Below are 72089 nucleotides of genomic sequence, written 5' to 3'. Positions count from 1 at the left end.
TCACTGTCTCCTCTCCTCTCACCTCACCCTACCTACCCCTCAGGCCAAGCCACCTCCATCACTGCCACCCACCTTCTCGGTCATCTGACCCATGAAGCGCGTGCCAGCGGACGTGTTCGCCGCCACCTTCTCACCCCCCCTTTGGCTGACTCTCACCCTGACACAGCCCTCTCCACTCTGCTATCTCTGATACTCTTGATATCCTTGCCCCTGTCATGAAAATTTGGGCTTCAGGCGGATACCTGAAGCCCAAATCCAAGTGCAACTCCTGGTACAACTCAGACCTGGTCACCCTAAAACGCAAGTGCAGGGTGGCCAAGAGGAAATGGCGTGCTTCAGGTATATCCTCTGACAAACTGGCCTTCCGCCTGCTACAAAAGCAATACCGGCTCTCGCTCCTAACCAAGAAGAAAGCTCATATCCAAGCCCGCGTCTCAGCAGCATCTAACAACTCGGCTGAATTCTGTAAAATCTGCAAGGAACTGGATAATCCTGCCTTTGTCTCTACCTCTCCTGTCCCTTCCCAGGCTCTCTGCACACCACTGGCTTCTCACTTCATCTCTAAAGCTCAGGACATCCTGTCCCACTCTCCACCTATCCCCTTGCTCCTCCTACTCCCTGCTCTTCCTCTGGCCCTTCTGCAGCCACCTCTCCTCCCTCCTTCTCTGCCTTTCCCCTGTTTTCCCCAGACAATGTTTCTAGACAAGTCCGATCTATGAAAGTCTTGTCGAAACAGGTTCCCCCCTGTTCCTCCAAAACTATCAAGGACCACATCGACTCCCTTGCACCTGCCCTGGCTGATTTCTGTAATCACTCCTTCACCACTGGTGTCTTCACATCCCCCTCTGAAGCACTCCCTTGTGCACCCTCTTCTTAAGAAACCTTCTTTGGATCCCTCCTGCCCTGCTAACTATCGCCCAATCTCCATCACTCCCTTCCTGGGTAAGCTCCTGTAGAGACTGGCCACCTCCCAGCTTGATCTTCACACTGAATCTGTTGGCTGTCTTCATCAGTCTGGCTTCAGAGCTGCCAGAAGCACAAAAACTGCTCTCCTGAACATCCGTGAGGACCTGCTCTCCAACCTTGAATCTAACACCCCCTGCGTCCTCATCCTGCTTGATCTCTCTTCTGTCTTTGACACTGTCAACCATGCCATCCTGCTCAACCGTCTCTGTGATAACCTGGGTATCACTGGTCAGGCTCTGGTGTGGCTGAATTCTTTCCTCTCTGACCGACTCTCCCAGGTCCAACTTGGGTCCTTCATCTCTGCTATCTTTTTCTATACCTGTGGTGTCCCTCAGGGGTCTAACCTCCCTCCGTGGCTCTTCAACCAATACCTGGGACTCCTTGCCCACTGCATCGCTGCTCTCTGTCCCAACTTTCAGTGCTATGCGGATGACACCCAGCTCATTTTCAGTCTACCCTCGGCCTCCTCCTCTCCTTCCCTCATCTCTGACTGTCTGTCTGCTATCCAGGAGTGATGTGCCACCAATGATCTCTGCCATAATGGCAGTAAAACTGAGATTCTCCTCATTGGCACACCCGTTCCCTTCTTTCCTGTAGCTCTCTGGCCAGCCTCTCTTGGTCCTCTTTCTGCTCCCACCTGCAAGGCAAAAACCTTGGGTCATCTTCTTCGACTCCAAACTCTTCTTCTCTCCTCACATCTCTGACGTCTCTACGAAGTCACACTACCAGCTGCACCTCCTCAGAGGTATTCTTCCTTTCCTCTCCTTCCCCCAGAAGCTCACTATCTCTAGAGCACTGGTTCTCTCTAGGCTGGACTATTGCAACAGCCTCTTTCTAAATCTACCTGCTTCTTTTCTCCGCCCTCTGCAACTTATCTAGAACAGGACTGCAAGACTTGTCGTTGACCTCAAGCCCAGGGATCGTATTGCTCCAGGACTGAAATCTCAGCACTGGCTCGCAGTTGCTGCAAGCATTAAGTTCAAACCCCTCTGCATCATCCACAAGGTCTTCTGGGGCCTGGGGCCTCAATACCTTCAACTTTCTCTTCCTAAATATCTTCCATCTCGAGCTCTTTGCTCATCCGCCTCCAACTCCCTCAGGGTCAGTCACTTCTCTAAGCAATGAGTTGGAGGTAGATCTCTTTCGTAGGCTGGTGCCTCCCTCTGGAACAGCCTTGCTGCCTCCCTTAAACTTGAGGAGAATCATCTCTGGTTCCGGAAGCACCTCAAAACCTTTCTCTTTGCTTCTGCTTTTTCCCCTCCTCTCCTCTGCTGACCTCCTGACTGTAACCGAAACTGCACTGGCTACCTGGACACCCTCTGATCTCGGGCCCGGGTCCCCCCACCAGTGATACACTCCTGCACTGCCCGCCTGGCATACCCCGCACTTGGGGACTGTTCTGTATCCCTACAGTCCCCCAACCAGCCCTTGACACCTGATGTCTGCACTTACCCTTGCACTTGCCACTTGCTGGCTGTCAATTACTTACTGTTTTATCTATCCCCACATACTGCACTGTGCCTGTCCTCTTCCCATGCACTTGCGCTACCTGAATGACACCTAGCCTAGTAGGATCATTGTCCGTCCTCCCTTTGCTCCCCTCCCTTGCCTCGTTGCACCTTGAAACACTTGTGTATAGGCGCGTTATAAATGCTATATCATATCATATCATTTCCTCCATGTTGTCAGCGGCACTGTCCTCCACGGTGCTGTGTCCAGGTGAGCTATGTACAGGGGAATAATGTGGGGTTGCTTGCTGTGAGGGAGAATTCTCAAAATGTGCGTATTTCCCTTACCTTTTGAGACCCTCAGCAACTTTGCTGGATTTCTAGGATTTGATTTTTTTAGCTGGCGAGAGTGTGAGCCTTTTTTCCCACTCTTCCATGTATTTTGATGTGTGTTTTACTTTTGTGTTCTTTGGTTACAGAGTTGTAAAACAACTCCATAGGCATCATCCTTTTCTGTGTGTCACACAGCACCTTCAGTGCAGTGGCACAGGGATGTCTTTCAGACTTTCCAAGGTTTAAATACCTTCTCTGGGACTGACTACCATCTCCCAGAGCATGTAAAGTTCAATTGACTTAACTAGTCTCTTTAAATTGGCAGACCCAGCGCACACTATCTTCCTATAGAGTGCTGGAGGTGTTGTCTAGTTTCCCCTGAGTCAAAACACTCATGTAACAGTCAAATGCTACCCTTTCCTACTTTAAATGGCTGGTGGCAGTGGTTTAGATCAAACTACTGTGATTTTTCCCGACCGCTTACAGCGGTAGCAAAAAATCACGCCACCCATGTTTTTCAATATGGCGCCCCAGACCTATCTGTAAAAACAGACTCCGGTCGACTTTTTTCACCATTTCTTTTAGTAAAGGTCCTTCTTGTGTTTGTCTCTATGCACCAAACCAGGTTTGGTCCCTTTGTTCGTTGGCCTTTGGCAGGCTTCAGTGCTGAAGCCCTCCTCTGGCGGCTGAGTGTCTGGGATGGACAGGATGTGAGGGAGGTGCACGACACTCCCTGTGCTTAGTCTCCTAGGAGACCTGAATTCACTCTGGCGTGATTGTTCGGCTGGCTGTCTGGCAAGGACAGGCACCCTGCTGTGTGAGTGACAGCCAGGCTGGAATGAATGGGGGAAAACTGTTTAAAAGCAGGTCTCTGGGACTTGGAAAGCAGAGTAGACCACTGGAACGAAAGAACCGAAGACGAGCTGAAGGAAGAGGACTGCTGCAACTCTAGGATGACCGTTGAAGCCCTGCTGCAGGTCAGAATTGCCTGAAACTCCATCTACAGAGAATCCCTTCAAGGTTAACTTCTTCTCTTGAGTTTAGTGGGAACAACCAACTCACAAGCCACCTGGACACCGTCCCCATCCTGGTTGAATTTTCTTCAGAGCGCTGTTGAAAACCAGATTGCCAAGGGGAAGGAAACCAGCTCATGGACTTTAAGGCACTCACACCTTAAACTGATGTTTTGCTAAGCTTTTGGCCTCATCCCTGGGGAGAGTAGGAACCTCCCGATATCCTTCTTCTTGTCCCCACGACTGAAGCTCAGGAACAGCGAGATCTGCTCGAATTGCCAGGAACAACTGCCTCAGCTACAGCTCTTCTTCACTTTCAAGGTACTGTGCAAACGCAGTCCAGAAATCTTTTCGGCTTCAGTGAAAGTTGGTGAAACTTTCCCAACTTCGAAGGCTTGCCCTTCCCTAAACTACCAGAACTGTGCTATCCAATACAAAGACTCTGAACCGTTGACTTTGGCCAGGCCTATGAAATGACTTGCTGGTTGTAGTTTACTGAAACTCTTTCCCCTGCCTATCAAAGTATTTGTGCTATTAATTCTTATAACCTTGCCTTTTTACCCCTTTTTAAAGTATCTGAAGTGCCATTTTGCTCCCACTTCAGGGGAGCTAAACTTGTTCATTTACTTATCAGTTGTGTATTTGTGGTTTATTAGTGTGTGATATTGAGCTGCTCTTACTAGTGTAATGTTTGCAAGCTTACTGTGTAAATAAATGTATATTCTTTTACCAAGAAACCTAGAATAAGTGTTTGTTTGAATCGCTGTATTTGTTGGTCATTTGTGTAACTTGTTCTACTGCTCACTTTACTCTTGAGATAAGTCTGGCTGCTCAGCCATCGCTACCACTTTACTGTGTAGTACAGGCTTGTACCAAAGGTGGAATTGTACTTACACTTGTAGTCTTAATTGTGTGTAGTGTTCCCAAAGGGTACTGCACATGATTCTGCCTAACACCTGCATGGGTGGCGTACTTTCGCGGTTGTCATGCGTGCTGTTGTCTTGGGGGTCTGTCACCTCCTCCTCCTCACTGTGTTGCAGATTGTGCTACCTCACCCTGCTCACGTGTGGCCCCTGATTGTGGCTTCTCTATGTCACTCACACTGGGGATACCAGTTCTTCCACCTGAGGTGGTTCCAGTGCCCCGGATATGTTGGTTTTGCATTTGGACTTCATGCCCGAAGTGACATTTGACTGGTGTGCATTGCTGGCAGCAGTGGGTCTTTGCTGGGGTGCCTTGGTGGGGGTAGGTTGTTCTTGCTCGGACTGCTGGGCAGCTTGTGTGTCCTCTTGGCTGGTGGGCTGTGGTGTGGAAGCTGGGGCACGCTTCATTCCTGCCCTTGAGGTCAAAGGGCCCTGGCTGGAGGAGGCGTTGTCTTCTCCACGGCTCCGACGTGCAGAGGCTTTTTTGGGTGTTGGGGTGTGTTCTGCCTCACTGTCTGTTCCTGTACCTGTGGGGGACAGTGAGGCAGGGCATCAGTCATGGGTCATTGTTAAGATGGATTTCTGAACTCTGACCTGAAGGGGCAGAGGTTCAGAAGGCCAGCCTAGTTTCTTGGAACAGGGTAACCTCTGGACAAGCCAGACAATCAGGGTAGCTATGGGAGGCGGTCAAGACTAAGTCTCAGGAGGGGTGAGGGTGACAGAAAGACCTCAATGAGCACACAGAGCAAGGACACTTACAAATTACTCCAGACAGGTGTTATATCAAAAATATATACACATTTATTACAAGGCCTTTGTAACATAGTCTATAGGAAAAGAATCACAGTATCACTAGATAAACCAACACATCACAATCAATACAATATATATATATATATATATATATATATATATATATATATATATATATATATATATATATATATATATATATAAGACCATTGGCGTCTAAAGGGTTAACTGCATGAAATATGTCGACAACCTAGATGGGACAGAAACAGGCAGTGCAGATAGTCTTTTAGGCCCAGTTCGATATCGACGATACACCTAACTAAGAGGCAATCCAAGCCCTAAGAAGAGAGGAGCCCTGTGCTCAATAGTACATGCATGCGCTTGTGCCAATGGACGGAATAGGGTCTCTTCAAGGGTCTCTAGCAGCTCAGGAAGGTGGATGAGGTGATGCAGAACAAGTTCCCACCATTCAAGGAGGACCTCCTCTTGAAGCAGAGGCAGTTTGAGAGTGCGGGATGGAGTCGCTATTTCACAATAGACGTGGAAAAGATAGGAGTACTCAGGGGCCACTCGTGCATGAAAATGGGCCCTTGCACTAGGGGCCGCCGGTTAGGGTATTGAGTACTCACAGGTCCCCACCACAAGCTGACCCAAACTTCAGCAGGTCAGTCCACTTCGCTTGCAGGTTCGAATGGGGCAAAAAGGACGTCTCTGCACCTTTTAGTTCCTGAGATACAGCGATGATTCCCAAACAGGACAGTGGTGATTTCTCCACTCCGGGTTGATGAATCGACCCAGTTTCACTGCAGCAGGCTTCAGGGGCAAGAGGGTCCCAAATGCAACAAACTTGTAAAGGATGTTTCTGCGGCAGGGCAACACGGTAACCGTGTTTACTCTGGTCCTAGCACACTTGTTTCACGTCAGACCTGGGAATGCTAAGTATACAAAATTCAGTGTGAGGGTGCCGTGGACACAGAGCTAGTAGTATACCAAGTTTCAAGGGCATTCTCAAAACGGCGGCTGTGACAGACGAAAGCAACTGGGTAAGGTGGTTAGTCCACTGGTTGGCCCAGGGACACTTCCGAGAAAGCTTACTTGCAGAGTTTGATGAATGTGCTGAGAATAGTTGGTCCCCCTATTCCAATGGGTCGAAGCATCTTCGCAGACCTTCTAGGACGACCAGATGCAGAGTGGTCCCACGGGACAACAGTGGGCTCAGGGTGCCAAACCTTCCAGTGGATCACCAGCGGTTCCTCGACTCAGCTTCCTAGTTGCAGGATACTTGGATCCTATTGTTTGTTCAGTGAGAACTCAGGAGATGGACATGATAGTGGTGTTTTCAGCCTCCTCGTATCCAAAGTTCCCTTTGCGCAAAATGGAGAGGACCCAATGGGAGATCTGCTCACAAACACACACTCCATACATGGACTAATCACAGACAACGGTGGTCCCAGGCATTCATGGCACTCCAGACTCTCTGGCACCCAGGATGTGTATTGGAATCAGACATTCCAGCCCACATCCTGGAGGCACACACACAAGGCATGTAGAAGCATTGGGATTCACAGGAAAGTGCATGCCCAAATAAAGACTGACCTGGGTCGGCTCGACCTGGGGAAGGTGAAGGGGCAAGATGGCCAAAGGACAGGACAAAGAACCTTGTGGCATGGCCATTTTGGAGCCAAGCCACCTATTTGTGCCAAACACGGTTAATGCAGTTAACATGGCAGGAATGGGTTAAAAATAATGCCAAATGTTAGCTGCCACCAATCCTGTCCATGACACATTGCGCAGTTCATTAAAAGTCCAGCGAGAGTATCAAGGGCCTTTGGAAATAACTCTAGACCCAAGTGTGCTGTATGGTAAGATACATTGCACACTTGTTACATGTTGCACACAAGCTGCAACATGAGGAAAGGACTAAGGGAAACAAAGTCTCCCAGTACTGACTGTCTTAAGGGCATGTCAGTTTCCCCATTAAAAGTGAGCGAAAGCCCAGAGGAGTGCAGCTGAAGGCTGTGCTTCTCTGGCAAAGTTAGTCAATGGTGTCTAAACAGCAGCAAAAAGTTTGGGGGTTGACACATGGAGGGAAAATTACATACAATTAGAAATGTTTCGTAACAGTCATCATACATCCTACATACATCGATGCTAGTACATTCCGAGTCCTGCGCATTCTCATGGACATTTTGGAGAGGCAGCCATGGTGCATACAGGAATGGGGGGGTGCAGTGTTTGAGCATCCTTCTGGTGCCGCCATGTTGTGCATCGTGTTTGTTGGATGGCCTACAGGTGTCTCGTGGTTTGCAGGTTGTGCCCATGCCTCAGTGGCTGTGTGCCATGTGTTGTTTAGATGTGGGACAGACGTGTTCACATTATGTGCATAGATGCATTGATGTTTACACTGCGTGCACGGTCATGGTGGGTGGGTCAGATGTGCAATTGGCGGTGGTGATGTGTGCACCGTGCCATGAGATGGCACAGTGGTCATGCCTGCATCTGTACAGTGAGTTGTATGTGTGTGTGCGCATGCAGGTGGTGCTTGTGCTGGCAATTGGGGACTCATGTGGGTTGTGTCAGTGGCGTTTGTTGGGTGTATTTGTGGCAGGGACATTGTGGTTATGTCAGAGGTGGCTTTAAGTGGGGGGTGATGGGGCATGTGTTTGCTCTCATCTACGCCATTGGGACTTTGCCATTGTAGTTGGGGTTGAAGGTGTGTGGTGTGACTTTGGTATTACGCTAAGGGTCACTCACCGTCATCGTCTCGGCACCACCGACGCCCTTGATTCCCTCCATATTCATCACCGTGATGCATGTCTCCTCCCACGTGAAAGTTTTAATTGGGATGGTGGTCCACCTCCTGTGCACAGGCCCTGGCTGCTATTAGCAGAGAGCAGGTTGTGGATCCACAGCAGAAGATCATCCCACCACTTTCTGCAGTCACGTACAGTCCGGGATGTTGTCCCCACCACAGAGACCTTTTGCGCAACCTCCTCCCACACATCTTTCTTGCGCAGTTGGGCTCCCCGGCACAGGTCTGCGCAAAAAACAACATCAGCGTGTTCCACCAAGGTATCAGCTAGCATATTAGGCTCAACGTCGCTGAACCTTGACTTCCCAAGCTTCCCAAGCAGTAGCCATTTCCCACTGCTTGCTTCCTCACTACTCAGTTCTCTGGTACAGGTGCTGTAGGCTAAGTATTGCAATGTATTGCATTTTTAAAGACGGCCGCCGGTGCATTTCCTCTTCTGGTGCAATGACGTTGCTTCCGGTATTGCCGGCATTGGGGTACCGGTACTTAAGGCATCCAGGATGCCGGGGTCATCGATGATGCCGGTATCAGGGCTTTGGGGGCATTACCAGCATGCCGGTGCAACCGTTATTAGCATGCCGGAATGCACGTGCACGCTGACTCAGAATCTACTGTACATTCCGGCAGCAGTGTTACACGGACACGGTTGCACCGACATGCTGGTAATCTTGTTTTTTACTGGCAAACTCATAATGAGGCCCATTGTCTAATGCACCTACTTAATCCACTAGACTCTCTCCACCAGACACACCAGTCATGCCCAGTGTCTGCAGTGGATAACTCCCAGGTGTCTGGTAATACTAGACTACTGTGAAATTCACATATCCAGAACTTGCTAAGAAGTGTTTGAAGAATGTGTACAGCTGGTTGGGAATTGAATCTTAAACATACAACACTAAAGTGATTCATATCTTCCTGTCACAACCCTCGCCCAAAACCCCCTCTGGCAAACCCATTGGCCAGGTGGAGTCAGGACTCAGGCCTCTAGAGCCTCGCATCCTCTTCAAAAGCCCTCCTGGGGCCAGTCCTGGCACCTATGGCACCAGTCTCATACACCATGATAAAGAATGTGCTTGGGAACTACTTTATTATGTTGTCAGCCAACATGGAGGCATCCACATAGCTTGGTTCCTGGGAACCAAGCTATGCGGTCTAGTGTTTTGGGTGTGGTAGCCTAGGGACTACTTTACCTGGACTATTTTGTTGGGGCTATTTAAACCACACCCGAGCAAGACAACACGCTTCGCGTTACTTTGCAGTTTGCAACGTGACGCTCACCATGTCCAGCTATACCCCCGAACCTCAGAGAAGCGGAACCTGCATGGAGACAAAAGGAACATCATTAGCAGCAGCATCTTACCTGCAGTCTTCATCTTTAGTTACTCGCAGCTCCTGAGAACAGCTTCCTTGAATATGCACACCTCCCAGACTGAACAATCTGAAAGAGGAAGATATTGACAACATTAAACAAAGCATAAGAGGCATTGCAAATTACGAACTGCTCTAAAGGCTTACCTGGCTGGTCGCCTCTCGGCTGCACCACTCCGGACCTTCCACACGATCTGAAGAACACTGCGACCTACAAGGAAAGAAGGAAAAAACAGGTTAGTAAAGGCAAGACATCACAGCGCTGTGCATAGCGCTTACTTACAGCATCATAGCACTCTTAATGCGCCATCATTTACCAGCGGGGCTCAACCAAGCCAGTTCGCCACGCTAAAGCTTCACATACCTAAGGGAGAAAAAGAGACATTATTAAACAAAGAAAGGCATGCAGGATACCAACAATGCTAAAGAACAGCAATAAAACCTACCTGAACGATATCAAACGGGCCAGTGTCAGTGAATTAACTGGACCGCACACGCCCACAAAAGACAATGCGCCCCTGCAAAGAAGGCAGGACGGAGAGCATGCCTAACTCTACCACAAAGTACGGAGAGGGCCCCAGAGGGGCTGAAATCATACGGGGGTGGAGGGAGGCTACTTACCCCGGTCGGTCAGTCTTGAACACAGTCCTGCTGTATTTTAAGGCTGAACCTTCCCCGCAAACCACATCTGGGCAAAACTGAGAAGTATACCAGCGAGTAACCCGGCTGGGTGGCGTCCCTGTGGATACCAGGTGAGCGTGACACTTCCAGGATAAGTAACGTGATCTTGCAAGAGAAATTGCCTGTGGTTTGAGTGAAAAGTAAACAGGATAAATTAAGAAAGGATAGCAGGAACTGAAGCGAAATGTATGCAAACCCAAACCTATTCATTGTCACCAAGAAAAGAATACGGGAAAACATCTGAAGCCCCATTGTTGTTGACATCATGGAAACTGACGGCCAGCAACATTTAATAATGTTAAGGGTTGCCCCTTGACTAAACAAATGCTTTTGGTAGGCCCTATAGACAAGCTGCACACATTTTCTGTTCACATGTTCACAATAATGTAAACTGGTGTGTTTCAAAATCATCCACATCTGTGAATCATTGGTCTTTACGGGGTGACCCAATATCTTTATTTCTTTATAAAAGACAACGTGGATCCAACAGGTATCTTAACAAGCCAATGCATTTCAGACCCAAGTCCATCTTCAGGGCTAAACACTAATAAGTGTGTCCAAAAAACATCCAAACCACAAAGTAAAACATTAACATAACAGCCACCTAGACACCATACATGAAAATAAATACACAAATAGGTACCCGATGTTTATGAGAAAATAAGAAACAGAACAGAAAAACAAAAAAAAATGATACCGAAATTAATCATGAGTTACTACATTAGTAAGTCATAACATGGAAAATAAATTATAATCTAGAGAAAAATAAGAAGCCATTTTACCAGCCTGCTTTAAAAGTAATGCCCATCTGAAAATGATAAACAGAACCAAAGTGGTTCATATATAATTCCATAGTGCTGCATTGCTGTTGTCCAGTCATATTCAAAGAAAATAGTACGTTTTACCTGGGTCATTTCATCCAAAAAAAAAACAACTGGATGGAGAGGCATAATGGATATCTGGATTTTGTCCAGATCTCTGTGGGAATATGTGGATGGATGCAATCAGTCAAAACACCTGATGTGATTCCTTAAAGGTATCCCAGTGCCATAACATGGCTTACCTTAAGATCCAGATGTAGAATAAACTTGCAGAATCTCAGACAATGGAGTATTTGAACAGATAGGACTATTATTGAGTATTAAACACGTTTTCTTCTGCTTATCACCTGCAAGCAAATGGATTATGTGAGAGACTCAATGGTCCCCTTTAAGAAAATTGCCAAAATCAAGTTAACTTTGAAAAAGGAATGGCTCTATTGCCTACCCTTAACTTTATATGCCCTAAGGAATCAGCCTGGTTCGGACCACCACCTCACACCACATGCCAAAATTCAGTCAGCCGCAGTGTTTTGAAGTTTGTAGAAGCTCAGTTTTGTCCTTTCTTGCTTTGGAGTGTTAGTATGAGGCAGACCATCAATCACAGAAGCACAGGCGGTTACATAAAAGCTCCTTCCAGCGCAGATCATGCTGCAAAAGTGTGGCCAAAATGCAGTTGGCTCCAATGTTTTGAGGCTTGTTTTCACAGTTTCAAAAGGTAGGGGGAATGTCTCCCTTCCCGTTGCCTTTGTCTGGCTTGTTGGACCTCCCTACTGGCTCAGTTGGGTCGAGCTGGTATACTTTCCTGTCAGGTATCACCTTGGGTCCCAGACCTCTTCAATACGATTCCTCGTCTTTGGGTCACCAACCCCTTTTTACTTGTTTCTTGTACTCTGGTCCCAGATCCCTTTATATTGGCTTTTAGTTATTGGGTCCCAGACCCCTTTATATTGGCTTTTTTGTTCTCAGATCCTAGACCGCTTCACATGTGTTTTGTTGCTGTCCCTTCAAGGTTCCCGGGCCGACCCAATACCTTCGGTTTGGGCTCCTTTTCGCTCACCTCGACCTCAGGCTTCTCTGCATCTTCTGACAGTTCTTCAGAGTTAATTCTTGTTTGCATGATCCTGTATGTGATTCTCCAGCAATACCTGGGAGCCGGGCTACGCGTACCTGCTGTTTCATTTTGCACAGCATTCTTGTGCGCCTGGAGCCTCAACCTCTTCCGGTTTCGGTTCCTCTGTCTCCTTTGGAGCGGGTAGGGATTCAGTTACTTCTCTAAGCCATGTCCCAGGCTGCAGCTGCAAGATCAGCTTTGCCGTCTGTCGTATTTGAAATTCGCTCGATGTGCCTCCAGTGAGGGACTGACAGCATGGCTAGTGCCTCTTCCATTTTTAAGTCCCTTCTCATAAAAGAACTGGGCTGTTCATTAAGGTTTTCTTGAGGGTTCTTCTGGGCTCCAAGCCTCTTCCACATCCAAGTATTTGGAGATGACAATTCAGTGGTGTCAACCCTACTCTTCCACATGCCAGTACTACACATCCTGTTGGTCTGGAATAAGTATATAGGGAAGAAGGTAGGAGTAGAGAGAGGTAATCAAGGAGGTGTGAAAGAGGTGGGTGAATGGAAAAACTACTGCATCTGCCCATGATATCCTCCCTGTATCCCAGAAGGGGAATCCCTTCCCATGAGATCTGCCACTGAGTATCACCCCCAGGGGGACTATGGGTAGCAGCCTCAACTCCCTGGCCTCATGGAAAGGGTCCTCCACTGAGGGTGAAGGGACAATGTTATAGGATTTGTCACACTATTTTGAAGCTCCAGAGAAAGTAGCATCTTGAAGGTCTTCCTTGAGGATTTGGGAGAAGAGGGAGGGAAGTCATTAAATCCCTGAGGAAGAGATTTCTATGTGAGTTGCTGGCCTTTATGGGAAATGCAATGAGGTACTGAGAATCAGGGTAAATGGGTACTGAGAAGAAAGCTGTGGCCAAGTCAATGCACATGAAAAATTGTGCAATAGGAGGAATATACGAAAGGATGGTAATGGGGGGACCACAGGATGGTAGGGTAGTACCGCTTTGGTGAACCTGTGTAAGCCGTGTGCAAAATAGTATTTGTTAGTGCCCTTTTTAGAAATATGAAAAATACAAGTTTTACAAGGGCCAGTGGTGTAGTACAGAATGCTTTGTTGTATGAGGGAGTCAATGACAGATTTGATACGGTCTTCTGCCTCTGTTGAAAGTCTATACTGGGATATTCTGGGCAAGGGTAGTGCAGGTTTAATGGTAATGCGTACAGGTTCAGCAAAAAGGATATGGCCTACATCATTAGGATGTGATTCCCAGAGTGAAGCAGGAATCAACTGCAAATGAGCTGTGACCTGTGAGGCCTGCATGGCCATGAGCAGATTGTCACATGCCATAAGTGCAGAAGGAGTTTGCTGCAAGAGAAACAGAAAATCAGCATGGATCCTGTGTGGCACGTGTAAATATAAGTGACACAATTAATTTTGCATAAGAGATCACAGCCCAATAAGTTTGTAAAAGAGCATGGTTTACACAGGACAGCATGCTGGTCTGTGATAGGACCAATCGAAACAGACAGTTCATTGGAACCAGGCTGGGGAATAGTATTTCTAGAAATCCCTACCCACTGCATTGTCAACATCATTGGACGTAGAAACATGTGGAAATTCAGAAGCATGCAATGTGTAGTGAGTAGCCTCAGTATCAAACAAACATTTGACAGTTTTGCCTTGAATGTTACAATGTAAATATGGACCAGAGTGGTCTACCTGGAGCAACGCTGCCAATATCACAGGAGGAACCCTCTGGCCGTCCTATTGTGTGCAATAAGGCTTACATATATCGGGGTAAGCACCTGTGGGAGGGGGTGTTAGAGGTGGTGATGTTTGGGGAGGAAAAGCACAGCTAGCAGGTTGGGCAAAGTATTGCTGCTGAGGGGTAGCATAGTTCTGATGTTGCATTCTTGCAGGTATAATTTGCATTGATGAATACGATGGACAGTCTGTTTAAAAGGCTGTCCAGGTTGCATTTGCTGTGGGGGTAAAACTTGTTGCAGAAAAGTTTGCTGGATCATGGGGCTGGCAAATGGCATTGCAGGCAAGGAGGTTAGCGGTAAGTTTGGCAAGGAGGTCCAGGGTGTCCCATGGCCCTACCCACATCCCTTGGTTGACAATGTTGGATATGTAATGCCATAGGTTTAGCAACACCGTGTTGCATCTTTTGGTTATCATGCAAATGTTGAGTAGCTTGAAGGACTTTGTCAATTGATTCTGCTTGCCATCACTTTTACCCGTTGCGACCCAGGTTAGTAGTGTGCTCCCCTGACCCCCCTGGGCCCTGTGCTTGCATTTTTACATTCTTGAGGTCCCCCCCCTAGGGCCGCGTTAGGTGCCATTGTCTCCCCGACCCCTTCCATGTGTAATTCCCTCCCCTTCCCTCCTCCCCCTCCCAACCCTCCCCTGATTGGTTGATTGCCTATTGTGTGTGCCTTTCTGCGGCACTGCTGGCGTCGTCCCCACTTTCACCCATGGTGACCCAGGTTAGTAGTGTGCTCTCCTGACCCACCTGGGCCCTGTGCTCGCATTGCTCCATTCTTGAGGTTCCCTCCAGGACCGCGTTAGGTGCCGTTGTTTCACTGACCCTTTCTGTGTGTAATTTCCCTACCCCTTCCTGCTCCCGCCTCCCAACCTTCCCCTGATTGGTTGATTGCCTTCTCTGTTGTGTGTGCCTTTCTGGCACTGCTGGCGTCATCCTCACTTTCACCCGTGGCGACTCAGGTTAGTAGTGTGCTCTCCTGATCCTCCTGGGCCCTGTGCTTGCATTGCTCCATTCTTGAGGTCCCCCCCAGGGACGCGTTAGGTGTCGTTGTCTGCCCGAACCCCTTATGTGTGTAATTCCCTCCCCCTCCCTCCTCCCGCCTCCCAACCCTCCCCTGATTGGTTAATTCTCAGGTGTTTACTATCGTCCCAGGCCAGCCCTCTGCCCGGCTGCCACTGCAGCAAAGGGCCCCCAGGCTAAGGGCGGCTCCCTTTAGGCGGGTCCAGGTTGTGTCTGCAGGTGTCCGCAGGGGACGCCAGTTGCCAGTCATCAACCTGGTCAATGATGCAGGTCTCCCTGCCTACTCCCCTCCAACTAGCAGACTCACAAACGTAAGTAGGTTTTTTTTCTTTTTCTCCTGTCTATTTAAAATTGCATCACTTCAATATTGAAATTTTGCACTGTCTCAGTATTTAAAATTGAATTGTGAAACCTAGGCCTTTCTCCTCTATTCAGGATTCTCGCATTTAGGTGTGTTTCTCTCCTGTCTTAGAGTGTGCATTTGTGTATGCTCTTAATCTGGAGTGTAGTCATCTTGTCCTATTTTTCAACTTGCTTGCGTCGAGCTGTCTTCTGCCTTCTCAAGTGTCCTTCTCCTGTTTCTCCCTTCCACCTCTCTCCTCTCCAACCTACTCTATGGTGCTCTCCGTCTCTCCTATATTTTCTAACTGCTTCTCTATTGACTATCCTACTCTTCTCACTAAATCTGGTAGGAAGAAGTTTAATAAGGACACCCTGGTCTCCAACCCAGGCCTCCCTATCACTGACACCTACACCAGTGCCTCCTCCAAGGAAACTCTCACCAACATCCTCTTTGTTGTTCCTTCTCCAGAACAATGGACCCTTCATATGGTCTCTGTGTTCTCTCCTTTCTCCTCTTCTCCCATTAATGGTGGCACCCATTGGGATGCCCTCCTGGCCCCCTTCCATTCCTCTAAGGTCATCATTAATGGTTACTTATATGGGAACATCTTGGTCCAAGAGCCTCAGGCCAACCTTCACCTCTTTGACAGATGCTTCCCGCACCTCATCAATTTCCTTTCTTCTCCTGCTGTCTCCTCCCCCCTTTCCGTGGCTACCTTGCCTTCCCCTTCTGTCTCCTCCTTGGCTACCTTGCCTTCACCTCCCCTCTCTGCCCCCTCTCGGGCTCCCTCTACACCTCCGAAGGGCATACCTCTGATATGTACCCCACCCCGGAAGTCCTTCAAGGATGGCAACCTTCTCCATATTGCCACTCTAAACTCTCGCTCTGCTGTCAAAAACTCCTCTGATATCTGCTGTCTCCTGGAAGAACTTGATCCCGATGTCCTTGGTCTCACAGAGACATAGTTCACAGCCAGCTCTGTCACCAGCTTTGACACGCTCCTACCTGATGGCTACAAGATCCTCTGCACGCCTAGGCCCAACCGCTCTGGAGGGGTGTAGCCCTGATCTTCCCCGAGTGGATTCCTGCCTCTGTCACTCCTACGCAGGCCTACTCCTCCTTTCAATGCCTCATCTACAGGCTCTCTCTCTCTCCCCTAGCCATTCCCTTACTGTGGCTACTATCTATCAGCCACCTGGTCAGATCTCCTCCTTCCTCTCTGAGTGGGCGGACCTCTCCTCCTCACTCCTGGCCTCAACCACTCAACTCTTCCTTCTTGGAGACTTCAACATCCACCTGGATGCCTCCTGTCCTCCTTCTGGACTCTTTTGCAACCTCTTCGACTTTCTCTCACTCACTATTCTCCCCTCTGGCCCAACTCACTCTGCAGGGCACACTCTGGATGTCCTGATCTCCTAACACCTTCCCCTGTCTGTCCCTCTCTCCACTCCTCTCTCCTGGAGTGATCACTTTCTCCTCTCCTCCCACCTCACCCTCCCTACTACTCAGGCCAAACCATTTCCAGCACTGCCATCCACCTTCTTGGTTATCCGAACCATGAAGCGCATGTCAGTTGAGGCTTTCGCCGCCACCTTCTCACCCCCCCCTCCCCATTTGGCTGACTCTCACCCTGACACAGCCCTCTCCACGCTCCACTCTGCTATATCTGATACTCTTGATATCCTTGCCCCTGTCCTGAGAATCTGCCTGAAGCCCAAAGCCCAAAGCCCAAAGCCAAGTGCAACTCATTGTACGACTCGGACCTCGGCACCCTAAAATGCAAGTGCAAGGTGGCCAAGAGGAAATGGCGTGCTTCGTGTACATCCTCCGACAAACTGGTCTGCTGCCTGCTCCAAAGACAATGCAGGCTCTCTGTCCTAACCAAGAAGAGAGCGCATATCCAAGCCTGCGTCTCTGTAGCATCTAACAACTCGACTGAACTCTTTAAAATCCTCAAGGAACTAGCCAATCCTGCCACAGTCCCTACCTCTCCTGTCCCTTCCCAGGCCCTCTGCACGGCACTGGCTTCTCACTTCATTGCTAACACTCAGGACATTCTGTCCCCACTCTCCTCCTATCCCCTCCCTCCCTCTAATCCCTGCTCTTCCTCTAGCCCCCCTCTGCAGCCCCCTCTCCTCCCTCCTTCTCTGCCTTTTCCCTGTTCTCTGCAGACAAGGTTTCTAGACAAGTCTGATCAATGAAAGTCTCATCTAAACAGGTACACCCCTGTTCCTCCAAAACTATCAAGGACCACATAGACTCCCCGGCTACTGCCCTGGCTGATTTCTGCAATCACTCTTTTGTCACTGGAGTCTTCCCATCACCCCTGAAGCACTCCCTTGTGTACCCTCTTCTTAAGAAACCCTCTTTGGATCCCTCCTGCCCATCTAACTATCGCTCAATCTCCATCACTCCCTTCCTGGGCAAGCTCCTGGAGAAACTGGCCATCTCCCAGCTTAATCTTCACACTGAATATGTTGGTTGTCTTCATGACCATCAGTCTGGCTTCAGACCTGCCAGAAGCATGGAAATTGCTCTCCTGAACATCCGTGAAGACCTGTTCTCCAACCTTGACACAAACACCCCTTGCGTCCTCTTCCTGCTTGATCTCTCTTCTGCCTATGATACTGTCAACCATGCCATCCTGCTCAACCGTCTCTGTGATAACCTGGGTATCACTGGTCAGGCTCTGGCGTGGCTGACTTCTTTCCTCTCTGATCGACTCTCTCAGGTCCAACTTGTGTCCTTCCTCTCTGCTAACTTTTTTTCTACCCGTGGTGTCCGCCAGGGGTCTAACCACTCTCCCTGGATGTTTAACCAATCCCTGGCACTCCTTGCCCATCGCATCAGCCGCTCTCTGCCTCAACTTTCAGTGTCTGTCTGCTATCCAGGAATGGTGTGCCGCCAATGACCTCTGCCTTAATGCCAGTAAGACTGAGATTCTCTTCATCGGCACATCCGCTCCCTCCTTTCCTGCAGCTCTGTGGCCGGCCTCTCTTGGCCCCTTCCTGCTCCCACCTGCGAGACAAAAAACCTCAGTGTCATCTTCGACTCTAAACTCTCCTTCTCCCCTCACATCTCTGACATCACTAAGAAGTCACACTACCAGCTGCACCTCCTCAGAGGTATTCTTCCTTTCTTCTCCTTCCCCCAGAAGCTCACTGTCTCCAGTGCTCTGGTTCTCTCTAGCTGAACTATTGCAACAACCTCTTTTTTAATCTGTCTGCTTCTACTCTCCGACCTATGCAACTTATCCAGAGCAGGACTGCAAGACTTGTCCTTGGCCTGAAGCCCATTGATCGTATCTCTCCAGGACTGAAATCTCTGCACTGGCTCCCAATGGCTGCGAGGATTAAGTTCAAAACTCTGCTTCGTCCACAAGGCATTCTGGGGCCTGGGGCCTCAATACCTTCAACTCTCTCTCCCTAAATATCTTCTTTCTCGAGCTCTTCGCTCATCCGCCTCCAACTCCCTCAGGGTCAGTCACTTCTCCAAGCAACGAGTTGGTGGTAGATCTCTTTCTTTGGCTGGTGCCTCCCTCTGCAATAGCCACCCTGCCTCCCTTAAACTTGAGGAGAACCATCTCCAGTTCCGGAAGCACCTCAAAACCTTTCTCTTTGCTTCTGCTTTTTCTCCTGCTCTCCTCTGCTGACCTCCTGGCTGTAACTGGAACTGCACTGACCACCTGGGCACCCTCTGATCTCAGGCCCAGGTCCGACCCAGGTTATTAGCCAGTGTCACACACCTGCACTGCCCACCTGGCAACCCCCACACTTGGGGACTGTTTCTATGTCCCTACAGTCCCCCCTAACAGCCCTTCACACCTGACGCCTGCACTTACCCATGCACTTGCCACAAGCTGCCCGTTACTTACTTATTGTTATCTTTCCCATGTACTGCACTGTCCCTTCCCCCCTCCCATGCACTTGCGTGATCCGAATGACACCTGGCCTAGTCGGATCGTTGTCTGTCCTCCCTTTTGTTCCCCTCCATTGCCTTTTTGCGCCTTGAAACACTTGTGTATAGGCGTGTTATAAATGCCATATCATATCCTGTCTGGACATTTTGAAGGATATTGTATATTTCAGAGAGAAGGTCAGCAATAAAGTTAGAGACAAGAGCAGTTTTGGTCTGTTCTGCTACATTCTTAATGACAAATACTTGTTGAAACAGACATTCAACACCTAGATAGGCTGAGATCTTTGTCCAATCAGATTTCTTAGGATATTTTTGAATAATGAGATAAGTGAGTTCAGTCATTTTTATCGCCACTTTGTCTTTGTTCACTAAGTTGTCTGGCGACTAAAATTTGGCCATGAATTGTTTGTAAAGATGTTTTTTGAGGACTGCTCTAGGGAGATGTTTGAGTCAGCAATGGCGGGGTTGTAGCAGGTGTTAACTGTGGTTAGGTGTTCCAAAAATGCAGAAGACTTGTCTGGCAGTAAGGGGAATTGCTGTGCAATATGGTAGAGGCCTGTGGAGCTCCATGGAGTGTGCATTGCTTGGGTGTGGCCAGCAGTATTAGAGGAGGGTATGTGTGCATAGGCATGATGGTACAGGTACTGAAGAGTGCTCTGAGAGCCTTGGACCATAGATATTCAGCGTGGGAGGTTCTGAGAAGAAAGTGTAGGTAAGTGGTATGCCTGAAGTGATAAGTGAGGTTGTGAATCATGTTTGGGGAGAGACCCTTCACACTTTTTCATAAATGGAGGCGATAATATATTGTCAAAGCTGTTGTGGTGAGGAAAGTGCCCTGCAGGAAGAGGAGGTGCAGGGGAGATGAAAATGAGGGTGGAATATGACGTGGTGGGCGGGCACGGTGTAGACGAAGCTAGAGGGGGTTTGTTTGGAGACCCAACCATGAAATAGTGACTGTGTGGTGGCTGTGGATGTGGGAGGTGGAGATAGAGGCTGTGGAGGTTCAGGAAGATGAGGCAGGGGAGGCAGAGTAGGCAATGGAGGAGTTCATTTCTTCTTTGTTCTTTACTCTTTGTTCTTTTTCTTGTTCTTTGTTCTTTTGTTCTTTGTTCTAAAAAATAACATCACCATCACATAGCTAAATACTTATTTTGCAGAACCAGACTCAAGGCATGTCTGCAAGTTGCCACCAGTAATAAAAATAGAGTTGCATTTAATAAGCAGGACAGCCAAATGATTACACCGAAAAGTACCTTGCCAGTTGTATTTATGCTCAAATATTACATTACAACACAACTCATAAAATAACATAACTTTGCATACTCAGAGTTCTGTGACGGGTCCACAGCTCAGAGGCACAGGAGTGGCATGAACCAACCACCCCCACTGCGGCTTTGGAACCTGCAAGACGATGCATGTACAGGACTCCGCACCCCAGCAGGGAAGAAGGGTTAGGGTGACAATGATTAGCTAGGAAGGGGGGAAGTAGGAAAACCGGAATGAGATTTAGGGAGCGGTTATGGATAGGTTGGGGATGTTAGGGTAAGGTTTTGACCACTGCACATGCTTCCAACGAGCTGTTACACTCATACAAACGCATGTCCCTGCTTCTGACTCTATACACATACACACAATATCACTATAGCAGTATATAGCAGTATACAAAGGCACAGCAACATAATAAACACACATGAGGTAGTGCAGCACTTAGCTTAGGTAGTTGTCACCCAGATGTCCAATCTTGTCTCCTACAATTTTAGGATGTGTTGTAGTAGCTGTTCAAATGCTGCAAGAGAGTTCTACAATTGGTACCTATATTGAACACTGCCGCATGTGGCTTTTCACGTGCATACAAACATGCAGGAGATTTAGCGAGGCTGCACATGGCTACTAAACATGCACAGTAGGGTCTGCATGTGGCTCTGGTAAGTGGTAACATGTTAGTTAGGGCATGCAGGAGTAAGCAGTTAGTAAAGCCATAGGAAGGTGTTCCGAATTGTGTCCACCGCTAGCGAGATGATATCCAATGATTTATGGTGCTGCGCGTAGCTGGGAAGCGCTGATTAGTGTTGCGCTCTGTTACACGACATGCAGTGTCTTACTGGTACAGTTAGCTTTGTAGGAAGCAGGCGGCTAACCCATAGTTAGCCTGCCACAAAAAAAGGAGTAGACCATCCAGGAGATTAAAAGCTGTGCACTAGCAGCACTAGTAGCTGAGCAAATAAATGATATCTTCCCCGGTGGTAACTGGTAACTAGCAAATGGTAGGAAATCTCCCAGAGGCACGGCAATCAGTATGCCATGCTGAATAACCACAACCAGAGATGAAAGTGTAATATAAATCATTGGTACACTGTACCACAAGTCCTTTTAATTTTTACAGTATACCTTTACATCAAAGGCTGAGGAAGAAACACGCCCTAGAGCCTCTCTCTTTCTCCAGAGACAGTTATAGAATCAGCTCAGGCCGGACATTCAAGCACTGCCAGTTTCCCAAGTCACAGCAAGGCAGACACACACATAGCGTCACCCATTGGCTCCTCTGTTTATAACCTGCACCACTGCCGGGTTGCCTGACCATATTGTCAACTTGTTGTTGCATAAACAATTGATCCATAAGTGGAGCGCAAGTGGTATAGGCAAATCTCAACAGCGGAGTGCTTGTCTGAAGACCATGCACCCTTCCGCTGTCCACTTAATGCCTCAAAACCTTTCTGCCATGTCAGTGCCCAGTACCCACTTCCAACTGTCGTTGATGGGTGCTCTTCAGATCACTGTTCATTAAGATAGCTGCAAAAAGGTTTGCCATATTGCTAAATCTTTCCTTACCCTTGCTCCCAGGTGTATGTGATGGTGTTTTCGCTTGGGGATGTTAGGGTAAGGTTTTGACCACTGCACATGCTTCCAACTAGCTGTTACACTCATACAAACGCATGTCCCTTCTTCTGACTCTATACACACACACAATATCATTATAGCAGTATATAGCAGTGTACAAAGGCACAGCAACATAATAAACACACATGAGGTAGTGCAGCACTTAGCTTAGGTAGTTGTCACCCAAATGTCCTTTCTTGTCGCCTACAATTTTAGGATGTGTTGTAGTAGCTGTTCAAATGCTGCAAGAGAGTGCTACAATTGGTACTTATATTGAACACTGCCGCATGTGGCTGTTCACGTGCATGCACACATGCAGGAGATTTAGCGAGGCTGCACATGGCTATTAAACATGCACAGTAGGGTCTGCATGTGGCTCTGATAAGTGGTAACGTGTTAGTTAGGGCATGCAGGAGTAAGCAGTTAGTAAAGCCATAGGAAGGTGTTCCGAATTGTGTCCACCTCTAGCGAGATGATATCCAATGATTTATGGTGCTGCACGTGGCTGGGAAGCGCTGATTAGTGTTGCGCTCTGTTACACGACATGCAGTGTCTTACTGGTACAGTTAGCTTTGTAGGAAACAGGCGGCTAACCTATAGTTAGCCTGCCACAAAAAAAGGAGTAGACCATCCAGGAGATTAAAAGCTGTGCACTAGCAGCACTAGTAGCTGAGCAAATAAATGATATCTTCCCTGGTGGTAACTGGTAACTAGCAAATGGTAGGAAATCTCCCAGAGGCACGGCAATCAGTATGCCATGCTGAATAACCACAACCAGAGATGGAAGTGTAATATAAATCATTGGTACACCGTACCACAAGTCCTTTTAATTTTTACAGTATACCTTTACATCAAAGGCTGAGGAAGAAACACGCCCTAGGGCCTCTCTCTTTCTCCAGAGACAGTTATAGAATCAGCTCAGGCCAGAAATTCAAGCACTGCCAGTTTCCAAAGTCACAGCAAGGCAGACACACACATAGCGTCACCCATTGGCTCCTCTGTTTATAACCTGCACCACTGCCGGGTTGCCTGACCATATTGTCAAATTGTTGTTGCATAAACAATTGATCCATAAGTGGAGCGCAAGCGGTATAGGCAAATCTCAACACCTGAGTGCTTGTCTGAAGACCATGCACCCTTCCGCTGTCCACTTAATGCCTCAAAACCTTTCTGCCATGTCCGTGCCCAGTACCCACTTCCAACTGTCGTTGAGGGGTGCTCTTCAGATCACTGTTCATTAAGATAGCTGCAAAAAGGTTTGCCATATTGGTAAATCTTTCCTTACCCTTGCTCCCAGGCGTATGTGATGGTGTTTTCGCTGACCCCTATTGGTTTGGGATCAATACTTGCAGAGCCGGGAGGATCGTTCAAGGGTAACACGTTCGTCTTGGAAGCAAAGCAGGTTTGAATACCGGTCTTCCCCTTAGAAACCTCTTCGGTATTAAGCGTGTTAAAAGAAAAATGATAAATATTGCTTTGAAATGTGCGTATTATTCTGGGTGCAAAAATGTGTATCTGCTGCTCTGCGAGGGGACGGCAGGATGATTTGTGAACTCCTGCGTGCCCCACAACCGCACCTATTAACTATCCTCCTTTCAGCATTTTTCTGGCTACATTGAAATGTATGTGTTTATACTTGAAACATACACAATGCATAACTTTTACATTTCTTGTGACATACCATGACATTCAGAGCGCATCTTAACTTCCCTCCTTTAATAATGCCTATGGGCTAAATATGGTGTATGTGTTTATAGGCATTTACATTTCTTACGAGATCAGATGAAATTCTGTGCATGAACCTACCTGTAGACAATGTACTTAAAGTAACGTAAGTTACAAAAATATTTTAAACCTCACAAAAAAATGGCCCAGTGTGGCTTGTTAGGATGTAACTGCCCACTAGGTCCTCCACTGGTAGGCCCAGTCCGACCCTGGATACGGTGATGACATGGCACCTCATTATAGAAGGACATATTGTCTTGCAGGACATTATGGACAACTATTTCTGAAACCACATATTAACACCTGCCACTGTACATTTAACTGCCACTGTATTCACATGTATTTATATAATGAAATGAGCACTGGATCCACTGGCTGTAGGACAAAGTGATTTATTTTGCAACTGTGCACCTTATCCCCAAACCCATGACCATCCCCAGTCCCTAATCTCCAACACCATGACCCTTCAAACATCCTAATCCCCAACACCATAACCCTTGCACACCCTCATCTCCACCGCCATGATCCTCCCCACACCCTTGTGCTCTCCAGTCTGTCCTGTGCCTGTATGGTGTCTGCACTTGCGTTGGAGAATTGCACGCCAGATTCACCAATAGTGGAAGGAGGTAGCTTGGTTGCAGGTGGTCCTGCAGGCTCTGTCATGACCAGAATTGGGGCCACAACCATGGCTGGTGTGCCTGTATCCCCAGAGATAGTAACAGCAGTGCCTTTGAAAAGGGGGTTCTTGGGTTCTTCTGGCACTTAACTTGCGGTGTGCAGTGGGTGGAATTTGTTGCATGGCATGTTGGTCTAAACAGTTACCTAATACATCTAAGCATTCCATTTGTGGAATCGATGAATATAATGACTCCACGTCCTTCGTCACCAGAATATCGTTATGATCAATTCGGATGTCCTTGATGATTTTTAGCATGTCGGTGGTGTCTTTGACATACACTGGCATTTGCAACACAAATGGTTTGAAGAAAAATTTGGTGTAAACTGAGTGGAGCCCCAGAAGTGAATCTATGACGGACACAATCGGTCTCCCAGGCGGATTGTCTATGCTTTTATGTACCTTAGGGAGAATACAGAATTCACCCTTCTTGGGGTGACTCTTGCATAGGAAAGCACCCTCCCCTCCTCTTTACTGAGCCATTCCTGCTCAATGCCATGCCTCGTCAGACTAGTGATCTTCTCCTGCAATATACATGTGGGGTCTTGGTCCAGTTTTTTATAGGATACTCTTCCACCAGTAGTCTCAAATATTCTTATTCACATTTAACTCTACATGGTGGAATACATTTTGTGATGTTGAAATATTAGCTAAGGTCAATTTTTGCTTATCTTTTTGACTCTTACCTGGAGGACCGTCAGTGTTACAGGTACCCTTATATATTGTATACTGTCACTGCAGCTATCAAGAGGTCACCTGTGACCCTTGAACCTGATTTGTGCCACTGGAGATCAGGCATCACAGATCAGGGTACTGATCCAGCGGGTCACAGGTAAACACTATGCTTTTGGCATGGAGCTTATGAAAAGGAGATCTGATCAGCAGAATTCAGCTACACCAAATTGAATTACCCATATAATGTTGGTAGTCTATTAAAAAACTTAATAATCAAGGGCTCCTACAACCTCGCTAGATTGGAATCTGACACAATATGGTTAAGTCGAAGTGCAGGCCAGTCAATATAGTCACACACCTTTGACTATCAACCCTCAATTTGATTCCCAAACCATAACAGTTTGGGATTGAGCACCACACACCGTGGGTAATAATAAGCAGCGCTCAGATACCTGAGGGTTCGTAGCACTATATAAATGCCTAATTATTATTATTATTATTATTATTATTATTATTATTATAACACAACTTGACACTTCTACTGATACTCACTCCCACCCACTACCCCCTTTGATGGCAATTTATATCTCACGCCGATATAATTATGTTCCTTTGCTCAATCTTCATCAGTCAACCATTCCCTTTATCCCTCATTTTGTTTTTCATTCTGAAAGCCATATGTCAGCTTAGTCTTTTACAGAAGGACGGTATCGATGGAGGTTGTTTGAAAGTTTTGATTATGACATTGTTACTTCTACCTGTGCTTGCATTTCCTCTTATCCTATTGCCTGAAACCGCTTAACAGGATTATATATGATGGTTCATATTGATAACATATTTATTTTATTAGGACTGAAATATCTTTGGAATTCTCACAGTCTCCTCCTGCCTGATTCGAAACTCATACTTGGTATCCTCTTATTCAGCAATTCACAGACGCATCCAAACCTCTCTCCTGACATGTACACATATCTAAGTACTGAGACATCCATAGAGGTCTCATTTTGGGCTTGCTCTACAATGGCACTAGAGGTGCATTGTTAGTATAGACTACAGAGGCATCCACAAATATTTTGTAATGCACCTTTCCCTGCCCCATTACTGAGACACCTAGAGCATTCTCAGAATGATGTGCCCCTACCCAATTTCAAGTTTGCATCGGTTTCCCAACACTGCAGAATCTGCTAGGCTCTTGCTATATATTAATTTCACGGGACACAATATAAACATATATCCTAGGAACGAGGCATACATAAAGTTTCAACAGTAAGCCTTTTTCTCACCTGCTGGGTGCACCTATTCGGTTATAGGTCAAAGTTTTGAATGCAAAGGATCGAAAGACCAAAGGGTCGAATCAAAAGGACCAAAAACCAATGAGTCACATTTTTTTTTTTTGGGGGGGGGTTCCCCCCCAAACCACCTTTTTTTTGGTAAAACCCACTTTTTTTTCCAAAACGGAAACCCAAAACAAAAAATATATATATAAAAAAAAAAATTCAACCCTTTTGTTTTAGATCAAATTGACTCTCACCTTTGACATTCGATCCTTTTGAATTCGGTACTTTAACTGGACACCCACCCATTCTCCAGTAGTGAGCCACGCTAGAGCTCTGACATTGCACCTCTTTCCTGACTTGCTGTGCAGACTTCTATCTAACTACTGAGACATCCATAGATCTCTATCATTGCATTGTTCTCCTGACCTGCAATATGCACACGTGCGGCAGTAGAGAATCATCTTGCAATGCACCTCTTTCCTGACTGGCGATAGGCACTTATGCACTGGATTTTCTATCAGTGACCAAGAGCTTCTTTCCCAACCTGCAGAATGCAATGGTATGTCTGTACTGAGACATCCACAGAGATCTCATGTGCACCTATTCCCGAGCCTGCAGTGTGTGTGAATAGGCTATTAAAGAAAAGTCCACAGGTCTCCCTCAGTTCAATTATATGTGGATTTGAAGCATGCGCTTGTAAGCCAACTATGAGCCATCTACAGAACTCTCAAAATGTAATTATTCCATGACCTGCAATATGCACTTGTATATCACAAGTCTCGCAGTACAAATTTGTTTTTGACTTTGTCCACTTAAGACACAGTACTGAGACACCAACTGAGATGTTGCAATGCACCTCCTTCCTGATGTGACGCAAGCATTATTACATCCTAGTATTTCGCCATCTTTCGAGGTCTCTAATGTTATTGGCACATGTATGCCAGTACTCAGACAGCCCTGGAGCATTCACGATTCACCACTTTCCCAATCTGCAGTGTGCACATGTATCCTATTACTGAGACATCCATGGAGCTTACACAATTCACCGTTTAACTTTAACCCCTTATGTGCTAAGGATGAGTATGCTCGTCCTATTTGCATAGAATTGAATAGAGCCCAGCGTTTAATAGACAAACTGCATTGTCCACTTGGATGACTGTGTTGATTCATCTGCAGATCCTTTGCAATGGACAAGTAACTGACAATCCATATTTTCAGAACAATGCACACCTCATTGATATGAGTAATACTGTACGACCAGGGCACGGACATCATTTCACCAAAATGCCAGATGTAGCAGAAGTGACATCACACGACCCCTGACCGCTGACGACATAAGAGAAGGTGTGAGTAACTGGTGGGTGAATCAGAAGTGATATGATGTGACGTGTGTTTTTGAATGTTCTGGGTGGGTGTGTGCCTGTGTAGAGAATGCAATGAGTGGATGGAATAGAAGGGGTGAGTGACTGGTGGGTGAATGAGAAGTGATGTGATGTGTGTTTTTGAATGTTCTGGGTGGGTGGGCGTGTGTCTGTGTAGAGAATGCAATGAGTGGGTGTAAGAGAATGTGTGTGTGAGTGACTGGTGGGTGAATGAGTATGAATGTGATGGTGTGTTTTTGAATGTTCTGGGTGGGTGAGTGTGTGCCTGTGCAGAGAATACGAGTGCATGCAAGAGAAGGTGAGTGAGTGAGTGAGTGAGTGAGTGAGTGAGTGAGTGAGTGAGTGATGGGTGAATGAGCAGACATCTGGCAGTGTGTGTTCGAATGTTCTGGTGGGGTTTGGTGTGTGCCTGTGTGGTGAATCCAGTGTGAGTGAGTGCGAGAGGAGATGTATGGGTGAGTGACCGGTGGGTGAAAGGGGATGCATGTGTGTGTAAGGCCTGGTGGGATTGGGGATCACTGGAGCATTTCTGCCACATCCTTTACTGACTTCACATGTTTTACTGGTATTTCTGGGCAAAGGAAAGTTCATGTAAGCCATTCCCTGGCTAGACTGACATTTTGGTCAAGTCAGTCCAGCCATTTCTTACTGTGGCATGACATGTATTACTCTGCATCTTTAAAAAAACAAGTTTGATAAGTAGCGTTTCCTCGCTAGACTGATGTTTTGGTGTAGCAGCCTGTATATTCTTCACTGTAGCATGACCTTTTATTAACTATGCATCTATGATGAATCAAGCAAGATAAGTGTTCTTATGGGTCTAGAATGGCTTACATTGAAAATGTTTGGACAGGTTTTCCTATTGTGACAAGTCACTTTTAATGGCCAAACCAACAGGAGTATGTACTTACATAGGAGTACTGGCATATATTGGCAGAGCCAGTTTTGTGCCCAGTGCCAGTAATGATACTATAGAAAAATGTCTTAAAGCGAACATAAGTATAGTCTTATTTGGGAATACTAGCACATGTTGGTTGAGCAAGCATGGAAATGTATGGGCACATCCAGCCTACAAATGTTTTTTTATACTGGCATATATTTCAGGGACCGACATGATAATGCATTGGGAAATGCCCTGTGCGCTTTTGGTGACTTGCATCAATTGCTTTTTTTTCATGAATTAACCAACACCCGACAAAACTGATTGGCCTTTTACCCACATTGTTGGCATTTTACCCACATGGTTGGCCTTTTATCCAAACGTACCCAGAAAGCGTGCTGTGTAATGCAACATTTTAACCCATTATTCAAAACTTGCTAGTATACACTGGAACAGTCTTAGGCTGATTCCGGCGCTCCTCAGAATATTAGAGAAAGAGGGGGAGTGGAGCTGTGAGACTGAGGTCTATTACCCTTAGACTGCAAAGGGAAACAAGGCTAAATAACTAACTATATAGACCTATAAATGTTTCGCGCTCCACTAATAACTAAATTGTGAGTCTAATGTATTCTGTAAAGGTATGTCCTTCGGTACTTAACCCAGGCTGAAAAAGTTACATAATCTAGGAATACATTTCTGAAAGCTGTTATATCACAGTAAGTACTTTTACCCAAATTGGTATAGTTTAATTAGTGCATTTCCAAGTGGTTATACATTGAAGACCAAAACTTAGAAAGTAAAATACATATAATCCAAAAATCCTGATATAGATTAAACAAAAAATAGCAATAGTTCCCTGTTTTTGACAAAAGGGGTTTGGTTGCACTTGTTGGTTTGCAAATTCAGTATCTCCCGATAATTCACAGATGGATTCAGTTGGTTTGTGAATTCAGTACTTCCTATTAGTTCACGGATGGATTCAGTTATCGGTTAATGAAATGGATATATTAAGTCACTGTTACTTCACAGTTCAAGGTTGACTGAATTTTAAGTCTTGATTGCACTCTTTGATTTTGAGATTTAGTGATACCTGGTGTATCACGGATATATTACATTACCAGTTCTGGGTTTAAATGCTTGCAATCACTGTTACTTCACAGTTGGAATGGAGTTAGATGCTTTAAATCACTGTTACTTCACAGTTGGAGGTTCGCTAAGTTTTGAGTCTCAAATAATCAGAGGTAATTGATCAGAGTCTAGACCCTCTTATATTTCAGAGTTTTTATCACAGTTTCATTAAATCTGTTAACCATGTGTTAACCATGTTGTTCATTATTTGTTCTGTTGCCCAACACGTGTTTCACCATCTGGTTGGCGACGGATCTTCAGGGGTTAGTAAGATTTAGAGTTATACTGATGCATGGAAACAAATATCCAAGATTTTCATCACAAAAGCTATGCGTTGTGTGTCCTGAAGTTTCTGGTACAAAGAGAAAGAGGGAAGAAAGAAGAAAATAATTTGTTTTGAAAAACCCGCTTGGTTACAAGAGAGGGAGAAATGTGCTATTCTAAATATAGTAGTGAACTGATGTCAATTGATGTTAACTTTGCTTCTAAGGTAGATTTACAGGGGTGTAGGGTCACAAAAATATGCAAATGTCTTGACAGAGTACTTACTTGAGTAGCCCTTGGTTTGCATATGCAATGAAACAGGTATGTTTCAAAGGGAATGGCGAAATCACAAGAAATGTTCTATGGCTACTCTCCACGTCCTAAAGAAAGCAGAAAGAATACAACGAAGTGTGGCATGAATATGCGTATGGTGTAACTTGGTGGTCGTAGCACTGAACGTATTGTTCATAGCTCTGTATATGCTAAGAGTGGGTCTATTACCTAGTTCTTACCTACGGTTGTGGGTCGCGCTGAAGTGAGGCACGGGTGTGTGCAACTTGTTGCCGTCCGTTCGTTGTAAATTGCTGTGTGCAGGTACTGTTTGTATTGACCTGGAAGTGAATATATGATTGTGAACGCAAGATAGCGTGGTGGTCACGTGATCGATTGTTTCCTCAGCACGGTGTCTCAGAAATACGGCTGTTGGTACTGTGGATCTTGTGGATTGCTATGTAGATGTTAATACATGTAAGTTGTAAAAAAGAATGTCGTATTTACCATTTAAATGTAAATATATGATCGTGGACGCGGAATGACGTGGTAGTCACATGATCATGTGTTAACCATGTTGTTCATTATTTGTTCTGTTGCCCACTTCCTATTAGTTCACAGATGGATTCGTGTCTCCCTACACATGGCCTATTTTTGCTATCTGCTGTGCTGACCTAAACCTAGCCCAATGTTTCATTAAAGGCCCAGCTGTGCAGCCCCAGTCGCTACTGGTCATCAGCATTTGGTGGTCTACGGTGGTGGTTGGTGGTGGGGTCTGGGAGCATAGCCGCCCGAGCATATATTACGAGCACCTATTCAGCAAACGGCTCAAGTGATTTCCGGCACAGTGTCAAACTTTTGGGTAAGCTGCTTAAGGGGGCTTTGTTTTCTTTGGGTGCATAATTGTGATTCGTCTAGGTGCTAAGTGGCTTAGTTGCTAGCCATTTCCCCTTGAGCCATGCCTGTAACGAGGCTGCAGTCCGGGACAGGCACGAACAAGGGAATAGACCTGATTATTGAAGGGGAAACCGGATCTACTCAAGGACTGGCTCTTTCTAGCCCCCCTGCCACTGGACTGAGTTGGAAGGAACTCTCCCAACAATTGGCACTCTTGACACCTATAAGGAATAATAACCATTTAGAGGATGTCCTGGCTATGAGTGCTAAACGTAGATTGAAGCTCCAACAAGAACAGCTTGCCTGCTCTAAACTTCTGCTTAGTAGCAAAGAGCTTCAAAATAATCTAAAATCTATACATAATGCTGTCGACCCTCTGATAATATACATACCCTTTCAGCCTTTCATAGTCAATTCACAAGCTAAGAAAGGAGGGACAAATGGGTGTGATGACAAGAATAAAGAAGTGGACTACTTAGAGGGAAACATGGGAGCAGGGTCGGACTGGGAAAAGAAATAGGCCCAGACACCCAAACAAAAGTGGCCCACTAATATAACAGCAGAGCCACTCCAGGGGGCACCGTGCCCCCTGGAGTGGTGGCACGGTGACAGGCTCCGGCCCGGCGACGGCCCCCACCCCTCAACTTAGCATAATTTATGATGCACACATCATGCATGTAAATCAATCATCAAAGCAAGGTGACATTTGTTACCTTTCTTTGATGAATTGTGCCGTTGCAGGTGGGTTTTTTTTCCAATCCGCCCTGGAGTGGGCAGAAACCAGCCCCCCCACCCCAGTGACGATTTCGGGCTGGCCACAGGCCAAAAGGCCCAAGGAGACAATCCGACCCTGCTTGGGAGTCCACTTTGTGTCAATACATCCTAAATCAAGGGGGGATCAGTCAGGAAAATATGTAGTGGCAAGTATGGATAGGGGGACGGAGTACTTCAAGATTTTAAAAATTTGGTGATTTCACCAAGAGCAAATGCTGCGGGACCTGGCAGCCTGTTCGAACATTAGGGATTTCCAGAGATGGGTGGCATGTGTAGGATCTAAAACACGTACCTTATTCCCGCCCAACTCGAAGAAGCCCAATACCATGGAAAACAGTGAGAATGGAGAAGTTTTCACAAACCCCCCCCTCTAAGAATGTACATCAAAAGGGCTGCCAAACAGATCTCATAGAGTCTGTTTATGTAGGTGTGCCCTCTCAGGCGAAGATCGGTACCCCCGCGTGTGGTCAGGGGGTTAATGCATCTCGAGAGGTCACCATGCTGACTACTAGGTTAGTTTCTCAGATTACATTCAACAAAGAGAATCCAGTATGGTGAGTATTGATGACCCCACCAATGTTGTCAAGCCTAACCAATTCGAATCCAGGTAGGCCATGAAGAACAATATTTTGGCCTGGCTGAATTCTAAATTGGGCACTAATTGTTTAAGAATGCAACACCTAAAGGTTCTCCGTAGAATCCAAATTGAAAAGTGGTATTCTACTGAAAATACGGATTGTATCATCGTGGGCTGTGGGTCCAGCAGTTTACCGCTGTATTTGGACAGAATTTAACTCTCACAGCATATATGCTCCTCCACCAGTCTTAGAATTGTTTTGAATTGATCAGTCAAGTGGTGTAGATTTTGATAACAGTCTTGTTTATTTCCATATTCCCACTGTTATTTTTCTGTTTCTCTGGTTAGAACCTGGCCTGTTTCCATGTTATTGTTTGATCGTTAACTTTTGGTTTCGAGCCTGCGTATAGTTTATATGATTGTGCTCTTTGTTTGGTTTGTCATTGTATGATTCATGTTAAGCGCCATGATGCATGCGGGATTTCAGCGCCATATAAGCATATAAATAAATAAATAAACATGTATAACTAGAGAATTTTGTTGATACTAAATCTTGTTCAATGATTTAATTTTCTGGCCTTGCTTGTGCAGCATTTTTATCCTGGTTAAACAGCAGCGCACACTCCCCAGGTCAGTGCTTTTTTGGCTTGTTTAACACAGCAACGCCACAGGTAACATGTACTTCTGTTTCCATAGATCTACAGATGTTTTATACACTAGCTATAGGCTGCAGACTTTGGTTACCCTGTTAGAATTACAGCATTATGTATGTTTTACATATAGTTCCCACGTCGAATCTGGAAAATGGCATTCCCCAAATGTGTAATCGTGGACAAATCCTGCCTCCCCCTGTGCCCTGGTTCTTATATCTGGCTGAAATAAGAGCACCTGGAAAGATGGGTGCTAGGTGCATGTAAAAAATCTGAAGGTCGTTTGCCATCACTTCCTGTGATGTCACTTGGTGGCGAGGTCAAATTACATCACTTCCTGTGATATCATCAGATGGTCAATGGTTGTGTGATGTCACTTCCTCTATCCCTAGCATTTTGGAAAAATGACGTCCATGTGAACGGCAAGCCTGCACCATCACACATCACATTGCGCTGCATGTAACCACAAAAAACACCAAACACTTGTATCGCACAGCAATACTCCAAAATGTAGTGCAAAAGTTGAACAAATAAGGATGCAACTCGTGCAGTACACTCATTACAATGTGCGCATCTGTCAGATGCACAGTAAAAAGTGCAAATTCACTCGTGCGCATGATATTGTATGTCAAATGTAGACATATACACCAGGTAGAAGCCTCTAAACAACATCCAGCAGTAAGAGAGCATTTACAAGTCCAAGGTCTACACACAGAGTCATTATTACCTAGGACGGGGCATCCAAGGACAACGAGGCGGCAAGACCTTAATGCCAGGACATTTTAATGTCATCCTCAATTACATGGCAGATACTGAAGATATCCCTTTTGACCGCCATGGGTGATGAGCCAGAATTGCTGTTAAAAAAGCTGTTGGCATTATTTGCAACTAATAAGAATGACCTTGATTTGCTACACGCATATCCAAAGAGATTAAAATGTAGTGGGGTGACTTCATGAAGAAAACAAAGAACACATCATCAGACCGCAACAGCAGTTTCAGTCCTACAGGCAGAAGGCTCCATCTGACAGCAATGTCACACTGGTGGAGGTGACAGTACCCGGCATGCTGGACACCTTTGCTCTAGAGGGCATTGGAGGACTTGACACTGCCACACCTGCTTCAGGTAAGACATCTAACATTTCAAGAATCTGACCACGTCCGCTTGTGTGTGCCATGGAAAGGAGTGGAACGCTAAACAGTGCAGCAATACATGTAGCATACTTAGCGTGTGTTCTATCATGAAATCAGTAGTTAGCCGCTCTACCATCCTTGCATGTGTAGTCTCCAACCCTCATGGTTTAAACAGGTCGATGGCCAGTCACTTTGTCGTACATATTGTATCTTTTGGATTTTGGATTTGAGGTCTTGTATAGGTCAGAAACTAGTTGGGAAGCAACTGACTGCTGTACCTGTTGTTGAGTGTAAAAGATGAGGTAGGGAAAGAGGGGTTACAATATGTGGTATGAGATGATCCAGCCATGGGAGTGTATTGTGATGCAGGAATGCAAGGAGCCTAGATGATACCTGGCTATTGACTGAAGAGTAAGGACTTGAATTCGTTCATGGACTGCAAGAGCATTGATGAAATCCTGGACTACCACCAAGAGGGTGTTACAGTAGAAAGAAGCATAACAAGAGGAATCCTGCTTTCTGTTTCTATACTTGCACACAACTTTTATCTAGAGCCTAGAGATGGCACCTGGGGAGTGCAACACACCTGGCCTACAGTGTTTTGAAACTAGATGGGCAAATCCACAAGTTGAAGTTTCCTTAGAGACAATGAAGACACTCTAAGCAAGTATTCTGGTTGAGATGGGAATCCATTGCAGCTCCCTTAAGATAGGGCAAATGTGTTTGAATTTCTTGTTTACCATTATGCAACGGTATGTTCAGTTGCCCAAAGTGAGGCCAGGTCCCCCATCAATGTGGGCGTTCACCATGGCATGTACTGTGGTTCTAAGGTCATAGGGTGGAAGGAAGGTTTTCATCTTCTGCATGAAGGTTAGCTGGTATCTGGCAATTTGGGCCTTTTTTTTATCTCTATGAACGGAAAACATATCGCTAGAGAGTAAACCAGTGCCAAGAAGGGGCACGTCTTTTGTATACTTCTAGAAATTTCAAAGGGAGTTGATTATGTTCCGTTAGTTAGAATGTACGCAAGGGGTTATGCAGACAATAGTTGGATTGTCCTCAAGTATGATCCATCCCTAGCTTATCTACCACCTCGAAAAGGGCCATTCAACTGATTCAAATGCAAATCGGGTTTGGCTATCAGTGTCCGAGACTCAGGATCCACACCTATTATGAGTGCAAACAATCCTCTTGGGTTATGTTTGATCACATTTCCCAAAGCAAAGCCAGATTTATCTATTTGGATCAGTGTCACCATGTAAAACATTAAACATGCATTTAGAATCTTAGCTGGTTACTGATTAGTGATTATTTGGTAGGTGACATGGGACATATGATTAGCAGAGATGTGGATGCTTATTTGGTTTAAGTAATATTGTGATAATCACAGTGTGCAAGATAACTGGAGGAGGCCTTGGTGTAGAGCTGCCTCAAATGCACGCATCATATTTTGGGGGCCAGGGCATCAGCAAACATTGTATACAATGTGGTCATCTGTACCAGGTCAAGTAGTGCATAGGAGTGACTTTACATGTCAATATTCTCCCCTCTTGATAAAAGGGTATCCAGATATTCTACCTGTTGTTGTTGAAGGTTTGGTATTTCTACAATATTCAGGTAATCTTGAATATCATTCCAAGACCAACATAGACTACAAAGATGGCACTATTAATGCCTTACACTCTTTAAATCTTTATAGACTACATTGGGCCTGGAACAATATTTGCAATTACCTATTGTCCATTGGTATTCATGAAGCAACTACGGCCAATTTACCTAAACGCTGCCAGACAGCACAAACTGTGATTGCGTGACAGTGATTACATAAATAGCAGAGTTGTACGTCTCTTTCTAAAGTCAAGGAAAGTCTCTGAGATCGTGGGGGAGTTTGTTCCAGTACTTAATGGCCAGTGCATTGTCAGGAGCCTGAGGGCAGAGGCATGCTCACAAAGCCCAGAGGAGAAACGTGGACAAGAGACAGGAGTGTAAGGAATCCTGCAGACAAGAAAGGATTGGTAAGTGCTACCAGCAGGCAACAAAGACAGTGAAGAGAAAGGGTCAGAGAGTACAAGTAAGACAACAACGTTAGTTTCCCACTTGAGATGTGCACAGAATGGAAAAAGAGTTTCCCACAGGGGTCTGGTGAAACTCTAACCTTCTGAGCTGGTTACTGTTACAGGCCCCCACTCTGAATGCTCATGGAAAGGAGCAGCAGGAGTGGTCTGAACCCTAAGGCACAAACAAGGAAACAGTACTCAAAAGACTGACACAGCAGGAACTGAACAATGACTGCATCCTAAAACAGGAACCAGCACACTGTTAACAATGTGTCACAAGATACAACACTGAAATGTAACAAAGGAAAGGGGCAGAGATTGCCTGCTGGGAAACCCAGCAGCCAAACTCTGAACAAAGACATTACACAAGCACAAGTGAGCACAAGAGCAGTAACAGAAATATGCATGGAAGAATGGGAAATCAAAGTAAACAAGGTTCAGGACAGAGACCAGGAATGGAAGAGGAATAGCAAGAAGAAACAAATTGAAGTGTAATCGTAAATAATACTGGAACTGCAGGCTTGAAACTAAGGACCGAAATCAAGGAAACTCAGGACTGGAAACTTGGAAGCTAAAGTCAGGTAACATGGACTATATGCACAGAACAAGGAACTGCAGGCAGGGAACAGGATAATTGGTGCTATAGAGCAAGAGGCAGCAGACAGGTAACAGAGGACTGCACACAGGACAGCAGGGCTGCAATCAGGGAGTACCGATGTGCAGGGCAGAAGGCGGGGCACTTCTGGCAGAGTAGCAGGGCTGCAATCAGGGAATACAGCGTTACAGGGCAGAAGGCAGGGGAGTGCAGGCAGAGTAGCAGGGCTGCAAGGCAGGGAGCACAGGGCACTGGAACAGGAACAGGTTTGGGAAGCAATAGGACACAGCAGATATCCAAAGAACAATGGGCTGGGAGGAAAATCAATGCAAGAGTCCTTTGCTCTTGAAGACAGCTGCTTAAATACTGACCTGCCCTGTGCTGAAGCATGCTCATTAGCAGCACTTGGAGCAGCACACCTCCTCCCTCTCTGGTCCTGGGAAAGTGAAATCAGCACTGATCTCTCAGGCTTATGGGGATTGCGCTTATAAGACTGCTGCATGGGAAAATCCAGGGAATGACAACTGCCTCTAGGTGCATTATGGGATCTGACGTTTGTAAAATTAAATATGGAAATACCAAAGTCTAGCAAACGGAAAATAAATACGACAATATCAATAGGCATTGTCCGGGCAGGATTGTGGTGATGAATGAGTCCCACATATTCCACAACGGGTGCCAATTGATCCTCCAGTGGAGCAGTCGTTACATGCCTGAAAGGATCCCTGATTGCTCTCGATTTCTTTACTCTAGTGCTGGATAAAACCAGAGCATGATAAGATCTGTGGGCACATGAAGGAGAGTAAAGCTGAAATTGTCTTTGAAGGTACTTGGGACGTGTCTTCTGGAGGGCCTTAAATACTAAAGACACAAACCTTGAATTTAATTCTGACTGTGACTGGTAGCCAATGTAATTTCCTAAAGACAGGTGAAATGTGCGATCTTAGTTGTGTTTTGAACAACTTGAACCCTATTTAGATAATATTTGTGTGCACCAAGAAGCAAAGTGTTACCATAATCAGTCGGAGAGGCAATAACTTCTTGGACTATAGTAGCCACACAAAGTTCAGAGATGAATGGCCTAATTTGCTTGAGACTCATTAAGTGGACATTTTAGTTGCTAATTAATTTATTTGCGCCTGGTTCATAGTTAGGTCAGAGTCTAAATAGAGCCCTATGTTTTTCACCACCAGTTGAATTTGATATTTACTTTGTCTAAACATAGTTCGACTGGGGAATGTGAAGATTTTGCGTGCAGTGAAGTACTTAGACATTCTATTTTAAGGCGTTCAGTCACATCCACTTTGAATCCATCCTTTGTTCAATTACATATTCTGGATTCTTTCCAGGGGTATCTGTGATGAGAGGAAATATTAATTGTAGTATCTGCGTAGTTCTGGAAGAAAGCATTCTGAGATAATATCCAGTCGTGAATGTGTTTCAAATAGACATTGAACAATGGGATAAGCACACCCTTGAAAAGCCCGCAAGTCTAAAAGATGCTCTTTTGATTCTCTTTTGAATCAATTTTCACTCTAACAAAACTGTCTTTTAAAAAGAATGTAGCCATTTAGAGGCAGTATCTGAAATATTTGTGATACTTTTCAACCTAAAAGCAGAATGGAGTGATCTAGGGTGTGAATGCTGCTGAAAGGTCTAAAATCATAGGCAAGGCTGTAGGGCATTGGTCTGTGATCTTTCAAAGCAATGAGAGCAGTTTTGGTAGTCCTACCTGAACAAAAACCTAATTGAAAGTCTCAGAGCAATTGATGTTTTGCCAGATGCTCTTGTAAATGTGTTGTGGCAACTTTGTCCAAGAGAAGTGAACAATTAGAGATTGTGTGCTAGTTCCCAGAGTCTTGGGGATCCAAAGTTTTCTTTTTCAATAATGGAGTGATCCATGTTCTTTTATGCTCCACAGAAATGCAACCCTCCGTGAAAAATATATTGATAAAGTTGGTCATAAAATGTACTACAGAGGAGCTACATAATTTGATTGCATCTGATAGATAGGGATTCCCAGGGCAATTATTGATATTCATGGAAGAGATTATGCCATTGACCTCAACTGTGGTGACGGCACAAAATCAAATACTGTATAGAAATGATTTCCTATTGTATTGGACAGGAGTATGTCATCGTATTTAGGGGCATACTATCCCAGTTTGGGACAGATTTCTCTTCTAGTGTTTATCATTTTGTTTTGAAATGCCAACATTAGAGAATCACACCAGTCCTTGGATGCTGGAGCAGAGCTTCTACAGGGCTCAGTATTGCTAAATTGTTGCAGAATTTTGAAAAATACGATGTTTTTGGCATGTGATGAATTGACTTTTATTAATTAATACATATAAACAAAGCCAGGTTTTTCACATCTTTGGCATATGGGAATTCCTCACAGGCAATTTTCTGTACTTTCAAATTTGTTCTGAATATAAGCTTGCTTTGCATGCACAATGTCAAGTTTGTATTCTATTCAGAGGTTGTTTAGTGCTGTGTTTGTGCCTGACTGGGGTCTTGTCTCAATCTTCTTTCGAGTGTTCTGATATTAGTTTTAATGTGTTTTAGACTTGTTTTGTACCATTTATTCTTCTTTGAACCAATTTGAAATGCTTTCTGAAATAGGCAGGCTTTCTCGTTGATTGTTTAATTGATTTTAAATAAATAAGCTCTGGCTTAGTTTTCCAAAGGTATATTTTGATTGATGGATTCAATGCTATATTGCATAGAAGAGCCCAGGTTATCTTTGGTTTGATACCGTGGATTTTTTCACAAAATTTCCTTCGTCGGGTTTTTAATCAAAGGATGAGCAAGTAATATATCGAAATAGATTTGAAAATTGTCAGACAAGTGCTGTTGAAACAGTATGAAATTCTTTATCTCCATATTTCTTGGAATTTCCCAATCCAATATACAACCTTTAAATGGGCTGAGCTATGAGGCATCTGAGTGAAGTCCTGCGCTTCCAACAAATCCCTTAATTCAGAAGCTTTTGAGTCCATGGGATCCTTGTATCCCAAGTTAAGATCACCCATGATTATTAAATGTCCCTTATAACGGGCCAATGAAAGAATCAATTCGAGTTAGTTAAAAGTAAAATCAGAGTGTAAGACAGGTGGGCGATAGATGACTACACACTGAGTGAAGCTAGATGTGATTGAGTGTAATCTAATGCATATTTTTTCACAACCTGGTAGATTTAGACAGGTCACTGTCTGTACCTTAAGTGATGAATCATGTATAATTGCAACACCTTATTCTCTGGCTCCATATCAATTCAAGTTCAGGAGGGAATATCCTTCAGGGATTGCTGAGGTCATTGCTGGTCCAGAATGGGGCTCAGCTCTCTGAAATTGACACAGCCCCGAAACCCAGCAAACCTTCACTGGCGCTTTAATGCGGGCAGAGGTTGACCCTGGCATCTACTCTCTCCCTCACCGAACACTCCTCACCCGTACCGTCACATTTAATCACAGAATATACCCTTCTGTTCATGTGTCCGCAAGACAGAATCCAGAACCACACTGCCCACAATCCCTTGCAAGCGCACATGCACTCATTAAGCATTCCCGGCCAGAAGACGGCAGACTGCCCGCAAACTTTCTACATGGCGTGCAGACCACAAAAGCCTCTCCTGCTTGCCCATCCCCTTCCATCAACCTCATTAACGGGCGCTCTGCGCCCCCTTCAGAACCATACCCAGCCTTCACAGCTCCCATGGAAAGCCAAAGGCCTCCTTTGCACCCCCCCACTTAATGCTCTGAACAAGAGCCATTCCTCCTCTAGCCTCACCCCCAACCGCCCACCTCTTGTCAGCCCAGCCATTCACAAGCATCTGCTTGAAAGGCAGCAGCAACATGAGACTACTCCTCAGTTTCCTGCTCTAAGGCTTGTGACACTGCACTCTCATTTCCTGGCCAGCCCCACTGCTACGTCACCCCTATCTCTCACCACCAGATGTACAAACTTCTCCCAACCACGCAAAACCTCACCATTGCCACCCACATACAACCAGCCCCTTCTGAACTGTGCTCTAATCAATGCCTGGTCCCTGCCCGCACACGCATTCAATATCAATGACCTTATCATTGAACACAACCTTGATGCCCTAGCCATCTCAGAGACCTGGCTACATGAGACCTGTGGCCCGCACTATCCCCAGCCATCCCACAGGGTTACACCATCTGCTGGAATGACAGAGCGTCTGCCAGAGGAGGCGTGTCCCTCTTATTGCCAGACAATCCCTCTCTATCAGAGACTGCAAGTCCACCATTGATAGCCGCTCAGACATCCTATATCTTAAATTATCACCCTCTCCCACATGCACCATCACCACTCACTGAGTCTACCGCCCACCAGGCCCCACCACAACTTCAAACAAAACCTAATTCACATCCTACAGGACAGCCTGAAAACCTCCTCTGAAATGATCTTACTAGGCAACCTTAACCTGGACCTTCTTGCCCCTAACGACCCTCATGCATCCTCACTATCGATGCCCTTAACACGCTAGGATTCTGTAAATGCATCACCTCCCTACACATTCTAAAGGACCTATACTAGACTGGATTGCTGACCACAAATGTAAGATCACTACCAGTGCCATCACCCCCTGTCCATAGTCTGACCATAATATCATCTTCTTATTGATCCCTCAGCCTGCCAAAGTCACTACAACTTGCAACCCTCTACCTGTCGCAGCATCATGCAGCTCACACAAGCTCACTAGGAACCACCGCCTTCCCCTGCTCAACACCCCAGAGCTCCAGCCCTTATTCACACCTAACCCTGACATTCTTCTGACAAGTTACAGCTCAACCCTCTCCAAATCAGTGAACATCCTAGCTCCCTTAGCCCTGCACAAAGCCAAGAAATTAAGACATGCAAACTCCTGGTTCACACCAGACCTCATGGACATCCGTACAAGGAAATGTCGAGCCTGAAAGGACCATCTGACCTTCTAATAAATTAGTTCAATACAATTGCCAAACAATACAAGATGGCCATTATCACAGCTAAATCCAACTCCTTTAACTCTAGAATAAACAGCGCCTCTTCCAATTCTAAAGAAATATTCACCATATACAGGGAACTAGAATCTCCCATCTCACCACCCGCCATCATCACCAAAGACGCTTCCTGGTGCTCGGACATCCAAGATGCACTCTTAGGCAAAATCGACACCCTAAATCAAAACATTCTTTATCAACAAGCTACTTTCAGGAACAACCAAGCAACCACCAATTCTAACCTAACTCCCCCCATCCCCACTCTCTCCACCAAAACTTTTGCCTTCAAAGAACTCACAGAAATCGAAGTCACAAAGTTAATCCAGGCTCTAAAACCCTCCAAATGCAAAGGCAATATTTGCCCCGCCTCCTTCATTAAAGACTGTTCTGATGTGCTAGCCCCTATCATCACTGCCTTCATTAATACCTCATTCGCCTGCAGCACCGTGCCAGAAAGCCTTATAGAAGCCTTGGTTCTCACACTTCTAAAACAAACACACTAGACCCAACCATACCAACCAACTACCGGCCAATTACAACAGTCCCCTTCCTTCTCAAAATTCTAGACCGTGCTGCCTACCTGCAGGTTCAGCAATTCTTGGGGGACAATAAAATCCTAGGGATGCACCAATCAGGTCTCCGCCCAGGTCATGAACTTGGAATCTGCACTGCTAGACCTCAAGAACTAGCTAGACGACATTGGGGATAAAGGAAACTGTGCCCTGCTCCTCCTAAATCTATCTGCTGCATTTGATCTGGTCAACCACTAAATCTTCTGTCAACACCTCTCTACCCATGCCAACTTCCCCCCTCCTGCCATTGCCTGGATTGACTCCTTTCTAGAAGGCAGAGTCATGAGAATCTTCTCAGACTTAGCCAACGCCTCTCCCTCCCATCAATTGCACTGTCTCCCAAAGCTCCTGCTTCGCCCCCATCCTCTACAACATCTTCACCAGACCCCCTCTTTAACGTCTTAGACTCCCTCGGTATAGCCTACCCCAATTTTGCCGAAAACACATAAATCCTAATCCCACTATCAGGCAACTATCCAAAAAATGCTAATACTCTTAACAACATTTATTACACTATCCTGGCATGGATGGCAGCAAACCACCTCTGTCTCAACATTGACAAGACTTTAATTCTCATTGTCAGCTCGACCCATGCCAATAAGTCTATGAGTTCTCAATACACCTCTTTCCAAATCGACCAGTGCGTGATTCCATGCTCATCAACAGTGAAGACACTCAGTGTCTACCTTGACGCCTCTCTAACCCTATCTAGACAAGTGAGCGCCATCGCATTCTCTGCAGTTTACACAACCAAGGTCCTCAATGCAGCCAGACCCTTCCTCACACAAAACAACTGTCTCACCATCACCCGGGATGTCATTGGTTCAAAGTTAGACTACTATAACGTACTCTTTACAGGCATGTTCACTAGCAATATCGCAATATCAGAAAATTGCAAACTATTTAAAATAATGCCTTGGGAGCAGCCTTAAACATCCCTTAACAAGAACACATCTCCATTGCTAGAAGAAAAGCTCACTGCTGCCCATCCAGGAACCAATCCACTTCAAAACCTTGTCCATTTCCCACAAGTCCCTTGCTAGTACAGCACCTCCCTACCTCATACAAAAAATCAATAAAGCCCATTCCATTAGACCTACCAGATCCCCCTACTCTGACAGAATGCTTGTGCCTAAAGTGAGAAGATTTTTCAGAAGATAGGCCAGGGGCAATGTGCTTACCTTGGAAGCAAGACGACATGGAGCAACACAGGTTTGATCCCTCGGTCCACGCTGAGAAACCTCTGGGTATTAAGCATGTTATAAATAACCAGTCATATGATGTACAGCAGAAGGATCTAGCTTCCCTCACTGCGCGGCCAAACTTTGGAATGATCTTCCCCTTCCCTAAAGGCATAGAACTTCTACTGGGTCTTTAAAAAAGCCCTCAAAACCCAGTTCTTCTCCTACTCTCCCCTCCCTTACCACTTAGTCAACCACCCCCTTCCACCTAGTCAACTACCCCTTTTCTCCCCACCTTGGTTTTCTCAGAATAACTCATATGTATGTAAAACTTTCACTGTGCAACCTATTGTATCCTTACCTAGTTCTCCCAGTCTTTCCACCTTTACATTACTGTCTGACTAATTATGTACCCCACACCTGTACCTGACTTGTATGTGCAACAGTGCCGCAATGTCTCGGGGTTGTATGTGCACTTTATAAATGAATAAATGAAATAACTCAATAAATAAATAAATGTCCTTGGAGCCAGGATTCTGTAATCACAATCAAATCAAAGTTATCGCAGGTAATAAGATCCGCAATCTAAATGGCATGAGAGGGAACAGAACACATGTTTAATAATGTGCATTAATGAGTTTATTTGATAGGTGGAGAGGAGCAGCAGAGAGTCAGGTATCCTCTGCAAAAATCGGAAAATCTGACCTTCCACCCCTGAATGGGAGGCAAAAATCAAATTGAGCTCCCTCAAAAAATGAGTAAAATGGCACTCGGAATTACTAAACAGTTGTTTTACATATGTGGTTGAATGAATAAGGCAAGAATGTGTATGGCTGTATCAAAGAAGCATTAAAACTCGCAAGCTACAAGGCAATGTACTAAACAACGGGCATACAATGTAGAAAATGGACTATGGAGAGAAAACCAGTGCAGCAAGAATCACACGTGGCAAAATTGCAATTGCTATGTTTCATGGGTTTAAAATAGCAAAACGGCTTGGAAAATGAGCTAAACAGACAAAATCGGAATGAGGTTTTAATGCTAAGGGACAAAGTCACATAACAGGTATGATATGAAAGTGAAAGGGTGACTTTTGAGGGGTTACAGTATGGAATTATTTAAAGGAAAGGAAATCGGATTTTAAAAATGAAAGCATCGCGCGGGGAAAATCGGTTTTAAAAGGAAAATGACATGTTTTACTGCGAATATATTTTAGTGGCTAGAAAAGAGGAACGCTGCCCGCGACAAAGGGTAATTTGCAATTTTAACCCCTTAACGCCATGTGTCTCTTTATATGGGAATGAATTAATTTATTGCAAGTAGTACTAAGGACTTATATAGCGGATTGAAATGATTTGGAAAGAATTGAGCTAACACATGGAAATTAACACAGATTTTCTTAAGGACAGGATACACAGAGGATTCTGACAATTTAACAATTTACTAGGGTATTTATAGGATTTCTATGGGATTGGACATAATGCCAGGTAACAAAGCAAGGGGTGCAGTGTTTTGGTTACTGGGGATTGGAAATACTTACAACAAGCACTTGAATGGAATAGTTTGGGCAGCCAGCTGGGTCTTGGACACGGGACAAAGATCTGGTCACTTGGGCAACAGCTGGGCTCTCCTTGAGGGACTCAGCAAGGAAACCAGGGTCTGGTCACTTGGACAGTGGGGTGCATCAGCTGGGCCAAGCAGGAAGCTGGGCAAAGCAGATCTGGTCACTGGGTAATCCCAAAGTGCTCAGCAGCCTTCCCCCCTTGTTCCCTGAATTATTGGGATTTTTGTAGGGTTAAATTCTGGATTAGAACTTCAGCCTGGGTAAGAGGTTCTGCCTGGATTTGCTATCAGTTACCCCTGGCCTGGCACTGGAATCTGGCAGGGTGAATGTGAAATGTCTGGATCTCTGGATGTTGATTTATGAATGCTGGATTTTCTTGAATCTTGGATTTATGAATGTCCTGACTGTCTGTATGTTTGCAGCTTATATAGACCGGATGACATCAGAGGATTTTCACTATGTGGGCAGAATTAAGATAGACATACCTCTAAATTTGATAGGTCAGCCTGTAACTGTCGCCGCCTCCCTGTAAGCAGATTGGACTGAAGGAAGTGACTCAGTTTTAGTGTGTGTTTTTTTTACAATGTGCTTTGTTCTACCAAAGTTACTTTTGCCAAAATCAGTTATGGAGCAAAACACTTTTATTTACAAATGTCATCATCAGGAAAATTAGATAGGCAGATTCCATATTTCACAAGGGACATTTCTGTCCAAACTCCTTGTTTGTGCGAAATTGCTTTTTTCTCCTGGCATTTTTTCGTAATTTCTATGAAAACAATTTTATCAAACATCCTACAAATAGATACACATGAGCCTAACAGCGTTGGGCATATTTGCATTTAACTTTCATAACTGTGTCATGTACGATTTCCCCAGAAATGTAATTTTACTGGTGTCTGTGTTCCCCACATGCTAGGATGATCCACAATGTCTTATTTTCATGGTGCACAAATTACTTTCAGTTTTCCTTGAATCTTTATTCTGAACATTTCCATAGCTTTGGTCAATTTCTAACACTCAGGAATCTGTTCAAAAACAAGGCTTCTTTGAAACTGACATAAGCAAAGGGAGAGAGAGAGCTTCTTGTGAAGAGTTTGCCTGTGTTATTTTGTTACAAAAGTAAAACGCTTGCTGTACGGCCTGGAGTGAATTTCTCTGCTATTTCACAGATTTTACTTGACACATAATGCCTTTCAGGGAGAACTGCCCTCCTTTGCTGGTGTATAACCAGACGATAGATGGGCATGAATGTGTCTTATCACCAAACAAACTGTGTAATGTTGAAGTATGAAAAATGGCACCAGTGCAAAGCCATTTTAAACGCAGAGCATTTCCTTTTCAGTTGGAAGTTTTAAACTGGCAGCATTGCAGCGCTGCACCAGGCTGCTTTTGAATTCTTCTTTTTGAGCAACATGAAGAAAATAACTGCAGCAGTTCTTGGGGTGTTCTATGTTTCATCTCACCCCATAGGTGCTCAACAGAGCCAGCACAGCCATTATTTTGGGTAACTGCTAAAACACAGTTTTGATGCAAGGGAATAAGTGCTCAGCCGAGCCAACACAGCCATTCTTCTTGTAACTGCTGAAAATGCAGTTTGCTGGTGCAGGGGAAATCTGCTGGGCTGGTAAATGTACCCCACAGGGGGTCATTTTAAATAAAAGGGTAATTGTATTCAGGGGACCACCAACGCTTATAATTACTTGTTGCTGGTCCCAACTATGCAATTTTAAGCACTCTCAACACAGAGTGTAATTGTAAAGAGTAAATAAAGGCAAATTCGCCTTTGCTCGACTTTTACTCCAAATACACTTTGCAGTCTGTGTTTTACAATGGATTCCACTGGAATCCGCTTGCCCATTAGCAGTTGCTAATGAGTGGCATATTCCATTGCAATTCACAGTTTTACGCCTGCATGAAAATCTCATGCAGGCGTAAAACCAAAGGCTCTCCTTAGAGGAAGCAGGAAAGTGATCTCTGCTTAAACGAAGTGGAGAGTAAAAATAAAGCATACACTTCTCTCACGTTTTCCTTTTACGCTCCACTTTATTATAAAATGGCCCCCATGTATTTATAAAAACATTAAAGGGCCAGGGGTGGACCGTTCCCAAGTCTGAGCTAAAAATATGACCATTACTTGGTGATAAGCTTCATACATTTAGGGCTAACGGGAGGGGAGAATAAGGACATCCTTGACTGTGACATGCAGTCACATGCATCATGCTGAGTAAACTATCCAAAATTCATGGATTAGGTTTTGGGGATCAACCCCAATAGCCAATGGATAGGAGTGTACCCTGCAAAATGTGTTATTGCAATTGAAATTAGGATGCTAGTTGTTCACCTGTTAATGGGACTCCAGTACCATACCACTTTAGGAGTAAATGTTGCCCCAGAACAGTAGTGACTTGCACTTGATGACAACATATGAATCAAGCAAATTACTCAAATAATAAAAATGTTCAACTTTTCAAATAAGATGCTGAGGGACAGGATTAACTATATGGGGAGTGAGGTCCAAACATGCTGTATCTGTGGGAGATGAAGAGCCATAGGAGTTTTAAGTCACAACTCCCATCCCAGGGTGAGGAGCGAGCTCACAGATCGCATGGTACAGTTGGACTGACCCAGGCACAGGGAGACCACAACACAGCCACACCACCCACCCCTCCAAACACTTTGCCACAGTGAGGCGCCACACCCAGAGGAGTAGGGAGTGCAGACCATACCAACAGGCCCTTCAAAACCCCTTCTACCAACCAACAGCAGGAGATGTGGCAGCTTCAGCTTCCAGTGTGGACCCAGTTCGTTTGCATCTATAGCACTCTAAGTGAGAGCTCCCTTAGTTTGTGAAAGAACATCCAGAGTGCAGTCACAACATGCTTCAATAATCACTGGCAACACATGAGGAGTGCAGGGCACTCCATGAGGTGTTCCATGAATTACAAACTGGCCTACACCGTATGGCACAGTGGCAGATATGGACTATAGTTAAGATGACATGTGGAGAGCATGGCTGGATTCAACAGAATAGCTCGAGCCATAGATGATATGTGGCTGAGATGGTCAAAGGCACAGCTCCGAGCAAGCTGGCAGTGCACCACTGGAAGACCAGCATCCACCGGGCACTGCCACTTGATCCACAACACCATATGTGCAAACTGCAAAAGCACGACTACAGAGTATGAAGGTAACGCTCTCATCTGAGTGCTGGATGAGATGTGGTTTACCTGGCACGATGGGTTACGTATTCTGGACATGCCCTAGGATAGGCACTTCCTGGACCAAAATTCACAGACAATTCTCGCATGTACATGGTTCTGCAGTCTCAATGTCCCCCATTCCCATGCTGTTGTGATCTGGGGCTGAGGAATGGCATACTGATGCAATGCCTAGAAAGCGAATACATCTTATGTTATTTACGGCTAGGAAAAACATTGTAATACAATGAAAATATGACAGCCCCCAACTAAAATCCAATGAGCCACTCTGCTGTCAAAACTCTGCTCACTGGAGAGAAGTAGATTTATACAAATGGATGACACCCCACAAGCAAGAACATTCTGGTAATTGACCGACCCTTTTATCTATATATATATATAAGTCAAAATGTGTTATATTGTGGGTTTGGTATGTTCCTCATACAATTCCACGTCATTCCACCAATCTGCAACAAATTGTGCACAGTTTCCTGTTAGGACCCCTCGGACATCACTGGCTACAATACATGTGGACACCCCACACTGTTACCTGTATTTCATCCCCTGCGCACATGAGAGGGTTGCCTTGAAGTGGCAGAACATCAAGGTTGTCGTAGAAGCACTGGACAGAGCTCATTGAAAGCATCTGGATGCGAGAAACAAAACTCAAGGTCCTTAGTGGACCTCAAAAACCAAATTTCAAAGCCCTATGATGCACTGTTTGTAAGAAATAGGCACCACAACGCACTGCACCACGTCTGGATGAGGTAACAGGTGGGGAGAGCGCAGAGAAGTTCCCAGAATGCTGCAGCACACCAACTCTCACCTCCTCTCAGGTCTATTCTGGGGTATGTTCGCCGGCCACACATGCCCATCCTGCAGTTTACTTCAGAGTGCAAAGCACATCAAGCGATAAGTGACTCGGGACAGCAACCTACAAGATCATTGATTTTCAGAAATGGATCAGTGTTATAATGCTTGTCTACAGAACCTGTGCGGAGTATGTCTACTTTCTGCTAGTCTAATATGCAATTATTTGGTTGGTATATGTTGAATGATGTACATCACATACTCCATCATGTGGATATCGTTTACATAGACCTGCTCAGTGCAATGCCCTTATCTGATCAAATGACATGTCTTTTTGTTCTCAAGGTTGATGATTCGCACTGTAGGGGGGAGGAAAGGTTGGTGGGGGGAAAAGGATTAGATTTTGGCTAATCAACACTTGTGTTCTGCGAAGATGACTGATGTACATAATTGTGAACTTGATTACCTTGCACTGTCTGTCACTGTTTCAACTATTTTCAATATAAAGATTCAATAAAAATCAATAGAAAAGATGTCCCAGTCACTCTTCTTCTGGTTCCATGAAGATGCCTCTTCAGGACAGCAGGCACTCAGGACTGGCTTCCAGGACACTTCGGGTCGAAGAACAGCAGTTGCACAATGTCCCCTTGTAGCTACGGGAAGAGGTCACCTGTCCAGGGCCTCTCTTGATCAGTCCTTGAATCAGCACAGCAGCCTTTTACTCTTGTGAAGAGTTGCAGCAGCAGACCTCTTCCTCCAGCTGGATTCAGGATATGCCTCCAGGAAAATTCCAAGCTTATGACACAGAGGTAAATGAGGTGTCTTCCGTTATACACACATCCCGCCAGTCACTCTAGCTGAGCTACACTCAGTCATCCAGTCACACACTAGTAGTGCATTCATCATGCAGCACCAAATCAGGCTCACAGAAATTCAGCCATTTACCCAAAAACAGCCACCCAATACAGTGGATGTGTATTGGGCACATTGCTCAGCCTTTCAGAGCACACACTGCATTCACTCCAGTTTCAGACAGGGCTGCCTCAGGCAGACCACAGTCATTGAGGCACACAACCAAAACCAGACATCCACAACATAGAATGTGAGTTGACTCCCCTTTCCTTTCATTCAGATACCACCCCTAGGGTGAACCCAAAACAAGCCATGTCTCACAAAGGTAGCCCCAGAGCCATACTTTGAGAAACAGGATGGAAAAGGCAGTGGCATTAGCCATCATGCCTTTGTTCAGGAATCCAGTGTTTCCTATTGCAGGCCCTGGATGTCCCAAAATCAGGGAGGCCTTGAGTTCCTGTGAAACCAGCATGTAGCTCCCTCCACACCACACCCTGCTCTGTGGGGCAATAAACAGGTGGCCAAAAAGCACACACTAGGGTAACCAAGATGTACCCTTACCCATTGGTACAATATTCCATGGGTTTTGTTCACAAACAATAAAAGAATGAAGAGCTGCACTGCCAGGGGTCAAAAGTGGATTCCTGTGCAGAACAAACATGCAGAAAACACAAACTAGGGGAATAGTGGGCCAAAAACGAGTAGCCCCTGTCCCTCCAAAGCATTTCCAGCATCACACACACCCTAAGAATACTGATATCTCAAAAATGCCCATACTGTTCCTGCTCTCAACCCAGTCCTCAATGCTCTCGCTACTCTTGCTCTCATAGGAAATTGATATATGCTACCTGGCAGATGAAAGGATCACATTGATAACCAGGTGTAGAGCCTTTGGCTGCCCAAATTTGGAGATCCTAGAGGATGTCACTGGTCCTCTGAAATAAGCGTGTGGTAAATAAATGCAATGCTGATACTCTCTTAACTAGTGGTGGTAAGGCATGTCTGCACTTTATGGATGTGGTGATAAAACCCCCTCACTGTCTTACCATCTCTAATATTTTATTGGGTGTCCAACTATACCTCTGGGAGAATTCTTTATCCGTTAATTGGAATTAGTTGATGTGGTGGTAAAAACCCCTTCCTATTTGTTATGTTAAGTTAGATTTCTGAAGCGCAAACCATCACCAGCACGGGCATCATGGTGCTAAAAAATGGAAGGAAAAAGTAGCCCAGAAGAAAAAGCTAGAATAGGAAAGTTTTCAAATAATGATGAAAGGCTAGATGACACTGTAGCACACAAAGAGAGGGTGGAATCATATTCCAGAGTTGGGCAGCCACAATAGAAAAGGTGCAGCCACACAAACGCAAGTGCTGAAATTGTGGAACTGAAATATGCAATGCACCAGCATAACGCAGAGTATGAGATGGGACATAGGGCAAGAATTTGGCTTGTAAATATTCAGGCCCTGTGCCGTAAAAGTCATGATGAAAAATACAAAAGGCTTTGAATGCAACACGCTTAGCAATGGGAAGCCAGTGGAGAGATGAAATAACAGAAGAAATGGAGGCACAAAACGGAGTGCATGTGGCCACTCTAGCCACCATATTCTGCAAGATTTGGTGACGTTGGAGAATATAAACTGGCGATGCAAAGTACAGTGAATTACAATAGTCAAGTGACCCAAATACAATAGAAGATGTAAAAGAGAGCAAAAAGATACAGGAAAGGACAGAAGGTCTTTGTGGAGAACCCTGAGATTAAAATGAACAGTCTGACAAACAGAGCTCACCTGAGGAGTCATCGAAAAAGAGGAAGACAACTTAATTCCCATATTTATTGCTACAGGCACAGGCTTCAAAAAAGGGCCAAGCACTGAAGGCCAAAACGCAGAGGTTCAGACAGTGGCACCACAGGGAGGGCCCTCCACCAGAACCTCAGTTTTACCACCGTCAAGGTGAAGCCAATTGTCGCTCATCGAGGGGTTGACTAAATGAAGACTGGAGCTACACCGCTCAGTTGGGTTAGGGAGTGAGAGATCAAGGCAAACCAAAATCTGGGTGTCATCCACATAACAATAGCAAAGAAAACTGAAAGAGTGCACAAGCTTAACTGGACATTGCATACACACATTAAAAAGCAAGAGGGAGAGTGCAGATCCCTGAGGGACACCAGAGGTGACCGGAGCAGAGGCTGGGAAATAGGGAGAGAGAAAACAGAGTCTGAGACCGATAAACTAAAAAAGAGGAGAACCAGGCAAGGACTGAGCCGGATATACCTGCTGCGATAAGCCTGTTGATCAAGATGGAATGATCAATGGTGTCAAAAGCATGGTGTTCCATTGTCTTGCCATCTTCAAAATTACTTGGGGTGGTAAACCATAGCTCTTGGAAAATGCTTCATCTGCCAATTGGAATTGGGTGATCCTCCTCCTGTGTTTCATTTTCTTACTCCACCTCCTCCTCCTTCTCCACCCCTTGAGACATTGAAACCATCATGATGCCTGCTGGATAAGCCATTTGGGAGACTGCCCATGCCTCACTTTGCTGGACTTCTAAGCTGGTCTGTGATTGGAGCGACCTCTGTCACTTGTTTGTGGGGACAAAGCAGTTGCACTCTTTTTTTGTGGCGTTTGCTCTGCTGAATGTTTAGAGCAAATGTTGAAGGGTATCAGGTTTTGAGTATCAGTGTCTGGAGCATGGTTTTCAATGAGAACTTCCATTCTTAATTTAGTAGATGTGCATAACTATCTGCAGGTCTCTCTCAATTCATCACTTTCTTGACCTATTGTATGCATTGGCATCCCAGCATGGATACATCAATAGAAATCTCACAATGCATTTCTTTCCTAACCCACAATACACCCTTATATTATATTCCAAAAAACAGAAACATTGGGCCTCATTTCAAGTCTGGAGGTTGCTATACCCTTAATGTCTGGCACCGGCTCCCACAAAAGGGGAATAACTGGGCCATTCCGACCTTTGCGTGCCCGGTAATTTTCCTTGTGCGGGACCCGGAGCCAGTACTTCCCCATTCCCATTTGAGCCCCCATAAGGCTCAATGGGAATGTGGAGGATGGTAGCAACAGTACCGTTCATAATGGTACCGTTGCTACCATCCTGTTCTGCTTGCGGGTGCCGCTCTGCACGCCTGACCAGGCGTGCAGAGAGGCACCCGCAAGCAGAACTCGTAATGTGACAGCATGGTTTCAACGGCGCTGGTAGCAATACCAGCGTTGTTGTTGCCTTACTGCCACAGACGTAATGAGGCCCATTGTTTTGGCAATTAGAACTAGTAGTTAAAAAAACATATGCCTTCCATGAAGATCCACTCGGACTGAACGCTGCATCCGGCCACAGATGAGGTCAACAAGCCTCCACCTGGCACCCTAATCAGGGTCAATTGCCTACCAGCTCCACCACAAGCCCGCTGCTAAATTCTCCCTTGCCTTGATAAAGACTACGATTGAAACGCACGTCGGCTTGTTGTTTCAACACTCCTGGCACAAGATGCCACACTGGTCATGCTATATATGAATATTAATAAAACACCATGCAAAAAAACTCAAGACTGGACTATCACTAAATTTTAACAATCAGCAACACTATCAAATATTGGACCGTCAATCCTGCCAGCACCCACAACAAACAAGGTTTTGTCACCCCAACAAGTATCAAACCACTCAGGAACCCAGCAGTTTGGTTTCCAGACAAACCATGTGCCAGGCTGCAGGCAAGACCACAACCACCAATAGGTGCGCAGGGGACTGGCTGTCCCGACACTAAACTCCAAACCCCCTTGAAACATCATCTATGTAAGTATTGCGACATCAGCAGAGTTCTCCTGAATTCACTTCTTCCTTGACTTGCACTATGCCTCAGTATGTCAAGAATGTCTGAAGAGCTTTTGCAATCTACCTATCTCCTGCCTTGCAGTGTGCACTTAAAACCCAGTACTGAGACATCCACACATATCTTGAAAATGTATGTTGGTTTTCTAGACCAGCAGCATGCCTTAATAGCCTAGTACTGAGTATGCATGCTGTGGTGAAATCCCATGCCTAAGCTTGGGGCTCAATAGTGGGGTGCTATAAGGGTCTGGGGGCTTCCCAAGATCATAGATGCAGGATCAGAGTAGATTACAATGGGAAAGCCAATACCATCCCATTTGTGTCCCGGCTCTAAGTTATTTGTCAATCACAGGATCATCTGCATCCTTTCTAACCCTGCAAACAGCAGCACTCACCAATGGGGTGTTCAATGGTTCTTTTGCAAGCACAAGTATTTGGTTTCCTCGTGTATAAGCATGCAACAGTGTCACTCGATCATATATGTGAATGCCTAAGATACCTTGTGTAGCAACAATGGCAACAATGTGCACCCACACGCCTTTGTGTAACAACAACACACTGTATCAAAGTGAACCAAAGAGTATTCAAAAGGTTTTCAATTAACTCAGGTCTATGAGAGTCTATACATGGAGCGCCCGTACAGAAGCACACACTTTTTTGTTTTTGCAACTACACTAGCCCTACAAATGTTCATGGTCACTGGGGGATAGCCAGACGAGTTCCCTCACCGCCCCTCACTCCTCGGACAGAGATGCAGGAACCCCAAGAGGAAAGTCACTTGGGCATGCAACCCCTCTCCAACCCATGCTTATAAGCAAAATACCAAGTGAATAGTCATGGAAAGGTTCATCCCTCTAGCAAGCCCACTGACAGGCTGGATGACCAAAATCATAGAGGGGTATTCATACCACCACGGCTTCTACTAATATGCCATACATGATAGGGGTCAGTCAAAGGAATCCTCCCACCCCATCACCCTCACGCTACCATTGACCAACATAATGAGAGGAGATTGACCCATAACCTTAAGATGGCCACACTAAGTGAGCTATTGAAGCAGCCGCATGAGACCCAAACATCAAGTCAAGGAAAGGAAGCATCTTCCTTTAAGGAAACAATGTTGCAACATTTCAAAGTCCCAGACACTACAGATAAGCATGGAAATATATGTTTACCTTCAGCACTCATGCTTGTACAGCCCACAGAAACCCCACTGTTACGAAATTGCACTCTGACAATTAGGACATGTTTGGCATGGAACCTGTGACAAAGAAAACCAATAAACCCCATTCTCGCAGCATCACCTGTATTATAACATTTCTAATTTCTGCAATTAAGTAAGTTTAAATATAACAGTCTGTGTCTCATGCTTAACAGAGAATTTCCTTACTCCATATTCGCAGGCTGGTAGAGAAGAGGTACCCATACTAAAGCAGGCACAGACATCAGAGGAACTGGCGGAGGAGTGGAGAGATTCCATAACTTTCAAGGAGCCTTCTGGAATCCAAGTTCAGGTGTTCATATAACCTCAGGCTAGCCCTCTTCCAAACTCCAAAACCACAAATCCATGGCTCAATCACACAATAGTCCCTTCCTCAGTATACAGGTATCCACAATATCATAAGCACCACTGAAATGGACTCTAGCACTTTTAAGTGTCCTCTATGCGCTAGATGGAATTACCAGTAAATATCCTAGAACAAATAACCGGATAGACCCAAGGAAGATGGTAAAATACTGCTTTAATCTCAATGAAAGAAAGCAGGGAGAAGTAAAAGCTATCAAGATATATGCATGCATATTCACACCTTGTCTTGTTTGTGCAGAGTTTGTATACTTGGTCATACGTCATTTATGATGTCATCCTATGTGGGATTTTCAAAACCTATCAACAGGAAGGATTGGATTAGGAGAACATGTCTACTTATTAAATCATACAAGTGTTACTATCTCATTGGCTGCCCCTTGTCTGTAGGACACACCCAGAGCTACTTCTATGTACGTAATATACTCATTACAGCAGAGAATATGGCAGCAGGTTGGTAAATGCAACATTGTATGTAAAACTGTGTGGCGGGCTCTATGATGGGTTGGAAACCACATCCAACCTTGTATTTTAGGCTTGTTTAGCAGCACGTTAGTGGAAATGAATCCTAGCAGCTCAAGATGTGTCAATTAATTTCTTGTTTTCCCAATAAGTCCATCATATGTCATCAACTTGATCCTTAGCCAAGGCCTTCTGTTTGTAGTTGACCTTGGAGTCCGCTCACTTTCTGTAACATTCGAGGTAGTATAAGCACACCACAATCTCCATCTGGGCTTTTAATGAATAGCCCTTGTTTTCGACTTCTGAGTCACGTGCTTGGAGACCACAAATGTGCCCATTTCAGTCTCTCATTTATGACTATTAGATTTTATTAAACAGAGAGCCATCACCTTTTCTGGCCTTTCAAGACTTTCTCACTCAGGATTAGGAGAGACAAGGACATCTGCAAGTGCCAAGTGTTGAACAATCACAAGGGCAAAGGCCTATGTGCAGGTGGAGTGAGAAAGTCTTTAAAGGCCAGAAAGGGTGATGGCTCTCTGTTTAATAACCCTCAAGATTGGAAGAGGTATTTGGGATGATTGATATTCTGTTCACCAGCTGCGCATTGTCTATATATGACTTGGAGTGTGCATGAACATATAATAAATGCAGGTCACCTGAAGGGGGTGATGAAGATATGGGTCCCGAAGAAAAGAAAATATGATGATATGATAGAAGAAGATGAAGCATGGATTGTGGTCGAATATTTGACCAGAGGGGGGAATGTAGAGGAGCAGGTGGATGCCTCTCCTCTGGTACCTACCCCCTCACCGCCATCCTATTGGAGTAGCAGACAAAGAGCTACAATTGAGAACCCATGCATGAATTCATGCAACATTCCTATACCACGTTGAGTGTATGAAAGACCATATGAACTCAGGCAGCCATTCAGAATATACCCTCACGTAGAGGCAGAAGAAGAATGCTACCAGGAAGGATGAACACTGCCAAGATGCCTGAATGTGGCTATGAGTAATATGGATGAATGCAATGAAAAGTCTGATGATGACAGAATGATGTCATAAAGATGTATGAAGCTATGCTGAAAAGATATTAAAATACTTAAAACTGACAATGTAACTGAAACACTAAGGGAAACATGTGCCTAAAAACAAACTAATTATGAATGTAAGAAGATGAAGTAACATGCTGACCAATAACTGTAAATACGCTGTAATGCAAGTAGCAGCTTGCTAAAAAGAGGTATATGCCCTGCTGCCTGTAGGTGCAAAAGAACCTTTCCTTATGTTTTCTCTCGTACTTTCTTCTATCTGCATTTTTTCTCCAATGCCATTGTTAATGTCAATCACTATCCTCATTTCAATAGCTTTCTTGGCTGTCTTCTGGCATTGTCCCAAGATGATCCTTATAAGACGAAATCCTAACAGCACTAACACTAGCATGACTCCAAGTATTTTGAAAGCATTTGCCAACCAAGATGGAATCTATGAAAACAGAGCTGAGAACCAATCGTCTCCTGCAGTCTCATCAGCTTCCTCTTCCATCTTTGTATGCAGAGTTTTTAACATCGTTATTGCTTCTGTCAGGGTTCAATTTTCTCAATCATGAGATGGTATAAACGTACAGCGAGATGGCCCAACCTTGATACAAAAACCTGCTTCCACTGCTGTTATTAGATCCAGAGTATACCTGCTCTGCAGGGTCATCAGCCTGCAGGACATGATATTAGGCCGTCTTCCCATCCATTACTGGTTGCTACGTGCCCATACACCAAAAGCTGTGTTCTTTCCCAGCATCCTGGCTCTCCTGATTTTTCAGTCATGTGTGAGCAATTCATTCTTTTCATTCCACCAGTTTTTATTGCTTCTCCATTCTGGCATTCAGGTGGGACGGATACATTCGTTTTTTGGTTGTCCACCCCATTCCAGTCCCATTCTCTTTGTTTTCACATTTGTGTCTTTGTATGCAAACATCTGTCTCGATCGCCATCTTAAAGTTGCCCATTTTCCTTCAAATTGTCCTCTGGTGGTGCATGCTGCCTGGTGGCTGAGACATTTTGCATCATGTGAAGGCATTTCCCTTGCAATAAATGTTCTTGCCGCATTCATGGAATACGGTATTAAGGAACAGACATAACAACTTTCTTCTATGTTTTTTTTCCCACCTCTTTCATGTGATGGTACCATAGGTGTTAGCTAGATGAGCTGATTTATCTAAATATGTATTTATACTTTCATTGGCCCTCATTACGACCCTGGCGGAGTGGGTTTACGCCAGCGTTATTCGCGGCGGACCCGTCCGCCCTACTACGACTTTCCGTAGCGCCATGGAACGTTTTCCGCCTGGTTTTTCCGGGCGGAGAAATCCATGGCGCTACGGGACCTTGATGTTAATTACGCCACCGTATTTTACGGTGGCGCAATTAACACCTTCCCCACTCCCATTATACCCTATGGGGCAAAAATGGGAATGGGGAAGGGTAAAATGGGGAATGGGGATTGACCGCCCCGCCAAGGTCGGCATGGTGCGGAAAATCCGCCAACCTCCATGGCGCTATCGGCAGCTTTCCGCCGTGCTCCGCGGTGCATTTAGCACCGCGATTTCCGCCAGGGTCGTAATGAGGGCCATTGTCTTATTCTGCACTTCTATTTTTTCAAGAAAAATGTCTTTTAATATCAGAGATCAGTGGGGTTTTTGGACTATTAATAGGGACAATAGTGAATGTCTTATTTTCTTGATCACCACTGCCTATCATATGGTTGAATGTCAATGTCATAAGGACAGCAGTTAGAATCAAACTACCGCAAAAAGCTCCAATAATTATCCTTCTCACAGTACATTTCATTTGTGGAGCTACATTTGTAACTTCATGAAACATTTCCATTCCTCCAATCATTTTCAGTATACAAAGGTCATCGATTATTGATGACTCTACATTTATAACAAAAACTGCAAAATAATTGCCAGTACAATTGTTAAACTTGGCTGCACACGTGGCATCAGGGTGAGTGCATGGACCCACCTCGATCCATCTAGAAAAGCGACATACTACAACTAGCATGTATCTTTAGCCATTACAAGTCTGCAGTTTAACTGCATAATTTATATGTAGATGCTGAAATTGTCCATTCAGTCTGGGATTACTCAGCTCAATGTTTGCAAAGTATGTCCTACAGTGCATTGCTGGCACACAATACAGTTTAAAATGAACTGTGCCACATGTTCAAAAAGGTTCGGTACAAACCATTCTTCTGCAATAGTAGCAGCTAGACTCTCTCGAGTCACATGCGCTGGGTAGTGAAGTTGTTCCAACGCTGTCCTCAATAATGCTAGAGGCTGGCTTTCCAGTGCTATCCTATCTCCACATTGCCTCAGTGGATAGAAAACATCCCTGTTTTTTTAATAACTCTGTTTCTTCTTGTAATGCTCATCTTTGTATTTCAATTAGCTGTACAATGGACGTCATATTAAATCCTTCCTTAACTAGCATGCATCACTCTGTTGTCTGCCTTATATTCTTTACTTCACTTTCAAATGTGGCTGGGTAACTGGCTGTTTTTTGGCCTCTAATTCTGCAGCTTCATTTCTGCAAGAGATTAAATCTGTTCTCTTTGAATGGTCTGCACATTTTAAGATTGCTATGGTCTCTGGAAAACTCAATGCTTCACTATGTTTTTCTAAAAAGCCTGCATGTTCCACTGGAGTGCCGTCTGCATGGTGGAAGACCCTCCTTCTCCAATGTGATAGGCCTGCATGTACGCTTGACGTCACATAGGCAGAGTCAGAGTACACCGTCACTTCCTCATCCTCAAAGCTTCTTAGCTCATCAATAGGGGCTGCTAATTCTGCAGCCTGTGTTGAGTAATTTGGGGAAAATCTTCTGCTAATAATTACCTCAAATTTACCTTCCCAGTTCAGTTTTTATCACTTCCGATCCCGTGTGTCTCACCCCCATTTTTTGATCAATTCCTGATGAGCCACTTCCCTCCTTCTTAGAGCATTCTCTTTAACTTGGGGAATATCATCATAACATTCAGTACATGTTATACAGTCATGCACATCGTCATCTTCTCCCACTGGTTCAGCTATAAACATTGCTGGATTCACTGTGCTACACGTAACAATTCAAATTGCAGGGTTTGAGATAATTACCTCAAACCCTGACCCTCTGTATGTGGTCAATGTTCTTTTGGGTTTCTCCAGATTTGCAAATAATGTATGCTCTATGAACACTCTTACTGAACACCCCATGGTTGTACTTGAGGTGTGTTCAATCACAAATGCAGCTGCAGCTAAAGATTGCTCACAAGGATAATGTCCTTTCATGACTGGATCTAAAATCCCACTATAATAAGCCAATTGTTTATGACCATGTCCTAGTGCTGTTTTCTGTGTAAGCACTGCAGTCATGACTTCTCCATTTGAATGAGAGAATAAGTAAAATTCTTCACTGTAATTTGGAATCCCTAGCACAGCAGCTGTGATGATCATGTGTTTTAATTTATAAAATCTTGTAGTCATTTCATCTGTCCATATTAGTTTATTTTTAGCTATCTGTGCATCTTTGAGTCCTTTTAAAAGTGTACAAATATATGTATTGTAATCAAAGACCCAAGCCCTGCAATAATAGCATAGACCTAAAATGGTTGCATTTGTCTCATTATTCTTGGCTGTTCAGTTCTCATAATAGCCTCTGCTCTTTCAGGAGTCACTTTTCTTCCTTTGTGTGAGCTCAACTGTCCTATATTCAGTTCTTCTTCTTGACAGTATTGTAATTTCTACTTATCTACTTTGTACCCTTTCTCTGCCGGTATAGTCATAGGTTTGACAGAGTCTTCTCTGCACCTTTCTTTTGTCTAACTGCACACTAAAATGTCATCAACGTATTGAATGATGGTACTTTCAAGCTGAACATTATCAAAGTCCATCGGAAGGACCTGTTGGAAATTGATGGGGACTTACAGTACCCTTGGGGCAAACAGGTGTGTTTCATGCAAATTGTTCTATACAAAAAGGAAGTCAAATCTTGTGAGTCTTCATGAATGAGAATTTGAGAAAAAGGAATGTTTTAAATCTACAACAGTGAAATACTTTGCTTTTGAAGGCATATTGCACAATATCGTTGCAAGATTTGGAACAATGGGAAACTTTGCTTCGACTATATTGTTCAAAGGGCAAAGGTCTTGGATATATTGGTTATATAGGGAATCAGGTGGTACCAAAATTCCTTGCTTCATTAAAGTGGATATGATTTCGAATATATCTTGGTCTGCTTCTCTGGGCATCGGATACTGGTTTGCACATGGTTTAAGCTTAAATTTAACTGCTTCTACTCCTTTCAATAGGCCCATGTCATATGGACCTGTAGCCCTAAGATACGTGGTACTTTTTCCAAATCTTCCTGAAAAAAAGGCAGCTTCTTTTTTTTACCAATGCCATTCTCTGTGGTATTTCTACATTCTCTACTTTCATCCAATATGTGATATTTATGAAAAATACTAACTCATCATTTGAATAGTCATCCCTAAATAGCTCCTTCTCTGTAAAATCTGTCAACCTATATCCTTCATTAAGGGCTATCACTGTTCCCCATCCCCTTCCCTCACTGTCTGTCCCATGAAGCATCATCCTTTCTTCTCTGACTATTGCTGCTTCTAATTCCGAAGGGATAATGTTCCCTTCCTTGTCATCCATAGGGATCTCTGGGCTGAACAAAAATGTGCCAGGTATTCTCAATAATTTACCGATCAATTTAGGCAACCACAATAGTAAGACAGTCACCCCATACAAAAACACTTCTTCGTCTAGAGGTGCTCCTCGTAAAGCTTTCTTTCCAGTAACTACTAATATGAGCTTGCTCATATTTACATAATGTATCCCCCTGGAGGGTCTCCCATCTCCTGCACCTCGTGGCCTGGAGTCCCTGGGTCCCTGCCTCTAACCATGAAGGTAAGCCTTTGGACTTTTATGTGGACTGCAAGTTGTGTAGAGATCGCTAGCTCCCGAAAATGCGAAAAACAACATTGGAATGGAGTGATGTCTATTTTTCAATCTTTGACATTGTCAGCATAATTTACTCCATGGCATGTGCCTGCTGAAGCTGTTTTGTTGGACTTTAACATACTGGGGCTGTTTTGATCAGGCCCTCCAAGATGGCCATTCTTTTGTTTGCTTGTGGTGCTGGCCTTGTCCTCCAGGCCTGCCTCCCCTGATTGGATGTCACCCTCAACATCTAAGCCAATCGGGTGAGCTGGCAGGCGAATGCCGGCCCACCTCCCTCCAAGGCCCGTGACTAAGGCCCTGTTTGCTTCCTGTTTGTTGCATGTTCCTTCAGTAAGCCCCCAATGCCCCGCATTGTTCCCTCTGGGCTCCATCCCCTCCCCAACAAACCACAATGTTCCCTCTGTGCACCTCCCCTCCCCAACATCCCACGATGTTCCCCCTGTGCCCCCTCCCCTCATCAACAACTCGCGATGTTCCCTCTGGGCCCCCTCCCCAACATCTCACAAAGTTCCCTCTGTGCCCCCTCCCCTACCCAACATCCCGTGATGTTCCCTCTGTGCCCCTCCCCTCCTCAACATCCAGCGATGTTCCCTCTGTGCCTCCTCCCCTCCCCAATATCCCGCAATGTTCCCTCTGTGCCCACTCCCCTCCCCAACATCCTGCGATGTTCCTTCTGTGCCCCCTCCCTTCCTAAACATCCTGTGATATTCCCGCTGCGCCCCTTCCCCAACATCCGGCAATGTTCCCTCTGTGCCCCCTCCCCAAATACCCGCGATGTTCCATCTGTGCCCCCTCCCCCCAATGTCCCTTGATGTTCCCTCTGGGCCCCCTCCCCTCACCAACGTCCTGCAATGTTTCTGTCTGTGCCCCCTCCGCAACATCCCGCGATGTTCCCTCTGTGCCCCCTCGCTAACGTCCCGTGTTGTTCCCTCTGTGCCCCTCCCCAACATCCCATGTTGTTCCCTCTGTGCCACCTCCACTCCCCAACATCCCACGATGTTCCCTCTGTGCCCCCTCCCCAATGTCTCATGATATTCCCTCTGTGCCCCCTCCCCAATTGTTCCATGTTGTTCCCTCTGTGCCCCCTCCCCTCCCCAACATCCTGCGATGTTCCCTCTGTGCCCCCCCAACGTCCAGTGATGTTCTCTCTGTGCCCCTCCTCCCCAACATCCCGCAAAGTTCCCTCTGTGCCCCCTCCCTAATGTCCCGTGTTGTTCCCTTTGTGCCACCTCCCCAACCTCCCGCATTGTTCCCTCTGTGCCCCCTCCCCAATGTCACGTGATGTTCCCTCTGTGCCCCCTCCCCAACATCCTGTGAAGTTCCCTCTGTGCCTCCTCCCCTTCCCAATGTCCTGTGATGTTCCATCTGTGCCCCCTCCCCTTGCCAATGTCCCTAGATGTTCCCTCTGTGCCCCCTCCCAATGTCCCGCAATGTTCTCTCTGTGCCTCCTCCCCAATGTCGCTTGATTTTTCCCCCTGTGCCCCCTCCCCATCCCAATATCCCACGATGTTCCCTCTGTGCCCCCTCCCAATGTCCCATGATGTTCTCTCTGCGTCCGCTCCCCAATGTCCCTCAATGTTTCCCCCTGTGCCCCCTCCCCAATGTCACATGATGGTCCCTCTGTGCCCCCTCCCCTTAACCTGCATTAGTTGTCCTCCCACACCCTCCTTTGCCCCATGTGGCTCTCCCTTGTCTCCCCCTCATCCTCCATTTGTCATTTGTTCTTACCTTTATCCCTCCTCTGATACCCCCTCCCTCCTTTCCTTGGCCTGTGTCTTCTCTGCTTTCCCCTTAGGTGGACCCGTGTTGTGTGTCCTTCTGCTTGTCTCTGTTTCCCCCATTTCTTTTTCCCATGCCCCCCCTTTTCTTCTCCCCTGTTCTCCCCCTCCCCATGCGCTCCTCCTCCCATCCCCCTTCCAGCACTATCTGAAATGTCGTCAGACATAGTAAAAATGTTGCTCGTTCTGTTTCTCTCCTTCTCCCTCTTTTCCAATCCCCCCGCCCCACCCTCCTCCTGTTATTTTTCTGGCACTACCTCAATTGCTGTCATGCACAGTAATGTAGACACTTGTCTGTTTCACTCTCCCCCCCCCCCCATTCCCTTAGCACTTGCACTATCTGAAATGTCATCAGGCCGACTATGAAAGTTATCTTTGTTCTTTTTCACATTCTGACTGTATAAAGGACTGAAAGAATGTTCATTGTATTTTTTCCCTTGTTCCCTCCCCTCCTTGAAGCGCTTTGAAACACATTGTGTATAGGCGCTATACAAATAAACAATCAATTCAATTCAGAATTCAGAGTTGAACACACTCTTCCTTCATCAGTAAAAGATATTGTTATGTTAAGTTTTGTCATTAAGTCCCAACGAAGTTTGTTTACCAGCATTTGTCCAGAGTATAATAATGGCATAGACATGTCATGTTTACCTACAGTGATTGGTAATTCGTCTGTAAATGGAACCAAATTAATCACCCCAGAAAATCCCTGCACATTCATGGCATTGCCTAACATTGCATATTTTCCCTCACAGATGCAGGAAGGAACGAGTTGCTCTAGTCTCTACAAGAAATGAAAATGCCTGCCTCCTATCATCACCTTGACCTTTGTTTCCTCTTTGGTGTCTGGTGTCTTATTGTGGATATAAATCATACCTGTGAAAGGATTCCCACCTACCACGGTCACACTCCCTGATTTGGGTGCAGCTACTTGCATGGTTCCTGAATCCACGTGCCATTGTGATAAACCTGCCTGTTGCATTGGAATACATTGTATTTGTTGTGTTGATGTCTGTTTCATCTGCATAGGTGCTTGCTGTTGTTGCCCTTGTGGCAATTGCATCTGCATTGGGACTTGTTATATTTGCTGTGAATGCATTGCATATGTCTGATTTTGCATGTGATCTCAGGCGTAATATCCTTGTGAATCTGTATTATACTGTGGAACATATCCCATACCCCCTCTTGGAGATTCTGTTGTTGCATGCCTCCCCTGCTTCTGCGTACTCTAGCTAGATGTCCTAATTTACAGCAAGTCCAACATTGCGGTGGCTCTCTGGCATTTAAGGGTTTTGAAATCCACCTTGTCCGCCTCTCGAGGCCCACTCCATCAGCCTCTTGGCATAAAAGGATACCTGTTCTGATCCATGCCACATTATTCTGTGGTAACTGCGCTATTTGGGCCATTGCTCCCTCATTACTTGTCAATACCACTCCTTCTATGTGTACTTTGATAGTTCTTGTCGCGCCTTGAAACACTTGTGTATAGGCGCGTTATAAATCCCATATCATATCATATCATATCATATCATTTCTGCACCAACTTCGCCTCTTCCTGTTTTCTACTCACTGCTTTCTTTTTATCTTTCTACCTTAATATTCTACAGCAATGCACAATTGCCAATTGTATCTCTGCCCATGGTTTTGCTTCCATTCTCACCTGTTTCTTTTTTTGATGTTGCACCGGATCTGGCAGCCCTTGACATAAAATATGTGAAAATAATGCTACTGTCTCATCACAGGATTCATACCTCTCCAAATTCAATCTATCCTGAATCTCGTAAATAAAGACAATGGGGTGTTCAGTCTTTTCCATTGTCCTAATGATTATTGCCCCAATATCTGATGCTCCAGGATATTGTAGTCTGAGTGATCACCATGTATCTGCTCTACGATTCTTCAATGGTGCTCAATCATGCACTGTGTTTTGTGCGGTGACTTTCGGATATCGTTCTATTTTTCAAATGTCGTCAGCTCTCTCCCCTAAAATAGCTGATAATAGGCTGTTAATGTTGTCTATGGCTGAAGTCCCTCCAGACGTTCTTTTCTCTAATTCCGAAATCCACTTTCCCACACCAGAAGTTAAACTTGGTAGTGTGCACTTTAAATTCTCCTTATCCATTTGGGGCCATTGAATATATATTGGTTGACCACCCCCTTTCTCTAATAGTGGGAATTGTGACAATCCTGATTCATAATTATACCCGCCCACATGCCTTGTCTTCCATGCAGTATTGTCCACACCAGTTATTTTTCCATCCTGGCAATGCCCTTAATCTGCTTACATAAACCAGTGACATATGTCCACTACTGCAATCACTCAGTATATGGTGTTGGTTCTGGTGTTTTTTCTATGGGGTCTTCTAAATCTGAAACCAAAAAAGTGATGGGCAAAAGGTTTTGAATTAATCTGAACCACTGGCATTGCTCTGGGCAACCTTCCTCACCACCATTTTGTAGCCTGCGTGCACCATTGCAAAAGGGGTCCATTCATATGCAAATCAATCAGGTACTGCCACTAATGGGAGCAGCCCAGCCTGAACTGCTAGGCCAGGTCCCCTCTGCATGGAAACACAAGCAACCCCTGATATGGACCCCTTTTTGGTTTCAGCCTTCTAAATCTGACCATTTTACCCCTCTATCTACCCCTGATTCTCTTGAAATCCATATGCACCTTTCCTGTGTGGTTTCTCGTCTTCTTTCCGTTCTTTAACTGACATTATTATGTCCCAACTCATATGACTGTTATCTTCTTCTATATCATCTCTAGATCTCTAAACTGGTTAAAGACATTGTTCTATGATCGTCTATTATGATGCCCCCTGATCTACCTTCAGTTCCCTTTAATCAGGAGCTTTTAGTATTCTGTTGAGTTCCATACCTTCCTCTATCCCTCATTTATCCATATAGGTTACCAAGCCTCTGCTCTATGTCTTCTGTATCCTGCCCACCAGCCCATGCTGATTGTGCAATTCCTTGAAGTTCCCTTCGGGGCTGTTGTGACCATCTTTCTTCTTCCAATCGTTCTTGTGCTTCAATGGGCACTATGCTCCAAAGGCATAAATATTCAATCTCATCATCTTTTAATCCCCTACTTTGATTCATTTCTTCTTCTCTTCTCCTTATTTTCCTTAACTCCTCTTCCTCTCGCCTTCTGTGCAACCTATGCACTTTCAATCTTTGGGCTTCTGCCTCTTTTTGTATCTCTTCTTCTAATCTCTCCTCTTTTCTCATCTCACCTTGTTTCATTTCCTCTCTTCAATTACACTCTTTGTCCCTTTTTTCTTTGTATAATCCCCCTTCTTCTTACTCTTTTTCTCTCTTGTCTCACTCTTCTCTTTCCTCACTTTCTCAAACTCAATCATTGCCTCTGTCATCTAATTTGAGCAATATTTGTCCTCCCATCTATCTGTTCTGTACCATTGTCATGCCCTTAGCTGTATCACGTGTTCCCTTCTGTCTCTCTGCCTTTTCCTCCATCTCTATCTGTCTGTCCTGTCTATCCTTTCTCTCATCACCCTGTTTATCTTCATCACGTGTTAACATGCATTAGCGTTCTTGATTCCCGTTCTCTTCCGTGGTGTCTTCACTGCTATAAGCAGGGGGCTCATACATTGGATTAAAATACCCTGCTGCTGCCTTTAATTCCTTTAAGGGAGAAAATCCCTTCTCTTCAGTATTTACATCTTGCCTTTCAGGGGGGAAAGAGGGGCCAAAGATGTTAAATCTTCTCCTTTATGCTGATTAAGCATCAACTCCCTCTCAGCTGGATCTTCTTTCTTTCTCTGGTACATTTTCCAGAGTTCTAAAACTGCCACCCTTTTCTATAACTTCTTTTTCTGAGTGGCATGTAAGTATGCCGTCATGTGACGCAATATTGGTATTGATAATAAACCCTCGGGATGCCATGGCATAAGTGTTTTATTAGTCGTGCCCTTGACTCACTCAGAATTATATTTCCTACTTTTGACTGTATATCTCAGCATGTTCTGCATAGGTGTAAAAGAGGTGTGTCCTCCATAGTGGTAAGTCAATTTAGACAGCCAATACTTACCTAGTCTGTTATTCCTCTTTCTTAGTTTGTTAAGTATATTGTTTTAATTTCTTTGAGCAAGCATCATTAATCGCTGCTCATAATCCGTAAATATTTTTAAAACTCGTTGTACCACTTTTTTTCTTGCTCCTTCGTTTACACCTTCTATCAATTATTTGTATATTGTTCTTTGTTTTTTAGTATTTTATGGTTCTCTTCTTTATTTATATATTAATGTCATCTAATTTTAACCTTCTTATTGACATACATCATTTGTTTACAAAATGTACTAAAAATCACTTGTATTTATTTTTATATCTATCAGTTTAAACATGCAAACAGCTTTATGGAAACATATTACACCCCCCACACAAGTGCACTTTTCAATGTGTTACCCTACATATGTCATCCTTTACCATTCTTAGTAAATGTATCTCATCTCTTATTATTTACACTGTCTCAGAGTTCACACCCTTCTTATTGGCTCTACGCCTCAGGAATCCTTTACACTCCTATATGGAATTACAGCATCTATTATTTCTGTCCCTTGCGGGACATCGAGGTATCTTTTTATCTTCTTTATAATCCCCAAAATCCAGTTACTCTTTCTATATATGTATGCAATTCAACACAATACAATCCCTCCCCCTTTATCTTTTACCACATTCAATTGTCTACTTGCATCCGCTATTCAGCTCGAGTCCCTCGGCATCGACTCTCTCAAAATCGATCAGTTCACCTTCAGTCCATGGGACACCTGAGGGGACTGCACAAGAATTTCATCAACGGGGGACATGTGAACTGAATCTTGATCACATGTTCTATTACGATCTGCTCTCTGCAGGAAACTCTGCAATCCTCTAACTAATGGTAGGAACACGTGATCGTCCAGGGTCTGGGTCTAGATCTAGTTGGTTAGACAAGAACCATCCTCTGCTACCAAATGTGCTCTAGCACTTTAAAGCATCCTCTATGCACTAGATGGAATTACCAGTAATTATCTTAGACCAAATAACCGGACAGACCCACGGAAGATGGTAAATACTGCTTTAATCTTAATTAAAGAAATCAGGGAGAAGTAACAGCTATTAAAATAGATGCATGCACAGTCACACCTTATCTTGTTTGTACCGAGTTTATATACTTTTTCATATATCATATCATATATCAGAGAGAGAGAGAGAGGAGATAGGGTTGGTGGCTGGGAATAGAGAGACTGTAGGAAGAGTTGGTCGGTGTAGAGATTGGGGGCGGGTGAGGGTAGAGGGATTAGGAGTAGGGTGGGTATATGGTTGTGGGTAGAGAGAGTGGTGGTAAGGTGGGTGGGGATGGGTTTAGAGAGTGGGGCAGAGAGAGTAGAGTAAGGGTGGGTGGGTGAAATTAGAGAGAGTGGAGGTAGCGTGGGTGGGGGTAGAGAAAATGGAGGTATGATGAGCTGGTGGGTGGGGGAAAGAGAGTGGAGGTAGGGTGGGGGGGGAAGAGAGTGGAGGTAGGGTGGGAGGGTGGGGATAGAGAGAGTGCAGGTTGGGAGGGTGGGTGGAGGTAGAGAGAATGAAGGTAGTGTGGGTGGGAGGTGGGTAGAGTGAGTAAAGTTAGGGTTGGTGGGGTTAGAGAGAGTGAGGTAGTGTGGGTCAGTGGTGTAGAGAGGGAGCATGAAGGTCTGGTGTGTGGGGCAGAGAAAGTGAAGGTAGCATGGATGGGTGGGGTTAGAGAGAATGGATGTAGGGTGGGCTAGGGTAGAGACAGTGGGGGTAGGGTATATGAGGGTAGATAATGGAGGTAGGGTGGGTGGGTTAGAGAGATTGGAGGATATGGAGAGCATGGAGGTTGGGTTGATCTTGTTAGAGATAGGGTAGGTAGTGTGGGTGGGTTTGACTAGAGGGAGTGGAGTTATTATAGAAAGAATGTAGGTAGGGTGGCTGGGTAGGAATAGAGAGAATGGAGGTAGGGTGGGTGGGGGTAGAGAGAGTACAAGTAGGGTAAGTGGGTGGGGGTAGAGAGAGTGGCGGTATGGGCAGAGAGAGTGGAGGTTGGGTGTGTGGGAGGGAGTACAGAGAGTGGAGGAAGCGTGGGTGGGGTAGAGCAAATGGGAGAGTGTGGGTGTAGAGAGTGGGAGGGTTTGTGGGTAGAGAGAGTGGTGGTGGGGTGTATGAGTGGGGGTAGAGTGAATGGGGGGTTGGGTGGGGCAGAGAGAGGGTGGCAGAGAGAGTTGAGGTGGGGTGAATGGGAGTAGAGAGGGTTGAGGTAAGACAGGCCAGTGGGTGGGGTACAGAGAGTGGGGGTTGATAGAGAGAGTGGAGATAAGGTAGGGTTGGTGGGGCTAGAGCGAGAGGAGGTATGCTGTGTGGGTGGGGGTAGAGAGAGTGGAGTAAGAGTGTGTGGGAGGGGGTAGAGAGAATGGAGATAGGATGGTTGGGGGAAGCAAGCATGGAGATATGGGTAGAGAGCGTGGAGGTAGGGCGGGTGGGAGGGAGTATTGAGAGTGGAGGTAGGGCGGGTGGGAGGTCATAGAGAGAGTGGAGGTAGGGCGGGTGGGAGGTAGTAGAGAGAGTGGAGGTAGGGCAGGTGGGAGGGAGTAGAGAGAGTGGAGGTAGGGCGGGTGGGAGGGAGTAGAGAGAGTGGAGGTAGGGCGGGTGGGAGGGAGTAGAGAGAGTGGAGGTAGGGCGGGTGGGAGGGAGTAGAGAGAGTGGAGGTAGGGCGGGTGGGAGGGAGTAGAGAGAGTGGAGGTAGGGCGGGTGGGAGGGAGTAGAGAGAGTGGAGGTAGGGCGGGTGGGAGGGAGTAGAGAGAGTGGAGGTAGGGCGGGTGGGAGGGAGTAGAGAGAGTGGAGGTAGGGCGGGTGGGAGGGAGTAGAGAGAGTGGAGGTAGGGTGGGTGGGAGGGAGTAGAGAGAGTGGAGGAAGAGTGGGGGGATATAGCAAATGGGGGATGGTGGTGGTATAGGGAGCAAGGGTTGTGGGTAGAGAGAGTGGTGGAATGGTGGGTGAGTTGGAGTAGAGAGAGTGGGGGTAGAGAGAGTGGTGGTAGGGTGTATGAGTGGGGGTAGAGAGAGTGGGGGAAAGTTGGATGGGATAGAGAGAGTGGGGCAAAGAGAGTGGAGGTGGTGTGGGTGGGGGTAGAGAGAGTGGAGGAAGGATGGGCTAGTGGGTGGGTGTAGATAGTGTGGGGGTTGATAGAGAGAGTGGAAGTAGGGTGTGTGGTTGCCTGTAGAGTGGGAGAAGGTAGGGTGGATTGGGGTAGAGACAGTGGAGGTAGGGTGGGTGGGTTAGAGAGATTGGAGGTATGCTGGGTGGGTGGAGTAGAGAAAGTGGAGGTAGGGTGGATCTAGGTAAAGCGAGGGGAGTGAGGGTGGAAAGATTTGGCAAGAGGGAGTGGAGTGGGTAGGCTTCCAGAGAATGGTGGTAGGTTGGCTGGGTGGGGGTAGAGAGAGTGGAGGTTGGGTGGGTGAGGGGTAGAGAGACTGGAGGTTGGGTGGGTTGGTTGGGTATTAGAGAGAGTGGAGGTTGGGTGGGTGTGGGGTAGAGAGAATGGAGGTTTAATGGGGGTAGGGTGAGTGGGGATTTGGGTAGAGAAAGCAAGACTGGAGGTTTTTAGACTGGGGCAACGTTTGCAGAGACAGTCTGCTTTTTATTTCCTCTGGACGTCCCGGACGCGTCACCGCAACACAGCATTTATTTGCTGGGGAAGCTGACCGCACAGCAGACGTGCACAGCAGCCACGCCTGTTACGTGATTAAGGCAAGCCCATCTGTGCCCACCTAGGCCTCGACAAGGCCATTGACACAGACGCTGTCAAATGGAGCGCTATGCAGCTCAAGAATGGAGGATAGCACAGGGGCAAGGCACTGGTTTTGGGCACAAGACCAATCAGAGCAACAGAGGTTTGAATCCCGGAACTGTGCTTAGAAACCAAACTGAGGTACGGTAAAAGGCACGTTATAAGAAAAACAATAAAATAAATAAAATATCTTGATGATGTCCTTTTACAGGGCAAAATACAGCGCTACAGCCGCAACGCTCTGCTCAGCCTGGTCCCAGGCACTACCAGACTGCCGTGGGAGATGGGGCATACGTGCTGAGAGCATAGAGGTCAGGAGGGGTCAAGCCTTTTCAGCCCGTAGG

The sequence above is a fragment of the Ambystoma mexicanum genome, chromosome 5q, assembly GCF_040938575.1.
Source record: "Ambystoma mexicanum isolate Mex_15411 chromosome 5q, UKY_AmexF1_1, whole genome shotgun sequence".
In the NCBI taxonomy this organism is placed as follows: domain Eukaryota; kingdom Metazoa; phylum Chordata; class Amphibia; order Caudata; family Ambystomatidae; genus Ambystoma; species Ambystoma mexicanum.
Note: the sequence above shows the minus strand (reverse complement) of the source record.